Source organism: Mytilus californianus, unplaced genomic scaffold, assembly GCF_021869535.1.
Source record: "Mytilus californianus isolate M0D057914Y unplaced genomic scaffold, xbMytCali1.0.p SCAF_3, whole genome shotgun sequence".
Classification (NCBI taxonomy): Eukaryota; Metazoa; Mollusca; class Bivalvia; order Mytilida; family Mytilidae; genus Mytilus; species Mytilus californianus.
This window is the reverse complement of record NW_026262679.1, coordinates 114,670,845-114,726,277: the sequence shown is the minus strand read 5'-3', so window position 1 is coordinate 114,726,277 and position 55,433 is coordinate 114,670,845. Positions and strand designations below refer to the sequence as shown.

The following is a 55,433-nucleotide window of genomic DNA, read 5'->3' as shown; positions in this document are numbered from 1 at the left end:
TGCTGGTAAGAAATTAGGACTTAGATATCAATAACAAGAAAAACTACTGATAAACTATCCCTTTGATATCAATAAGCAAGCCAGATAAACTGCTGGTAACAAACTATACCTTATATATCAATCAGATACTAGATTCACTACTGGTTACAATTTATCACTTGGATATCAATCCGCAAGCCAGATATACTGCAGATTACAAGATATGCCTTAGATATCAACCAACAAGTATCCCTATTTAAAGTAATCAATCGGCAATCCAGATATACTGCTGGTTACAAACATATCCCTTACTTCAGCTAGCCAGATATACTGCAGATGACACGCTGTTTTTAAGATGTCTATTAGCAAGCCAAATATACTACTGGTAGCAAACTATGCCTTAGCAATCAACCAGCAAGCCAAATATACTGATGGTAACAATAATCCCATAGATATCAATCAGCAAGCCAGATATACTGCTGGTAACAATGATCCCATAGATATCAATCAGCAAGCCAGATATACTGCTGGCAACACTAGCCCCTTAGATATCAATCTCAGCAAGTCAGATATACTACTGGTAACACTTATCCCATAGATATCAATCAGCAAGCCAAATATATTGCTGGTAACAAACTGTTCTCTAGAAATCAATCCGCAGGCCAGATATACTGCTGGTAATGTAGATCAGGATCAAAGCTTCCCTTCGTATCTTAGTCCTAGCAATAGATTCCACCAGCATCTATTGTATAATACAATTTTTATTCACTTAACACGCACAAAAAGACTTGCATTTTACATTTGAAAAACATGTCTGGAGAAATATTGAATCATACTGCAGTATTCTTATCTTTCCTCCAATGACCTCAAAATTTGGATTTTAAATTTGATTTCTGGGATTTTTATCCATTAGTATGGAGTAGGAACCACATCCATTTTGTCATGATGGACAAAACAGAACACATTGACCATACTTAACTTAATTATATGCTTGATGTAAATAGGTTGATATTCTTAAATAGATCAGTTCCAACCAAAACCAATTGAAAAAACATCAAAGCACAACTTTAATGATATATTAAAGGACCAATGAACAGCTGTGCCTACCTTCCTATAGTAACAAGCACATTTGGCCCTGCTCTCCAAAATATACACAATGTTTAACAAGTTAGTGGTCCGCCTGTAGGTGCAATGAAGGTTTTTTTGTATTGTGATTTATTTTACTAATGGTCTAGATAGGCAGTCATGTTTGTGAATGCGTTAAACTGGTTTAACTAAACATTTTTGTCTGTAGCAAATCAAGACTCCACAATATGTGCTGTTCAATTTAATAAGTTTATCTAGTATTTTTTGTCAAGTATTGTTATTCTTTTTACCAATGTAGTTAAAATTGAAGTGGACCCAATATTCTGATGTTAAGAATATTACATCCAATTCCTTTAAAATACCACTTAATTAAGGTAAGGTAGAACACTTATTTCCAATACTTGTAGACCAAATATAATAAACATGTGGCTTCAGGAAACTTATCAACCAGATTTATCAATTAACAATGAAAATCAGGTCAAGGGGAGTCATTCCTGTCAAACTGACATGTACATTTAGCAATGCATGTAGACCAAATGCAGTTGACCTGACTTGTAGTAAATGAGACTCGTGGCACAAAACTAAAATTACTATAGAGTTCAAATTACTTCTCTAGAGACCACATTCACTGACTTGATGTAACTGACACTGGAAAAATGAGGTCAAGGCCATATAACATGTCATACTATTAAGAAATCCATATACAATAGGTCCAGTTATTTTCATGCAAAGATAAAAGGGACTGAACACTTAATTTTGACACATGGAGCATGAAAAAGGGGCAGTAGTCAGAAGACAATGACTGTTTGACATAGTCTGAGCATAAGTCATCCATGTTTTGATTAACCAAGGAGAAAGTGGGACCAAATATGAAAGGTATTTGCATCACTGTTGCCTGAAAAGTAACACTCAAGTATTATCTTCAACAACTTCATCACAAGTAGCAAATTAGGCTTAGTCAGTTCATAATATGGTAGAGTGGATCGTGCGGTGTCTGAGAAGCAAATTATGTTCATAAATTTGCAGATAATAAACCTTTAAAATTAAAAAAAAAAAAACACAGTCCATCTTTCCCATTAATTTATTGTTTATGGGTAAAATGACATCAACATACAGTACAGGACTTGTAAAATTTCATTGTACATACCATAAAAGTTTTTCACTGATTAAGAAAAAGTACCAGACAATGAGAAGTGACAAGATGAGAAATAAAATGGTATATGATTGATAATGTGATAATTGATGAATATATATATATACAACAGTTGCAGAAAAACAATGAAAATTCTAAAACCAGGCAAAAAATATTATAATATGGACACCTTTTATATAATTTTCAGGTTGCTATTGTGCTTATAATTACAATTGTATGTAATGAATCTGATCTTAAGGCACTATTCAAATTTTACTTTGTGAATCATTTGGTATTTTAATTTAGTTTGTATATTCCATTTCATGATTATTAACAGCTTCATGCAAAAAAAAACTTCCATATTCAATGAATATTGAAATAAAAAATTTGATGTTAAAAATATTTTACCCATGACCAACATGAAAAATCAAACTCATTTCATAAATATAAATAATGATGAAGTTTTAAACTGACAAACCAGATGTACATAAGGTGTAAGAACAATTTGTGTTGTTTTAAATGAAGTCTCCATTTATAATTAACATAATTACAATAGTTTTATGCTAAGTAAAAGAGTTTTCCTCAAAAAATAATGACAAATATTCAATACAATTTATAATGAATTGTTTGTCTTACAATGTCTTTGAGAAAATGGCTACAATTTTAGTTAATAACCAACAATTAATGAGGACTTATATACCATTTACATTAATCTTTAGCTACTCATGTTTAAAGATCAGATTATTTTTCTCAACTTCCATTTTTGGGCAAAATGAAAATCATCCCTGAAATAAAAATGGATAAGTAATATAATCATACTACTTTAAATGCATTGTGAATAAGAATACTCCTTTAATCCAATTACATGAACAAAATAGATGTGCAAAGCACAAAAATCAGTTTTTTTCTAAGTCACATATTTTTTTATGAAAGATGTTAAAAAATGAGAATTTTCCTCAGAAGAAATTAATGCAAGCTTTAATTACATTACTAAAAAATAATATTTCTAACAAATATGATGAAAAATGGTATAAAATCACTTTTGATGCTAAAACATGACAAAAAAATAAAATTTCAATACAGAAAATATCTGAGATAATAAAAACATGTTCTTGTCAAATAAAATAAGTTAAAATTCTACATTACAATAATAAGTGGCGAAAAAATTCTTCACTTTAAACACTGGAGGTAATAAATACTTTAAAACAATGATTACAAAATAATATAGAACAAATTTACAACACTATACCTGGTTTTTTCCCCTGTTTACAGTACCTTAAAGACAGTGTATTTTAACCCTTCTTTACAAGACAAGTGCATTTACATAATATTTTACAGAAAAGCTGCCTTTAATGAGATAAAAAAAAATTATGCAACTCTGACATCTTTTTTTAGTGAGCTTGGCTCAACCCTAGTTTTGACTATAAAAAAACCATCAATACATAAAATAGTTGTTTGATTTCTTTAAGAAGTTAGTTGTTAAATGACAGAAAAAGAAAAAGAAATAATGATCATAAATATTATCTTTCAAAAGAACATTTTTTCTGGATCTTTCTACAGATGACACAATACCAGTTTTATTAAAATAAGATTTTGTGAACACATTGTGGTTTTATTTGCACTTTCCAAAAGCCATTTACTATAAATACAGTATCTACAATTTGTACATTTATATATTTACAATTAATATCATTTTCTAGCTCTTGTCACTCGTTTAACAGATGTTTTCTGTTTTGGCGAGACAGTTTTCACCTTTTTCACTGCTTTTTTGGGCGGAGATGATATAGATACTTTCTCAGGAGTTTTTGCTTTCGGATTCCCTCTTGTTCCTCTCTTGGTAGATTTTACTTGTGATGGACTAGCTGTTTTCACCACTTTTGTTTTCTTGCCTTTGCTTGGTTGCTGCACGGTTTCAGCGTCAACTTTGCTGACTTTTGAAGGACTAGACATTTTTGCCGGTGTTGCTGCCTTCCGCTTTCCACTTTTCTTTGTAATTTTTTTTACTGGAGTTTGGAGTTTAACTGGAGATACAGCTCTCCCACCTCTTTTGTTAGGCTTAGATTCTACTGCTGCTTCTTGTAAAACTTCGTCTATAACAGGTACAGCTTTGACAGGACTGACTTTTCTTCCTCTTGTAGGTTTTTTGGCTGTACTAGCTTTTTTAGGTGATTTTAGTTTAGCTACTGGTGTCAAAACAACTGCTGGTGATTGATTTGGCATAACTGCCCTTCCTCTCCTTGGTTTAGCTCTGTTTACAGGCGTTTTAGCCTTAGGTGAGGCTGCTTTTGCCAATTTTCCTCTTGATCTCTTTACTGGAGATTTTTTAGGAGTATCCAGCTTCAGTGTCTCAATAACTGCAGTCTCCCCTTTCTCTGCATTTTTAGGTGTTTCTTTTTTGGCTGCTTTGCCTCTTGTTGCACGTTTGACTGGTGACTTTTTAGGAGTTACCATCTTCTTGGGTGTTGGTTCAACATCTGGGGCAACAACAGTGCTCTTCGATTTCTTTGATTTTGAAGCTTTTTCCTTTGCTGCTGGTTTGGCTGGAGACTTTTTAGGAGTTGGTTTTGCAGTTTTCTGTTCTTCAAGTGGAACAACAGTAGTTCCTGCCTTTTTCGGAGATTTAACAGGCTTACCACGTGTTGCTCTTTTTGCTGGTGACACAGCAGGAGTTTCCACTGTATTGACTTTTCCCCTTGTCTTTTTTATTGCAGCCGATTTTGCAGGTGTTGCTGGCTTTTTTGGAGATGATTTCCCTGCTCCTCTCCCTCTTGTACGTTTTGCAGCTGGTGATTTGGTTGGTGTTTCCACTTTCTTAGGTGAAATTGTTTGGACTTTTCCAGGCTTTTTACTTGGAGGTTCAGCATCAGCAGATGAGATAGATCGTTTACGTTTTCCACCTCGGACAGGTTTCTTAGCTGGACTTGCAACAGTTTCCTGAAGAGTGACAGTTTCTTCATTTGTTGCAGTTTTAGCTTTACCTCTGGTTGCCTTCTTTTTGGGTGTAGTTGCCTTCACTGGTGATTTAGAGGATTTTTTCTCTTCGACTTTTGTAACAGGTTTTTCAGACTTTCCTGTTCTTCCTTTTTTCAGTGGAGTAGATATTTTCTGAATTTTAGCAGGTGTTACTACTTTGCCTCTTCTTGTTGTTCTCTTTGCTACAGGAGATTTCTTTACTACTTCCACTCTTGGACTGCTGTAAGCTGCCGCTTTATTCTTCAAAGCTTTTGGTGATGTCTTTAATTTTGGCAATGCTTTTCTACCTCTAGCTCTTGGTACATCAGGTGTTGGTACTTTAAATAAACAAAAATACAGAAAATGAAAATAACATCAGACGTGTCTTCATTATTAAAACAAACAAAAACAACATATTTTATATGAATTATAATAAGACTACATGGTAACGTCAGCAGTTTAGAGCATTTAAAAAGCCCACCAAAAGAGTAAGTCAATCAAAGAGTTAAAACACTGATATCAGAAGATTGCTACAACAGCTGCGTAAATACTTATTCAAGACATCATATATAGATTAATATTATTTTTGTCTTCAAACACTGCTTCCCAAGCTCACTTTTTATAATATATTTCACTGTCCTGTTCCAGGTCACTCCCACAGATTTTTTCCAAGTCTTTGTTCCTTCTTATTCTGTGTGCTTTGCAGAGAAGCAGCAAGTACCAATTTCTATGCTTTGTTTGACCTGGGTGGGGATCAAACCCATGACCTCCTGTAGTTGAGGCGAGTAAGCAACGAGATATAGGAAAAAGTGGTATGATCACTAAACTGTTTATACGTTGAAAATTAGTTATTTTATAAGGTTTGATGTTATAGTATAGTTTTGTGCATCATGTGCCAATAGTCATTTTTGTCGAGCCTGCAAATTTACTTCGTTAAAGTGAGACAAAGCAATCCTGCATTGTTGTTGGCGGCGTCAACATCAAGGTTCAGTCTGTGGTTCAAGTTTTTGGACATCAATAACTTTTGTCAAACCTATATTGAATTAGATGAAATTTGGACAGAAGCTTCCTTATGACCAAAATATAGTATCCAGAGCAAAATTGTGAAAACATTTATTTTCATTTTTCCCTATTTTACTGATAAATTGACTTACATTTAACATTCATATTCAGTCAAGGTTAAAGTTTTGCAGTCATCAATAACTTTGTCAAAACCTTCATGGAAATTTTTATGACCAAAATACAGTATCCAGAGCAAAATTTTGAAAATATTTATTTTCGTTTTTTCTGTATTTTACTGATTAATGGACTTAGTATTTTTTACATTAAACAAATACAGTCTGGGGATAAAGTTTGTTACACATCAAATACTTTGTTAAACCTTCATAGAATTTGATGAAACTTTTTTATGATTTAGAGATAATGTCTGAAGCACACTTTTGAAAATATATTTTCATTTTGAGTATTTTTCTGATAAATGACTTTTTTCAGTTATCATTTACTGACAGTCTAGGATTAAATTGTTTTGACATAAGTTTGTTAACATTCATGGATTATGAAACTTGGACAGAAGCTAATCTTCAAGTCAAGAAATAGCATATAAAAGAAAGTTTGAATCTTTTTTAACATTCTGTATTTTACTGATAAATGGACTCACTTTTTAAGTCAACAATATTACACTTTTACACTGACAGCAGCAATTGTAGGGGAGACACAGGGTTCTGCGGAACCCCTTACAAATTTTATAATATATACTATACAATAGCTAAGAAAGTAAAATAATCATGCTTTTTTGTTGGTTACAATAGACACATGAACAACTTAACACTTACCAGCTACTACTTCCTTTGAAACAGTTACTTTGGATTTACCTCTGAAATGACAATAAAACCAGTACAATTTTATCACAGAAGTCATATTTTGTATAAATAATATTCAACAATTCCAGCTGTATATCAAAGGCACCACCTACTAGGGCTTGCTGTTCTATATTAAATTGATATTTATGAAATTCAAGAACCTATTGTTATTTTTCAATAAATTAAGCAAACTTCTCGACAAATGAACTTCCAAATCTGTTATTGAGAAAAGTATATATGACTTAACTATAGCAAGCATCACCTAATACTTGTGAATATTGTCTTTGAGTGGGTTTTGGTATCAAATTGTGATACATTGGATAATAGTTGTCACTTATATCTCCTATCAATACTTTTATTAATCAAAGGTAATATGTCCATGTTTTTTATTTTTTGACACAAGAGGACTAAATCAATTGCAGTCTGTAAAGCCAATTAACTTTTTTCCAGTCATCCATCTAATGCTGTATTTTTTAGTTTATTGATAAACCGTACCTTGAGGCCTTGGCAGGTGTCGACATTATAGCAGTTTTAACAGGTGATTGTTTAGTTAATTTAATAAACCATACCTTGAGGCCTTAGCAGATATTGATTTTGTTCCAATTTTAACAGGTGATTATTTAATGGATAAACCATCATTGAGGCCTTGGCAGGTGTCGACTTTGTAGCAGCTTTAACAGGTGATTTTTTTTAGTTTATTGATAAACTGTACCTTGAGGCCTTGGCAGGTGTCAACTTTGTAGCACTTTTAACAGGTGATTTTTTAACTGCACCTCGTCGTGTTTTCTTAGATGAAACCTCTGTTACTGTTTCTGCAACCTTCTTGGGGGATTTTACTGGAGTCTTTTTAACTGCACCTCTTTTTGCTCGTTTAGCTGGTCTCTCCAACTCAGTTTCTAGAACATCTGGGGATGCAGGGTTAAGTCTTTTTCTGCCATGTCTGAAAAAGACAATTGTACATCACAACTTGACCATTAATTTGCTTATAAATTCACATTTTGTTAAATGCATAAGAAATACCAAGTAAACACATGAACTTTCAACTTTTGGGTATTGAGCTTGTTGTGCCTAGGAAACAGTTTAGTTCAGACTAACCATGTATTTTGAGTAAAAAAAAAAAGATGCACATGTGATTTCCCGAAGCCTTTAGTGGAAGCTATGTGGCATCATTACTGCCATGTATGCCATACAAAAATAATGAAATAAGGGTTCTTTAAATATCATATATCATTCCTATGAAATATACAAGGATTTGGCTTCCTAGTTTCATTGGAAAATAATACGAAATAAATTTGTAGTTTCATTGACGAATAATCAATTTTACAATCAGAATAAAGAATTGCTGAGGACAATTTTTCAAACATTCCTAAAAAGATTTAAAATATTTGGCTTTATTGTTTTAGGAGGAAAAGTTTATAAATCAACCAATTATACAATTTATGGTAAATAATTTCAATTCAGTTTTTCAGAAAAAGTTGAACACCAGTTTTCCAAAGTTTTCCTTTTCGTTTTGCGCATTGTTTCTGTTAATTATATTCAAGAAATTAAGCAGCCATTTCCTCAGGTGTTTTGAGGACTGAACTCCAAATATTGTCAAATGAAATTATGCATGACACAATCGACAACACTGCAAAAAACAGAAATTGTAACTGGGATATCTTGAATGATTCAGTTCAACATTGACAAGAAGTATATATAAAATCAGAGATTAAATACTTCCTATACACCTATAAATGGATTTGCTGTTGACTCACTGTTTTGGTGTATATTAAATGGCATCTGCAATACATGTTTTGATATAATCAAAATGATTGGTATACTTTCATGTTTTATACATAATTACTGTTTTATGATGTCTTTACCATGTTTTTGATAATCATTAGATATGTTATTTTCTATTAAACTATCATGAAAGACTTCAATACTACTCACCTGACAACAGGAGACTTGGTAACTACTGGTGACTTTTTAGCTGTAGACTTTTTAAGTGTGCTTTTTGATGCTTTGAGTTTTGGAGTGACAGATTTAGGTGTCTAAAAAAACAATCACACATTTTAAATAAAAAAGATACACCTTACAAAAATGTTAAGTATTTAAAATAATTTACTGTCAACCAAGTAAAACGAATGCTAATTTGCAAGAATTAAATATTTAATAAAATACCTTAAAAAATATTGTATTTGGTAACTTGTTACATGGCATATATGATACTGCTTCAATCCGTGTACAGTGGATACTTCCACATGGATACATCATAAGAACTTTCCATAGGTTATCAGTGCTATCTTTTAACCCATTGACTGCAAAGAACTTATCAATCCGTTTAAAAATATCTTAGTGTACATACCTTAAACATTTCCTTTACACCTGAAGGACTAGCTGGTGACTTTCTCTGTTTTGGTGTAGTTAACAACTGTTTTAGTCCAACTAACTTCGGTGTAGGGACAGACTTTCTTTTTGTTGAAGACATTGGTGATACCAACATTTCCCCAGGACCAATGGGTGTTTCTGGCAGATCAGAATAGAGTGAGTGTGGTGTTCCTGTTCTCTCAGGAGAACTTGCTGGACTTGGAGTCCTAAAAATGTCAGCTATACCGGATAGTCTTGAAGTAGATTTTGGTTTTGCCTGCAATACAATGTGAATTTGTCAACATTTGATTATTTTACTTGTCTTAAACACTATGTGAATTTGTGACCTACATTTTTGATGATTTTACTCAACTAAATAAGTAAAGTTCATACTGGTAGGCTTGAGCCTGAAGTAATCACTTGTTTCCTTGAGTTTACAGCGGCAGTTAGTTATTATCAGTAAACAGTAATGGAGGTCATGAAGCCATATTTTATCTCCGCCGATTCATCATAGAAACGGAAATTATTAGACTTAAACAGTAATGTAATCAAGCTTTTTTTCAGACTTTGAAAACTGATGCGGGAAAGTAGAATTGTAAGATAAGTTTCCCATGGGTAAGTGCATTTTCAAAAAAATTCCAAAGCCCTGAACTAGTTGAAACACCAATAGGCATACATTGATGTGTTTTTGAACATGTGCTCTCTAGGAATAGTCATAACTCTTCAAATACATGCTAGAATTGTATATTAAAGTAAATCTGATATTTCAGTGTTATATATACTGTCTGAATGTAAACTGATAGTTGAACATTATAAATGAAAATTTTGGAAAATTTTGGCTCTAGGGACTCAATTTTTCAAACACAGTCAGAATAAAGTTTTACAGTTAAATCCTACAATTATTGCTTACCTTAAAAATCTCAAACATTTAGACAAAAGTGTTTTAAGATTCTGAGAATGTTTCAATATATTTTAATAAGCATCTAAAGGTGTTGCAGAATCAAAATGAATATGAAATGTCTGTGATTTGATAGTTGAAACAACCCCCTCCAATAATGCCTATCAAAATTGAAAAAGAGTGTTGCATAATGGCATTATATGGTGAATATTCTAAGTAGTTGCATGAAGTTCTGATTTAATAGTTTTAGGAGGTGCTAATGATGTACATCATTTGAAAGTTTCATAATTCTGTCAAGTGTTATAGGAGCAGAAGTTGTGTCAAAGTTGGATGTAAAGATCAATTACCCTCCCCCCCCCCCCCCCAATGAAAAAAAATATCTACTGCTTAAAATGTAGAGGGTATAAAAATTAATCTGTACTTTGATACACATACCTTTCTTACACCAATGCTTTTCCTTCCCTTTCTGGGTAATAAAGCAGGAGTGGATGTTAACTTCTTGTGAATAACTATAGTAGCTGGTGAGTCAGCATGTCCTGTTGTTGGTGCTTTAGATGCAGCTTTTGTTCTTGGAGTCTTTGGGGGCATCTTCTACAAAATTTAGTTGCTATAATTTTTAACCTTCTATATTGAATATCTAGTCAAAAATCACAACCATTTAATTTCTGCCACCTGCAGGGAATTCTTAAATCGGGAACGGTACTATTTGAATTTATAAATTAACTACCTTCAGTTTAACTTGCAAGTGAAAACTGATAGGGTTCAGTGCTCTATTAAAATCCAAAACATTCTTTTGAAAAAAAAATAAAATTTGCTCATAATAAATAAGAAAAACACATCTTTTAGAAATGACCTCAGACAGCCAGAGGTTTGTTGAACTTTAACACAATCACATGTACCTGTATTATGATTTTTTTAAAAAACAAAACCATAGCAGAGCTGGGGTATATCATATCAATATTATTGGACTTTCAATGGTAAAAGTAGAGACCCCACAAATCATGTTATTTCCATCCTTACAAAGCCAATCATTATAAAAATAAGGAGTTGTGGAATCATTGCCAATGAGACAACTATCCACCAGGATGTAAGCAATTATAGGGCACAATAAGGGCCCTAAACAATGAGAAAAAAACAATACCATATAGTTGGCTATAAAATGCCCGGACATAAAAAATGTGAAACAATTCAAATGAGAAAATTAAAGGCATAATTTATAACAAAACAGTCTACAAAAAACAAATATGACAGACATGAACCAACAACCACCACTGAACTATAGCTTCTGGACTTGGTACTGACACAAAAAATATGATGGGGTTAAACATGTCTGAGCTCTCAACCCTCCCCTAACCTGGGACATTGATGTATACCACATAAGGAGGTAACAAGCCCTACGAGTTTACATACCTTCTTTATACTTTTTGGTGTTTTGTCTCTCTTCTGCACAACTGGCAGAGGTTTCTTTGCAGATTGTCGTCTGGCTACTCCTTTTTCAGCAATGCCTTTCTTGACAATTTCAGACCAAAGATTAGTTGGAAGTTTAGGTGTTTTCATTTTTCCATGTATTGCCCTGATAGCCACAGCATTTCTAATTGTTGATGGTGGGGACTTCTTATGTGATCTAGGAGTTTTCTTCAATGATTTTGGACTTGGTTTGCGTGGCGTTGGAGTTCTTTTAGCTGGTGTAGCTTTTTTTGTTGATTTTGGCGAGGGATTTCTCTTTCCTTGAATTGATTTTCTTGTTGACTTTGGTGTGACTTTCTTTACCTCTTGTCCTTCTGCTTCAGGTGTTTTCATAATCGCTGATAACCCAGTAAAGCTAACATCATCCAATTTATTTTTGGGAGTTTTCATAAGTCTCTTCACTCCAGTCAGGTTAAGAGCACCAGTGCTTGCACGTCTAGGCTGTCCACTAGAGGCCTTTCCTGCTTTAGGAGTACTTGTTGCAACCTTTGGGGTTTTCATTAACTCTTCGATACCTGTATAACTAATGTCTGCATTTAATTTTTCTTCAGATAAAGATGTCGACAGGCGTTTAACTCTCTTTGGGCTTGTTGTAGGTGTACTCTTCTGTGATTTTGGAGATCGAAGACTCTTTCCTTTTGCAGGTGTTGTTCTTGGAGATTTGGTTGTCACTGGTGTAGATTTCGGAGACTTTACAGGCGACTTTCTGGTTGGTGTTTTAGGAGATTTTCTTGCAGGAGTTGATTTTGCACTCTTTACTGGCGACTCCTTACTAGGACTTTCCTCAGTGATTGTAGACTCTTTTCTAAAAATAGCCAGTGACTTTCTTTTTAATAATGATTTTGGTGATAAAACACTAAATGGCTCAGACAATCTCCTTGGTGTTGTACCTTTTCTTACTGGGGTTATTGGTGGCAGTTTTTTATCAAACATTTCTGGACTTAATGATGGACCAAATGAAATTCTCTTCTTTTTGGCATCTGGGCCAATACTTTTGGTAGATTTCCTTTTACTCCCACTTTTTACTTTTGGAGATGCTGCAACAAAAAACATGTATTGCTTACAAATAGTGTAAACATGTAACATTATATTTCATTTTTTTCCAGTTCAAAAATCAATTTCTATTTTCTCTTAAATAAGACAAACTAGAGGCTCTCAAGAGCCTGTGTCGCTCACCTGACTCTACTTTGGTTTTAGAAATCATGTAAAGATAGATAAAAATCATAACAGATACCCAAATAAGGATTGAGGCCAAATTTTGATTAATATTGGTCCCGTTATTTAATAAAATATCCTGGTGGCCATCTTGAACAGTAAATCGACTGCAAAGTAACAACACTTGGTCAGCAACTCATAAGGAACATTCATGCCATGTTTGGTTCCATTCCATTCAGTGGTTCTCTAAAAGAAGACAATTGTATGTATTTCCCATAGGGTCCTATGTTAAACTAAGTCCCCCGCTGGCGGCCATCTTGGATGATGGACCGACTGCAAAGTAACAACACTTGGTCAGCACCTCATTAGGAACATTCATGCCATGTTTGGTTTCATTCCATTCAGTGGTTCTCTAAAAGAGGACATTTGTATGTATTTCCCATAGGGTCCTATGTTAAACTAAGTCCCCCGCTGGCGGCCATCTTGGATGATGGATTGGCTGCGAAGAAACAACACTTGGTCAACACCTCATAAGGAACATTCATGCCATGTTTGGTTCCATTCCATTCAGAGGTTCTCTAAAAGAAGACATTTTGTATGTATTTCCAGTAGGGTCCTATGTTAAACTAAGTCACCCACTGGTAGCCATCTTGGATGATGGATCGGCTGCAAAGTAACAACACTTGGTCAGCACCTTATAAGGAACATTCATGCCATGTTTGGTTTCATTCCATTCACTGGTTCTCTAAGAGAAGACATTTGTATGTATTTTCCATAGGGTCCAATGTTAAACTAAGTCCCCCGCTGTCGGCCATCCTGGATGATGGACCGACTGCAAAGTTACAACACTTGGTCAGCACCTTATAAGGAACATTCATGCCATGTTTTGTTTCATTCCATTCAGTTGTTCTCTAAAAGAAGACATTTGTATGTATTTTCCATAGGGTCCTATGTTAAACCAAGTCCCCTGCTGGCGGCCATCTTGGATGATGGACCGACTGCAAAGTAACAACACTTGGTCAACATCTCATAAGGAATATTCATGCCATTTTTGGTTCCATTCCATTTATTGGTTCTCTAAAAGAAGACATTTTTATGTATTTCCCAAAGGGTCCTATGTAAAACTAAGTCCCCCGCTGGCGGCCATCTTGGATGATGGATCGGCTACAAAGTAACAACACTTGGTCAACATCTCATAAGGAACATTCATGCCATGTTTGGTTTCATTCCATTCACTGGTTCTCTAAAAGAAGACATTTGTATGTATTTCCCATAGGTCCTATGTTAAACTAAGTCCCCTGCTGTCGGCCATCTTGGATGATGGACCGACTGCAAAGTAACAACACTTGGTCAGCACCTCATAAGGAACATTCATGCCATGTTTGGTTTCATTCCATTCAGTGGTTCTCTAAAAGAAGACATTTGTATGTATTTCCCATAGGGTCCTATGTTAAACTAAGTCCTCCGCTGGCGGCCATCTTGGATAATGGATCGGCTACAAAGTAACAACACTTGGTCAGCACCTCATAAGGAACATTCATGCCATGTTTGGTTTCATTCCATTCAGTGGTTTTCTAAAAGAAGACATTTGTATGTATTTCCCATAGGGTCCTATGTTAAACTAAGTTCCCCGATGGCAGCCATCTTGGATGATGGATCGGCTACAAAGTAACAACACATGGTCAGCACCTCATAAGGAACATTCATGCCATGTTTGGTTTTATTCCATTCAGTGGTTCTCTAAAAGAAGTCATTTGTATGCATTTCCCATAGGGTCCTATGTTAAACTAAGTCCCCCGCTGGCGGCCATCTTGGATGATGGATCGGCTACAAAGTAACAACACTTGGTCAGCACCTCATAAGGAACATTCATGCCATGTTTGGTTTCATTCCATTCATTGGTTTTCTAAAAGAAGACATTTGTATGTATTTCCCATAGGGTCCTATGTTAAACTAAGTTCCCCGATGGCAGCCATCTTGGATGATGGATCGGCTACAAAGTAACAACACATGGTCAGCACCTCATAAGGAACATTCATGCCATGTTTGGTTTTATTCCATTCAGTGGTTCTCTAAAAGAAGTCATTTGTATGCATTTCCCATAGGGTCCTATGTTAAACTAAGTCCCCCGCTGGCGGCCATCTTGGATGATGGATCGGCTACAAAGTAACAACACTTGGTGAGCACCTCATAAGGAACATTCATGCCATGTTTGGTTTCATTCCATTCAGTGGTTCTCTAAAAGAAGTCATTTGTATGCATTTCCCATAGGGTCCTATGTTAAACTAAGTTCCCCGCTGGCGGCCATCTTGGATGATGGATAGGCTACAAAGTAACAACACTTGGTCAGCACCTCATAAGGAACATTCATTCCATGTTTGGTTTCATTCCATTCAGTGGTTCTCTAGAAGAAGTTCAAAATGTAAAAAGTTAACGCCGACGACGGACGCCAAGTGATGAGAAAAGCTCACTTGGCCCTTTGGGCCAGGTGAACTAAAAATTAGGAGTTTACTGCATCCTGCTAAAATAAATGAAGAATCCTAAATATATGGCAAATTCATTTTTCATTTTCAATTTACAAAGGGACATACCTGGAAAATGGCAATTGATGCCACCCAAATTTGAACTTAATCTGTGTTTGGAGGTTATAAGCATTGTGTAAGAGTTTTATAACATTTGGTTGAGGCAAAGTGAAGTTGGATTGCGGAAATGTCAAATTTAGCAAAGTTCCTGACAAGAATCAGGTATAACATTTAACTATATCTCCATTAGCAGCCATTTGTCAAAATCAAGTTTTTGATTTTTTTCTTGATTTTCAGCTTTAGGCTTGCAGTTGAACTTAAAGAACAATGCTGTCATACCAGTGAAAATATAACAAACACTCTGAGAGTATTGCATGGCAATACATACTCCCCTACCAGTTAAAAATTCATTATACTGGAACAAAATGCTAAAGTGATCTGTAACTTGTTATGATAAAACTATATACCAATTATCAAATCAATATTTTCAAACATGACGAAAAAAAAAGCGGAAAACTGATTATTTGATTGATTTTTCTTAGTCCAAGGACCATAACTCTGCACAAAATCATCAGACCGGAACAAAATTCAAAATTTATCTGTAACATGTCATGATAAAATAATATACCAAATATAAAATCAATATCTTCAAGCACGAGGTCAAAAAGTGTGGAAAACTGATTTGTCCGGACTGACGGATGGAGTGCAAACCTAAAGTCCCCTACAACTTTGTTGGCAGGGGACTAATTTGCCCAATGTGCTGCATAAATGAGGAATTGAATGGTGTCACAATGTGTTGTAGTGGCAAGAGTGTCCCATAAAAATGGTCATATCAAATGACAGAATCATGTGATCAACTACACGTTTAAGCTGAACCAATTGGACATTTCGATCAAATGATCACATTATCAAGTAAAAAAAATTCTGATGTTTAGAGCCAAAACTATGAGTTAATGAACCAACTCCTTTAATACTCTATACTTTTTCTAATCTGCATTTTCCCAATGTACTTTTTAAAATCAGCATTCCCCCAAACCTACATAATATTCCTTACCAACAGAAATAGCTTTACTTGCTCGAGTAACACAATTAAAATCTTTGTTAATCATTATTAAAATCCTGTCCTTTGAATATATCAATGTTTATACTTCCTGCTTGTAGATTACATAAATTACCTGCAGGGCTTTCTGTAATCAATGGCTGTGATCTTCTCCTTACTTCAGACAACTCTGTCCTTAGGTCTTCTGTTGGTGGATGATAAGGACTGCCTGCTGGCATAGTCTTTTAACAAATATTATAATTATAATTAATCCCAGCCTTGTATGAATAAACATAAATACAGCTACAAAATCATAAAAAAAAATCCGAGGGGCTTCTAAATTCCAGTTTTATCCATAAAGTGATTATCTGAATTTGTTGAATTAGTTTTTATTTTTTGAAGTTAATATCATATGAAAGGTGTTAAGAAAATGTAAACATAAGCTTTCCTTATTAGTTGCAATGTGACAGAATGGAAATATTGCCCCTGGATAGTGTCTTGATCATGAAAAAGCTTCTCACAGACTTAACAAAAAAGACATGTAAAAATAGAAAAAAGTCACAAAAAAATGTGTTCTTTTAACAAGCTTTACCTTTCTTCTGTTGATGGATTTTGGGGTCTTCTTTGCTGAAAAATATGTCAAAATTACAGTTATCATCAATGGGAAATACTTTTTAATCTATAAATTATTAATGATTTTATTTTACATGGAGACTTGCTTTTCAGTAAGGAACAAACCTCTAAATTATTAGGAACATTACAGAATAATTCATGTTCAGATATTTTTTCTTTTCTATTCTATAGCTGGATACTAGACATTTCGATTTCACCATTTGATCTTATTTTCTTAAAACTTTAAATAAAAAAATGCTTTACGTTTTGAATCTTCCATATAAATAGAAAAGATGCGAGGTGTGTGTTGATGAGACAGCAACCCAACAACAAAAATAACCAAAAGACATCTTGAGGGCAATATACAGGTGTCTATACAAAATGCCACGCTCTAACTTGTCAAGTCTTTAAAAAGTTATGAATAAATTTAAGAGAAACAATCAAAGATGTGCCAGAAGAACTCAATAATGAAAAAAACATTACCATATGACACAGGACTACTTATTTTTATTCAACATTCAAATGAAATAAGTTAGAATTATATTATTAAATGTGATGTTTTAAATGAAGTTTAAACCTATTTCAAACTTATTTATTATGATCTTTCTATGCATTTAATATATATGTATAGATAAAAGATTATGTTAGCACCAAAAGCAATAAAAAAATCTCTATACCTGAACGTGAGGTTAAGGTACATAGATATATTTTTTTCAGAGACAAGTTAGTGCGTGGATGATGAATAAATGACAGGGAATTCAACCTCACCGTAATAGCTATTATATTGTAGTGATACAAATCGGTATACTCTGGTTTGTTATATATTATATTAATATTTGTATATAACAGTTACATGTATATATAATTTTCATCCATTTGTATATCATACTATTCTAATAATAGTGCAGTGCAAGTGCATGGTGGACACTCTTCTGTAATAATTCAATTTTTCTAATTGATTGGATTTGAGTAGGCATTCATATTTTCTTGCAAAACGTTCTTGAAATATTCTTCCGCATGCGTTAACTCAAATTTTCGGTATACTTGATTTGTTATTGATATATATATATATTTTTCACGAAAATACATTTTCATATCATTTATCTATGTTATTTTGTGTTCGGTTATCAGTCAAAAACGAAAGTCACACGGGTAGAAATGTCTGTGGCTACAAAACACCGGAATGCCCTCACAGTCATCCGATGTAAAAAGTGATGAAATATATGAAATAAGCTAAAATCCTAATGGTTTAGGTTATTCTTTTAAATTATTCTTAGTTGGACTGAATATTTTGATAAATTTTCTTTCCTATCATTGATTTAAGAACTTCCCAATTAATAATTGGCAATTTACATAGAATATACAAGGCCACCCTTAAAATATTGTTTGTCTGATGTTGCCTACAAATGAGTCATAGGGTTGGCGCAGGAAAAAATATTAAAAGGATTTGTGTCAAATTTTTCTGGTAGGCTGATTTTTAGGTGGGCAACATCAAATTTAAATTTATTTTTAGCCCAATGTTGTCACTAAAGCTTGGCCAACTTTAATTTCCCCCTTTAGAATAAACATATAGATAGTCCAAGTGTCTTATTTAATACCTGTTGATTTTTCTGCAGGTGACAATGACCTTGACCTAGGTGTTGTGTTCATCACTGGAGACTGAGACTTGCCAGGAGTTTTAGCATTTGGTGAAGATGTTTTCGGTGATTTTGTTTGCTTTTTTTCAACTGGAGTCTTGGCAGCTGGTGAGGTTAACCTTGCAGGTGATCTAGCTGGTGATTTTGAAACAGGAGACTTAGCAGCTGGTGAAACTGAACTTGCAGGTGACTTGGCTGGTGTTTTTCTAGCAGGAGTCTTTGCAGCTGGTGAGGTTGACCTTGAAGGTGATACTGATCTTACAGGTGACTTGGTTGGCGATTTTGCAACAGGAGTCTTAACAGCTGGTGAGACTGATCTTACAGGTGACTTGGCTGGTGTCTTTGCAGCCGGTGATACTGATCTAGCAGCTGTTTTTGCAACAGGAGTCTTAACAGCTGGTGAGACTGATCTTGCAGGTGACTTGGTAGATGTTTTTGCAGCTGGTGAAACTGATCTACCAGGTGACTTGGCTGGTGTTTTTGCAAGAGTCTTGATAGCTGGTGAGACTGATCTACCAGGTGACTTGGCTGGCAATTTTGCAAGAGGAGTCTTAACAGCTGGTGAGACTGATCTTACTGGTGACTTGGCTGGTGTTTTTGCAGCTGGTGATACTGATCTAGCAGGTGACTTTGCTGGTGTTTTAGCAGCTGGTGAGACTGACCTACCAGTTGTTTTTGTAACAGGTGTCTTGGCAGCTGGTGAAACTGATTTACCAGGTGACTTTGCTGGGGTTTTTGTAACAGGAGTCTTGGCAGCTGGTGAGACTGATCTACCAGGTGACTTTGCTGGTGTTTTAGCAGCTGGTGAGACTGACCTACCAGGTGACTTTACTGATGTTTTAGCAGCTGGTGAGACTGACCTTGCAGGTGACTTTGCTGGTGTTTTAGCTGCAGGGGTCTTAGCAGCTGGTGAGATTGACCTGGCAGATGACTTGGCTGGTGTTTTTGCAGCAGGGGTCTTAGCAGCTGGTGAGATTGATCTAGCAGGTGACTTTGCAGGTGTTTTTGCAGCAGGGGTCTTAGCAGTTAGTGAGACTGATCTACCAGGTGACTTGGCTGGTGTTTTTGCAGCAATAGTCTTTGCAGCTGGTGAAACTAATTTACTAGGTGACTTTGCTGGTGTTTTTGCAATTGGACTTTTGGCATCTGAAGATTTTCTCCTAGGTGATTTTACAGGTGCCTTGATAACTGAGGAGACTACTCTTGCAGGTGACTTTGCTGGTGTTTTCGACCTTGGAGTTTTAGCATCTGGTGACACTGATCTTACAGGTGACTTTGCTGGTGTTTTTGATCTTGGAGTTTTAGCAGCTGGTGATACTGATCTTACGGGTGACTTTGCTGGTGTTTTTGACCTTGGAGTTTTAGCAGCTGGTGATACTGATCTTACAGGTGACTTTGCTGGTGTTTTTGACCTTGGAGTTTTAGCAGCTGGTGATACTGATCTTACAGGTGACTTTGCTGGTGTTTTTGATCTTGGAGTTTTAGCTTGAGTTACCACATCTGGTGAAAGTGGTTTAGCAGATGACTTGGCAGAGGTTTGTGTTTTTGGAGTCTTTGTCTCAGATTTTGCAGGTGTCTTATTCCTTGCAGGAGTCCTAGCGGCAGCATTTTCTAGGACAGATTTCGCTGGTGATTTAGAAGGAGTTTTTGTCTTTGGAGTTCTTCCTGGTGTTTTATTTGACTTTGAATCAGGCAAAGATTTTCTAGCAGGAGATGTTGCAGGAGTATTTACTCTACCATCTGCTCTTGATACATGAACTTTCTTGGCACAGCCTCTAACTGGAGATGGCGACTGTACTCTCGGTTTCTTTCTTTTACTACTGCTGTCTACACCTTCAGACGGATGTGGAGGTTTGGATTTTGGTGTAAGTATTTTCATTGTATTCTTCAAGTTTGCTGGAGTAGAATTATGTCTTGGAGAATTTGGTTTAATTGTTTTAGCTGGCTGGGGAGTAAGTGTACGACCAGCTGGAGTTTTCTTAATTGATGATCCTCCTATACTTTTTCTGTTACTGGGTGATAATGGCTTCAAAGCTAAGGTCTCGTTCATATCAACATTCTGAAAATGAAAGAATATTTTTTAATACTCAGTATTTATTTTTACTTGAAAGAGTATATAGATGTAGGCTATGTAACCACATAAATAAAAAAATCGCCTTTCTGGTTTGAAAATTTCTATATACTAAGGGAAAAGTGTATTTTCCAATATATGACAAATTTTTTCCAACATTAAATTTAAATGATTTCACTTTACATTATGGAACATTTAATTTTGTAAGGTGTGCGATTCCTCATTTTAAACATTGTATGCTGCATGAACACAAGCTTGCCAGCCTTTAATAGGTGGAAAATGTTAGGACATATTACTTATTGAATAACAATTAAGGAGAATTTGAATTCTGTCCAACTGTTTTGTTGATTTATCTAGACTTATTTTATTCCTAATTTCGGAGGCACGTAGTGTAACGGGAATTGTCTTCTCACGTTACGGTTGGAAAGCGTATGAATTTTTTTGGGCAGGAAAAATTATCGTGTTATATGATAGGTGTAGGAATGGTAATTTCTAACATGTACGTTAATGTATGTTGATATTTTTTTTTTAAAATAAGTGTGTTCATATTGGCATTAAAGTTACAACTTTTGTTCTTGATGTTAGGTTGTATGGCTATACAAATGTAATCGGTTTTGTTTTTATTCACTCATTTCTGTCTTCCAAATTATTTTCATATAGCCGCAATCTTTCGACAGATAGATTTTTTGCATTTAAATGTTTTCTGAATGTTCTTATATCAAGTGAGGTCCAACACTTGGGTTTCGCCTGGCATTGACAAAAGGACACAGGTTTCTAATGCTTAACTATGTATGAATGTCCATAATATTTGACTATGTACGCAATGCACATTCGCAAAGCTCTTGCCATGCTAGACCACAGATCACTTTGAGTGTTGGTATGCTTATTTAGATTGTTTGGGACTGGACAAAAAGATGGTCCTCATAACAAAAATTTTTTTTTTCATGAATTACAGAATAAAGAAATGCTTAACGTTTTTTCCATAAAAAACTGAAAATGCAATTTCATGTGCACAAAAATCAAAAAATGAACATGAGCACAAGAAACATGAAAAAATCTTTTCTGCAGAATTGTTATCCTCAAAAGCATAAATCCAATAAGATTTTTAGAATGATAACATAAATTGTTCAGGGCTGTTCCACACCTATAGAAATCAATAATTATACCACCACCACCTATATAATTTAGATTATGTCAACACCAACAACCTATGGAATCTTTAAAACAATCTTTGAAGACCACCACCCATGGATTGATTTTTTTTGCAATGAAAATCAAAAGTAAACAGTACACAGACACAGAGAACACTAAGCCCCCATAAAGAGATTCTATGACAAGAAATTTAATATTTTTGTGAGTTTTTGTTGTTCCTTTATTATCAGTGTTTCCTGCAGCTTTTGAAAAGGGCAGGGTAATTATTTCTCAGTAGGCACTCTTAGCACTATTGGCTACACTTTTAGGGCACTCTTTGCATAGATATAAAGGCCCTGTAATTGATAGGGATTTAATCGAATATACCATTGTTTCATATTCATTGGTAAGAAATAAAGATATGTATATTACTATTAGGTTGTTAATTTAATTTCTTTTTGTAATAACATTATCACTTCTAGACTCAGCTTAGTCCTATACTATAAGACTTCGTAGGTTCATATCGTTTGCATTCAACATTTTTTATCGGATATTTTTTTTTGCATTGGATAGTAAAAAAAAATATCCGATAAAAAACGTTGAATGCAAATGATATGAATCTGTGAAGTCTTATATTATAGGACTAGACTCAGCTAATATAATCTTGATCATGTTCATTGTGGAACTGCCTCATTTCAATCAATAAGTCCAGTTATAAACTTTAATACTGGATCACTGAGACTGATGGTCTAAGGATCGATGTGTTGTGAAAGTGGACTAATGCATGACAATGACAAAGAGCATATATGCGATGCATTGCTTTTAAGATGCACAAAAGGAGTGCTAAATGCCTTTTGGACCTCGCATGATTATACCAATCAAAGCTATCTTAGCTCATAACTGTACAATTAAGTTTTAGGGTATCCAAAGATTTGTATAGCAAGACTTACTACACATATATTTTCTGCTTTTATCTTTTTTCCATCTGTTTTTTTTTTTATTGAAACGTTGATTTTTCGTACTATTCAAAACAAATCAGCTATATTCTTAACTTTAATTTTATTAAGATAACAACAGTATGAAAGCCGTCGTAAATTCACATCCAATTCGACGTCTCGACCGACCAAATAGTATAAATAGAAAATATAAACAAACATCAGATTGTTTGCGATTCTTTACGTAATCAGTGCCAGTGGCAGTGGTAATTTTCATCCCATGCATCGTAAAATTATAACTCAAACGATCGCCTGGTTCCCTTTTAAATTGTCTACATTTTAAATTCGTAGAGTTACAAATTGATTTTGTCCCTATGAGATTCAATCATGAATCGCATTTGTACTCTGTCGCTTCAAAACTGTTCAGACATAATTACGAATTTCAAAAAATGTCGGCCAATAAAATTTTGATTTCGTTCCAAGGGAAATAACTCTAAATGGTCTTGCTTAAATATGAAATGCAGAATCGATATTAAATTACGGTGGGTCATTCTAAAATACAACAGTTGTTGTAGCCTGGGGTCCTTGCTCAACTTGTCAGTATACGCGCAGCTAGATCGGGCCTGAATGCCAGGCGACAGTTGTTGTACCCATACATCACAACTCGGCCGATTCTGTAAAAGTGTAGCAGATTCACCCGAGGATTGCCGATTGTTGTTGTACCATGTGCCAATTTATCAGATTTCAACGAAACGAAATAACCGTAAAAAAAGGGTGTGTATAAGAGTTTATCGCCATCAATAGATGGGATGTAACAATTAATTAATTTCTATATCTTCATATATCAATCTGCATGAATCTAATAAATAAACCAACTATTTAGACCAAAAAAACGCTTGATTCGCTTCGTTTAAAAGTAAAAAATATTTCGTAATTTTTATATGCAACGTAAAGGGAAACAACTCCAACTGTTTTGTACCGAGCGGTTTGTTCAGTACACAGAGTTCAAATACGACCATGTTTTAGATAATCTCTGCAACTATCTAGTAACAATTTGTGCCAAAATCATGTCATCACTGGAAACATGCACACATAAGGGATTAACCCACCACCTATATGTTATTAACTACCAGATAACCATTACCTATAGATATAAATCTATCTCTAAGGGTACCACCAACGTAAATATTTTCTTCCCTCACACGACCAACCATGGAAAAAAAGACCGTTTGCCTTCCCCTGGGGGACATAGTATTTTCTGGAACAGCCCTCATGATGGTTAGTAAATTAAAGCAAGCTTTTCCATCCCGCTAGGATATAGTATAAAATGTTTTATATTTGTACATCTGCTAGGATAACAGTCCAAAATCATTTCTATAGTTGTTGCAGTTTTGTTCATTTAATATTTGGCTTTTTCATTAGTGATCTCCAACTTATTAATATTTGGCTACACAATTGAAGAGCTTGTCATTATGTATGGATACCATAAAGACAACAGTTTGAAGCAGACACAGCAAGAGTACTAAAAAATCTTACTTATGTGTTGTCAATCCCATGATTATTGATCCTAACAATGGAATGGTTTCTGAATTCAAGAAGATTAATATCAAAACTTACCTTAGGTGTACCCATTCCCTTATTTGGTGATCCTTTCACTGGAGTAATAATGGAATTCTTCAAAGGGCTTCTCATTGGGGACTTCCCTGTTACAATAGGAACTTCAAAGCGAAAAGATCTGTCTATGATTGTAAACACATCTCCATGATGAAGTTTTAATGTGGTGTCAATATATTTTGAGTTGACTGTAATTGGATTGACCGTGCTCAGGTTTGTCAAATGAACCTAAAAATAAATAGAAAAGCATGATTGGGATAACATAGAAAATGTAGGAAATTGTAGCATTTAAGAATTTAAATTGGAATATAAAAATTTACTATTATGTAGTAAATGGCCCTTAAAATAAACTTTGCATGAGGATACTCTTAAAGGTATGAATATTTTGTCAAATATGACTGTTAAAAGTCTCATAACTCTGTAATGACAAACCAGAAAAATTTCAAAATCATAAGTGAATCTACATTCACGAATCCTAACAACAGTTTTAAGTTTGTAGCAATTTGATCGCTAAATAATGCATTATATCTAAAGAATGTTTTTTTATTTATAATATATCTGATGGTCCCACAACTCGGAGGCCGCATCAATTTTTTTAAATGAGCTGTTAGTTATGTTCACCAATTCCAACAATATATGAAGTTTCTAGAAAATCAATTTAAGAACTGTAAACACCAAAACAGTGTAAGTAAATTTCTGTCAAATTACAAAAATTGAAAGTGAGTTTCCTTCTATCAATCCATACAATAATGTAAAGTTTTGATGAACTGGAAAACAGTGCCAACTTCAAAATCATAAAATTGATGAATTCATGCAATATGTTTAAATTTATAAAGTGCTTATTTATGGAGCCTTGGGCCAATCACTTCAATAGTCGAGTAAGTATCAGTACAGTGTATCATTACTGGACCTTTTTAAAATCTGCTTGACAGAACCCAACCTTGATACTGTCTACAAAGGTTGAAGACTTTCAGTACAAAATTTGCTCCCTTAATTTAAACCTTTATCAAGATTTGCTGAAAGTGATCCATATTTTTGAAGACCAATTTTCTGTCTGATTTTGATTTATATTATCTCCCAGTTTTTGTACATGTGTTGATTAGTAGTATTTACCTCTCCATTGTCTGATACACTAACTTTACAGTGCTCTCTGGACACATTTGTATTGACAAGTATATTTACCTCTCCATTGTCTGCTACACTAACTTTACATTGCTCTCTGGACACATTTGTGTTGATAAGTATATTTACCTCTCCATTGTCTGCTACACTAACTCTACAGTGCTCTCTGGACACATTTGTGTTGACAAGTATTATTTACCTCTCCATTGTCTGCTACACTAACTCTACAGTGCTCTCTGGACACATGTGTTGACAAGTATTATTTACCTCTCCATTGTCTGCTACACTAACTTTACAGTGCTCTCTGGACACATTTGTATTGACAAGTATATTTACCTCTCCATTGTCTGATACACTAACTTTACAATGCTCTCTGGACACATTTGTATTGACAAGTATATTTACCTCTCCATTGTCTGATACACTAACTTTACAGTGCTCTCTGGACACATTTGTATTGACAAGTATATTTACCTCCATTGTCTGCTACACTAACTCTTGAGTGCTCTCTGGACACATTTGTATTGACAAGTATATTTACCTCTCCATTGTCTGGTACACTAACTTTACAGTGCTCTCTAGACACATTTGTATTGACAAGTATATTTACCTCTCCATTGTCTGCTACACTAACTCTACAGTGCTCTCTTGACACATTTGGAAGCTGAATTCTTATGTCACAATCATTGCTCCTTCAATAAAATTAACTACAGATCTTAGTGAAATTGACTTGCTTAAATTCCTTGCATAACTTTTAACAATTCTATCAAACATAAACTAACATTCATTAATTTATTATAAATAGCTGGGCCATGAGCTCATGATACACCCGTCGCTTTTTCAACGAATAAAGTTCAATTACTCCTCAATGTCATATCAGAAATTTATAAAAGAAACTAAAGGGAGCTATTTTTATAGATATAAACCAGTCACCAAGTTTCATGAAAACTGCTCAAAGCATTTTTGAGTTATTGTCCGAAAACTGGAAAATCCCACAACCTCGGAAACGTATAATCTAAAATTCATAAAAATTGAAAGGGAGCTTATGTCAATAGATATAAACAATTCACTGAGTTTTATGAAAATTAGTTATAGCTTTTTTGAGTTATTGACCATAATATGTCTTGTAAACTACCATATAAAACTGCTTATTTCAATTGTGGAGCATCCCTTTAATTTGAACAGATATGAAACTATCCCCACTTTCCAACATCAGAAGCAAAGTACATTTGTAATTCAAAAACATTTACATTTTAGCCAGAGCCTTGCACAAAAACATTAAAACTTCATTTTCAATTTTAGCTATTACATGTCAGTCAGGGGTACTACTTGTACAAGTAATTTTTATTTACTTGAAGAAGTAATTATAATATACTTATATAAGTAAATTTGTAGGATACTTATACAAGTGTATTTTATTTACTTGTATAAGTAAATTATTTTTTGGCCTAGTTATGTCCCTTAGACATTCAGATTTTTTTACTTATACAAGTAAAAAAGTCATCCTATCTTCTTTTCTTGAATTCTTAGAAATTCTTTGCTCTAACAGAATTTTGAATTGTCTGTCCTTTGCAGATGTCTTTACTATTCATTTAAGTGTAATTTCATGGACAATGAAAATCTCATTTGTCTGTTATCTGTAGAACACTGCTCATTTACAAGCCCCCAAGGAGCAATTTTTGAAGGCCTTGCGCAAATACTTAAGATCTTTGCTCAATCAGTTTCTTTGTTGAATTAATGAGATGAAACATTGAACTCTTATCAAAAATTATGAGCTAACCTGAGAAAAATTGTTAAAGGCATGATTTTTCATCTCAAAACTTGAGAATTTTTGTGGGATTGTAAAAAAATTTACTTATACAAGTAAATTTTTTAGAAAATTAAGGGGAGATTATTCAAACAATATAATTAACTTGTATAAGTATATTTTATTTACTTCTTCAAGTAAATAAAGATTACTTGTACAAGTAGTACCCCTGACTGCATGTGAACAGAAGATCTGAATATATTAAGTTTATTTTTAAATGGAAGCATATTATAGACCAAAAGCAAATGTAACCAAATTATAATTGTTACTGATACATGTATCTAACATTTGGATGATTATAAGTTTACAAGGCTTTGAAATTCAACTTGAGAAAAAAGATCTTGCGATACTTTGTACATGACATAAAACAGAGAAATTTTTAGCATGCATTTTTTGTAAGCTTGAAAGTTGGATAAATAAATTCTATATTCCGAGATAACACATGTGTACATACAGATAAATGTATGAATAAACTATCAATCCCTCGATACATAAAATTCATTATTTTTGTAGAGTATTAAGGAGAAATGTACAATAATTTTACCTTCCAAACAAGCAGTTACTGGTGGTTAAAGGGAACTGGGCTCCATCAGCACCACTTCTTTTGATTACTACAATCTTACCATATAACATTCTGAAAACAAATTCATCAGATCAGACTTTATTATTTATGATCCTTTCTGGGCTATGATTAACCCGAGTCATTAGAAAAGACAAAGTGAAAAACATTTTTTGGGGATAAGGTATCGGAAACCTCACATATTTCTCTAAGAAGGAAGTTAACACTTGGTTAAAAAATAACAGAGTAAATATTTTATGTAATTCTTTGTTTTTTGCTACTTAAAAACACAAACCAAAAGTATTTTGCAGATAGAAGAAAACTCAGTAAAGGGGCTGTTTATATATCAAACAAGAAAAATCTTGTGTAAAAACCATTACCACACAAGTGTCTTTAACTGTACTTTGCCACTCTACCCTAAAGTCTCTACATTTGAAACACTCCATAAGACAAAGCCAGAATAAAATGTAAAATGCTTTTTAAACTGCAATAAATTTCAATAACTCATCTAAGCCCCAACTTCCACAATTTTTTTTTTGTCTCATATAAAGAATGTCCAAGTCTAGCTTTGCAACAATGGGCTATCTCAGAAATAGTCTATCCTAGTATCTGGTTCATTCGCACCCTTCACATTCATAACCAACGCATTTGATACCTGGATGGGTTTGTTGGTACTGGCTACCCTGCACGTTTGCACCAAATTTCTATTCAAATACAGTTTGAATTATCAGACATTATTAAAATGTATTTATCAAAATATTTATATTTTCATGAATAAAAAAACTTGAATTTTTATAAATATGTATTTTTTTGGTGATTAGATGGTTAATAATTTACGATTACTGTAAATTGGTATTTAAAAAGCTAATTTTCATTATTGTTAGAACTACAAAATGTAGCTTTGGTGTAGTTACTAAATATTTTAGTGCTCGTTTTGATTTGGACTAGTGCATGTTTTTAATGATTGTGTGAGCTGTTTATGTTTATGCTTGCATCAAGCTTCATACACCTCATCGCTATTTGTCCGCCATTACTGGACATCACAAAGGTTCCCGTTTAATTTTGACATCATAAAAGAAAATATCTGACGCCACAATGGAAAAGTGATTGTTGTATGACGTCAATAGTTCAAGCGGCGCAGATTTCCAAATAGCAATAAGGTGTATTGTGATTGTGACGAGTTTGGTGACCATCTAATATCTTCAACCTTTTTTTTTTAGATGAATGAGCTTGGCCTTTTATCATCAAGACAATATTCATTTTTCATTTCTTCAAAATAATTCTCAAAACACTAAAAGAAATATGTTTCCATGTACCTTTTTAAAAAAAATTTTTTCTTTTTAAAACAATAAAATCTTATTATCTTTGATTAAAAGCAATACACTAAAAAGTAAAAAATATGATCAAAAATTTATTCAACAAAAATTATATAAAAAAGGGTGTGAATGTGATTTTGGGCAAACAGACCCAGTTATGCATGTCCGCCACCGCTATGGAAAACATGCAAAGTCAAAATTTTTTAGATGTAGCAAAAATGTCTGGATTTTCTATTTGTCTAACCAAGTTGAAGTTTTCTGAAAATCCAGCATCTGCCATACTCCAATCTGGAGTAATCTTTTAATGAATGGATTACATCAGTGGACCGAAGCCAGAGATCTATCAGCATAAATGATGCCATCAAACAATCATTTTTCTAACTGTAACAGGAAATTTACAGGAAGTGCAAGAAATAGAGTCATCTATATGGTTTCAGAACAAAAAATTGGTCAAATTCCAGTGTCTTCCGTGGCATATAAAAAAAGGGGGGGCAGACAATTTCTGGAGTAGATAGGTTTCTAATGACGTATTTTGTGTTAAGAGTTATTCGTGGCAACCGTTGAATTTCTTATTTGACTGACCAAATCGAAACATGCCATACAACAGATATTTTTTTTCGTCAACAATAATATTTTTAGATACCGTACAGGTTTTGAACATTACAATAGAAACGGCAGGTCAACTATAAATAAATGTTTCTATACAGTAAGTTTTATTTTTAAATTAAAAACGTGTAAACAAACTTGCATAAATCTTTTGCATGTCGTTTCTATTTTACTGAACTTGCAAAAAGGTTCACTTAAAAAATACATAAACAAAGCCGTTGCGTTTGTGGAAAAAATGTATCTGTATACTAAGTTATTTGCAATTTCTACAAAAAAAATCTCAGCTTACCTCACGTAAATTTGTTCTAAGCTACCACATAAAATTCAGGGGAATTGTATTAAAATGACTATATCCATTAAAATAGGGTTACAGGACCTCTTCGTCTTTTCGGGCCTACCGCGCGAAATGAAATCCTAAAGTAGTGGTCACATATCCATCCACTTACAATATAGTTCTACTACTATATTCTAACTCCAATTGCTTTATTGCATTTTGAACTTTGAAAAGTCAGTCAGTATTTTAAAATCAATATATTGTCTGAAAATTTAATTAAATAAAGTATATTTTACAAGAAAAGATTACCTTCTTTCAGATTTTAGCGTATTAATTTAGAAACGCCAAATTCAAATTTTCTAAGAGGTGCATTATGATTGGCTTATTCATTTAGGTCAAGGGCTAGTGGAAAGGCCACGGTTTGTTTTGAAACAGTAAAGCATAAATATTTGTTGTGTATTGCTGAAAACAGTAAGTAAGAACTTAAAGATCAAATGCAGTTGTGATATACGTAGTATCATGAATAAGTTACTATAAGATCATGTATGATTGAGAAGAAAATAATGTAAATTGGGCATAAACGGTGTCGTAGAGACATATGTATCTGGGGCTACGAATGATGCCTGACGGACGCGACGCAACTCTCAAGGCTTTGCTTTATTATTCATTTAAGTAATGTTCAATGTACAAGAAAACACAGCAAATATTCATTGACATAGCTTATTTGCAGAGTATAGCTGCTATACAGTAGTTCATATTCTATTTACTGTGTCTGTGAAGTAAAAAACAAATATTTTCATTTTTGTAATTGTAAAACCGCCATTTTTATATGTTGAATGAACCAATCGGATTGTTCATAGCTTTTTACTACAGATATGCTTGAGTAAACTTTTGAACGGAAACCACTTTTTCGTGATACAATTCAAGTAATATTTTTTTCCTGATGTTATTAGTTCCCACGGCTAGCAAGTTAAGGTTTAAAAAATTGACACACATTTGTATGTTTTAATAGTTTTATGTCCCCTTTTAAAGTGCCAATGAAACGAAATTGTTCAGTGCAATGAAACAGAATATTATTTTCTTATGTTATAATGAATATATACTGTCAGAGGTCAAAAGTGTTTCACCATCTGAAAATCTGATACAGAGAGTGACAAAAGTATTTGTCACATATGGCTGTGGTGTGATCTGACAATAGACTAGTATTTAAAAGACCTTATCGTTATTTTAAAATCTGCGTCGCTTGACCTGAGAATCTGCGGCTCTTGAACTATTGACGCCGTGCAACAATCACTTTTCCATTGTGGCATCATATATTTTCTATTGTGACGTCAAAATTTTACGGGAACCTTTGTGATGTCCAGTAATGGCGGACCACTAGCGATAAGGTGTATTAACTGTATCTTAAAAAGAAACTCATTTTGCTATAAATTTAACTAGAAGATGCCTGTTAAATCGTGGTACATTTGGGCAAGTGTTGAAACAAAGAGTGTCAAGGGTGCCTGTGTTAACACATGTAAAGAAGGGAGGGGTCCAGAAGTCGGGTGCCTGTGTTTACACATAAAAAGGTGGGAGGATCACTTTGACACATTCAATGTCCATTTCATTTTTGGACAGTAAAAAGGGTGGATGTCGTTTAATTTAGCAAAATGATGCACTTACAATACAATAAGGATCCTTATAGGCCTAACTGTCCTATTTTCTATCCTTTCTTCTTACTTTCATTTGGATTTTGCAGGCAGTGCGATAAGGGTCTCTGAATTTGGATATTTTCTCAAAAATTGGTGTTTTCTGTGGAAAAAAGATTGTTTCAAAGACAAATTTAGGAAGTACAAAACACTACATTTATACCTCATATCACAAATATTTCCGACTGTATGGTTTCAGAGGAGTTGCAGCTCTATGAAATCGGTCTCTTCCTTTAGAACATTAGATATTAAAACAAAACCTTACCTTAACATCTAAGAGAGGTTTCCCTTAAATCTATTTTATTTTTAATTCATACAAACTTCTTATATGATATTAACCCTCTTGCTGTCAATACTAAAATATGGTTGCATTTTGTGTGCCAGAATATACGGCAGCTTGAGATCTGTCCTTGTTGCATGCCAAAATAAGACGTCATTCAATATATGACGTCACGCATTAATGACATTACAAGTAAAACAGATAGAAGAAAAATATTACACTTTCATCAAAGTTATGTTTGGATTGTACAAATGTAATTTAAAAAGTTTTGTGTAGACTGTAATAATGTGTAACAATAAATAAATTCTTTTTCAGAAATGCCAAGTAAAACACCTAAGAAAGGCAATACAGCTTCACAGAAAAGGTATCCATCAGTTTAAACTAGGGTTTGGTTCCCAATAAACTTCACTTGCTTTAAACATAAATTGGTTTTGAACTAAGTACATGTAAGCTGGATTTTCATCTCAGCCCAATTTTTATTTTAGCTGACTGGTCCTTTGGGTCTATTATTATCTGTTTATTGTCAGCAATTTTTGTAAACCTTTGTACTAAAAGACTAACTTTAATCAAACTTGGACAAGAATTGCAGGGCTCACACAAATTCAGAATCATAGGGAGAAGTGACTTCTCTTTTTGAAACTGAGAGGGAGAAGTGCTCGTTCGCTTGCGGCGCTACAATGTTTGATTTTTACTATAATACAAAGGGCCATATATATGTATCTTATTTTTTATATTGTTCAATTTGTATCTGGAAAAACAATAAAAGTAACAGTTCAAATTCAAAGATTTTTAGTTGTATCATATCTAGTTGCACAATCATATTAGTCCTCTTGTCAGAAAAAAACAGTTAAATATCTAGCAATAATAAAAAAAGAGTTTTTTTGTATCAAAAATGAAAAGAAAGTTGTTATATCAATTAAAATGTACTCTGTTATGTTTATGAAATTCAGTGTTTCTCATTAAAAAGATATATAAATTTTATTATTTAACACAGTTAAGCTTGGACGACTGGACGTAGTATAATAGATCCAGAGTTGAGCAATTTTAATTAATAAATTGAAACAATGCATATACATTAGTCAAGTAGATCTAACCAAAAGTATGTTAATGCGCGTGGAATGCATAATTTTTCCTTTTGGGATCAATATTCCTCTGTCAGCTGTGCGTCCGTACTGACAGTAGTCATTAATCGTAAGAATATGGATTTCTGTCATAGCTGGTCCGGTTCCTATCAGTAGTTAGTACAAATATTTCAATGGCGGACAAAGAAAAATTTACAAAAATAAACGATGTTTGACACACTATTTGGAAAGGAATATGACAATTTTAATGCAATACATTGATAACAAATTTACTTCAGGCAAATTTCATCATGTTCTAATGAAGTAACAAACTTATTTTGCCAAAAGTTAGAATGATTTAATGTACGCTATCGAGTAACAAGTACCAAAAGTAATAAAAAATTGTTTTTATGAAATAACATGCAACAAACTTTAAAATCAAAGCTTTAACCTCTTTTTTGAATTAAATAAATCGTTTATGTCTTTGAATTTCTTTACTTTAAAATGAAAAATTGCTGTTTCATCGACTTGATAAAAATTGAATATTGCAGATGATGAAAGTGAGTATCGTAAACAACAGGGAACTAGATTTCGCTTTTGACGGTCTGGCAAAGCGAAGTGACGGCCGGAAAAGCGACTTTGTCGTCCCAGTCCCATGGTAGCGTGAGCCCTGAATTGTAGCTAATGCCTTTTTATAAAATCTCATTCATTTAAATAATAGACTAGAGAGATTGTAAAACTCAAAATGGATTCTTTTTCTCCAATGGTATTGTCTTTTTTCAAGCAACAGATTGTTAATTATGGTGCAGCCTTTCACCAAGGAGAAAGGGTCCATTTTTCATGAACAACATTACTTTGCTTTTTCAGCTATATTCTTTCCATTTATACACTGACAATTCAATATACATCTGTTTTAGATCACCAGGCACTCCCAAATCTCCAGGATGGGTGTCAGGAAGAGATGCTGTGTTCATATCACCAAAGTCTTTGTCTCCCAAAATAGCAAATAAAAGAAGGTTTGTAGTGAAGTAAAAACAATTTTACCAACTTCTGACTATCTCCTCTACATTAGGGTCCTTCATGATATATCATCTGTATGTTAGCAAACTGCAAGGATGGCAAATTAAAGTTGGGGAAATATTCAAATATTAGCAGTACTGTCCAAAGTGTCCATTTATAAATAAAAAATTTTCCATTGGCATTTTACAACTCAACAGCTTATAAGAAGATACTGGCATACAGTTATTACCATTAGCGTGAAAGTATAATTTGAGTGTCAACTTGAATCATTTTGTATACACATTTATATTGAAATCACTGCAAGCTCTTTGTTTTTCTTTGAGTAACATCATAATATTGTTAGAGAATTCTTAGGTAATAAGATATGCTAATGATTTAAATTAGATATTTCATAGAGCAAATCTGTGTTACTTCCAGAAAGGGAAGCTTTATTTGTTACTTCCAGGAAGGGCAGTTTTATTTGTTACTTCCAGGAAGGGGAGTTTTATTTGTTACTACCAGGAAGGGGAGTTTTATTTGTTACTTCCAGGAAGGCAGTTTTATTTGTTACTTCCAGGAAGGGCAGTTTTATTTGTTACTTCCAGGAACAGGAAGGGGAGTTTTATTTGTTACTTCCAGGAAGGGCAGATTTATTTGTTACTTCCAGGAAGGGCAGATTTATTTGTTACTTCCAGGAAGGGCAGTTTTATTTGTTACTTCCAGGAGGGTCAGTTTTATTTGTTACTTCCAGGAAGGGCAGTTTTATTTGTTACTTCCAGGAAGGGCAGTTTTATTTAATGTTTTTAGTGAATCCAATACTTTGTAGAAGTTTTTAGAATTAAAATTGTATCATTTTTTTTATTATTAAATAATGTTAACTTGAAAGAATAATATCTCGAATTACAATTTTTGTAGAAATTTTACTGATAATTAGGTTAAAATTGAATATTTTTACATGCCAATCAATCAGTCAGTATGTATAATTTAATTAGACTAAAATGACAGTTTTAGACAAAATGACACCCTAATGGGATTATACATATACATGTATAGTAAACTGTTAATTGACATGTAATAGATTGGAGTTAATTGATGTAAGAAATGTTCACTAAAATTGAGCTATTTGTTGACACAATTCATTGATATAAAACAATATTTGATGCTAACCACAAACAATAATAATACAGTATGGTGAATGCAAAGGAAAGGTGAGTGTTTAAAGCAAACATGAAAACAATAATTTCTTGTTTTCAAACTTTAGAAATACATGTTTATTCATACATAAAAGAGTTGAGAGATGTAAGTGTAAGTTTAGGATGACATTTGTTTAAAACATACAAAATACAAAAGATGTATATATGTTCAATAAAATCTGTTCTCTAACAGCAGCTGCACATACACCATGTACAAATTACACACAGTCCTCAGTAATGTGAACAATGCAGAAAAATTACAATCATGTTCAGTGCAGAGTGTAACTCAGTAAAGGAGAGACATTTTGTCCTGTAAATAAACAGAAAAAAATAAACAAATTGAATGATAAAATTAATTACCAAAGAAGAAAGGCAGAAATTGTTAATATCAGCCTAAGACAATCTCTTCACAATAAACTTTTAAATCTACTGGCCAGTCGCTCAATTTTTGGAAAATTTTAGTTAGATTTCTGTTGGCCTATAGAGATGATTTTTACAGGCCCAAAAGCAATTTTACCAGCCTGAGCTGCTGGGCCTGTTGTGAAGCTCGAAGATATAAGACCTTAATATGGCATACTAATGATACTTTGACATTTTTCATCTGATGTCACAAGTGTGTATGTTGACCAAATTAAGGTGGTACCTAACACTACAGGGAGATAACTCTGTAAAAATCAGCTAGACGTTTTAATCATGTTGTATTGTTAAGGAAATATTAAGCTTCTCAATGATCAAAATTAGTGTTTGTCAAACTGCTATATAACCAATGAAATTTTTCTGATAAAGTGGTTGGTTGAAATTTTTGTATTTTTGTCAAAGGGTCAAAGTAAACATTTTGTCAAAATTTTATGAAAATTAAACGAGCCAAATTAATATTAGTCAAGGTGTTGGGTACCACCTTAAGCTAATTTCAAGAACATTTTGACTCACTTAAAACAGTGCACCAGCATCATTCTTATCCAGAGAACAGATGAACATCAGTCTTCCAGCTTGAATCTTAGGGCAGAAGGGTGCTAGTTGTCTCAAAGGGCACTTTTGCGCAAATCAACCAGATTGTAAAGGCACTGTTGGACAGTGTAAATAACCTTGAATTTTGCAAGACTCAACTGGAGGACAATTGTTGTATTTTAAGCATATTTTGAAATGATTTTGTTCTTGATGTTGTTGCCAGTAGGAATTTTTTATCACATCATACCATGAACCAAAGCATATTTATATATATATATATTATTTCAATTTTAATCTAAACACACTTGTACATTTGGTAATGAAAATAATTATCAGAAATTTCAATGTTTTATAACTGATACCAGTCTTTAAAATTAAACAAGTAGTTTTGAAAGATGGAGGTAAACACGCATAATTGAATTGTTAATGCAATAGAATTATTTACATTTATAAAATACTTCAAACAATAAAGGATATGTTATTGAAAGTTACTTATTCTCATGTAAAGTATTTTTTAAGTGCACACCAAAGTGCTCCTTAGTAAGGAGTTTTATAGATATAAAATGTAAAACAGGAGATGATAATATCATATTTATACATACATTGCAGAATGTATTAACAGCTACATTTTTATACGACTGCAAAAATTTTTTGTGGTCGTATATTGGTATCACGTCGTCGTCATCCGAAGACACTTGGTTTCCGGACAATAACTTTAGTATTAGTGAATAGAAATCTATGAACTTTAAACACAAGGTTTATAACCACAAAAGGAAGGTTGGGAGTTATGGTCTTTACAGTTTAGGAATTAGGGGCCAAATAATCATTTTTCTAGTTTTCAGACAATAACTTGTGGAACGGTGTATGGATCTCTCTGAAATTGTACAAGTTTCCATACCACAAAGGGATGGTTAGAATTGGCTTTGGGGGGTAATGGCTCAAACCGTTTAGGAATTAGGGGCAAAAAAGGGGGGAAAAACAAGGGTTTCCTTGTTAATGGACAATCACTTTTAAGTACAATGTTTGATTTGGATTACCTCCCTTACACTGCTTTAAAACTATGTATAAAGAAATTTTGTATTGTCTCGAGGTGATTAGCTGTCAATTTATTTTTATAAATTACTAATAAAAATGCTGATTAAAGATATATTATTTTTAGACATGATTATGTATGTCATTTTCTATTTTAAGACTTTTATGATGTATTTAAATGGGTAATTATGGTTGCAAACTCCATTGGCAATTTGAATTGAGATAATGACCATATCTTGAGGGAAAGATTTTTTTTTTTGGAAAAAGGGGAGGGGGAGGGGAGGTGAAAAAAAATTGGGGGGGGAACAATTTTTTTTCTTTCTCATTACAGATTTCAGAAATTAAAAAGAAAATTTCTTCAAATATTTTTTTTTTGCCAAGGGGTTGGGTTAAAGAAATATTTTTTGCCAAAAAAAAAAGGGGTGAAATTTTTTTTTTTTTGAGGGGGGGGGGGTCAATTTGCAACAGCAAAGTGTATTGCACAAAAGCAAAAAATAAGGGGGGGGGGGGCAATTCGCAACAGCATAGTGAATTGCACAAAAGCAAAAAATTGAATATAAATTCAAATCATATAACCAATTCTAAGTTCTTTGACTACAGTTATTCTGTGTCAGAAACCTATTATGTGTCAAACATTTAATTTCAATCCAAATTCAGACCTGTATCAAGCACGAATATTGTGTCCATTTTTGTCCCAACTGTTCAGGGTTGGACCTCTATGGTCGTATCCAGCTGCGCTTGGCGAAGCAATTTATTTTTTCTATAATTATTAAGAATTAAAGCATTTTGTTAAGTGCTCCTATTGCAAGGAGGATTATAAATACAAGTAAAACAGGAAGTGATGCAATCTTCTTTATGTTCAAAATAAGAATTTCTTTAAGTTTATAATTGGGATTATTGAATTTAATTTTTTTTCTAATTTTGGCTAAATTATGTTTTTTTTTTTAAATTTGTTTATAATTTTATTTTTTGTCAATGCCTACTTTAATGAGGCCCCTCATGGGGGTGTCCAAGTAATCACATAATCACATATTTTTTGCCAATATAATCACATAATCATTAATTATTTTTTTAAACAAGATAATCAACGTGATCAAATAATAAAAAAAAAGCAGTCCTAGATTATCAAATAATCATGAAATATTTTGTCTGGTAATCAAATAACCACTTTAAAAACTGCCAAGTTATCGCATAATCAAAAACCCCATGAGGAGGCTCTTTAATAAAGTTTTACAGGTGTACATCCTGTACATAAACATTTACAAACGAATAACACACATGTGGACATTTTCATTTTGTATTAAATATCTAATTATTTGTTCAATTATCATTAATCACTTAATTAGCAGTAAGCAATCATTAACACGGCAATAGACATTTGACCGCCAAAATTTTAAGACATTTGTGCGAAACTAAAAATAAGCATAGGACATTTGAGCGAAAAAAAACATTAAAAAATGATGAAGGAGTACCTTTTCCGTTTGCCAGATATAATCTGTTACCCCTGCTCACCACAGGTAAAATTCGGCAATGGCATTATTTACAAGTCAGTTCAGGCTTGAAATTTATATCCTAGACTTCTGACATAAAAAAAAAATCCCTCCTTATTTCCTGCTGTCAAACAGTGAATTTAAGTCCAGGAGATTCTGTTCCTCCTTCTTGTCCGTTCGGCTTTGAGGGAACAACAATTTGATGTAAGTTTCAGTCAAGTAATGGGCAAAGTCTATTCTACTATTCAACTCAGGACTACACTACCATTTACTAGCAGAACCGGTCGAAATTACTCATGTAACATCAAATAAAATATATTTATTTTAAAAACTTACACTTTTTTTTTACTTTTTAAAAATATTTCTTAATTCATATAAAAGTATCACAGGAAATTTCGTTCAAGCGTCTGATTTGAACATCAAGGTAAAGTTAAAAATTCCAGCACTAAAATGTCCTATGATGTCAGCCCTCAAATGACCCTATGTGCAATTATATTTTCGCTCAAATGTCCTATGCCCCGTTAACAGAGGTGATAAAACTGCCAAAGGTTAGGTATTTAATTTTATGCCATTGTCAGTTATTTAGTGTTACACAATATCAGGTAACCATTTTACCGGAAATGCGGATAGGCATGTACAATGAAGTTTGAAAAGTTTATTTTTTTAAAAGTCAGAGGGGTGCATTTTTTTGCTTTGGAGGGGGTAGGGCACCAAGGACAGGGCCCTTCTATTAAGGGAAGGCAGGAACACTAAACATTAAATACCCTTCCTATTTAAATCACGTACTATCTGGTGTGCACATTTCTTCAACAAGGAATGTGCTTGATATTCTAATATAAAGATAAGAATATGTGGTATGATTGCCAATGAGACAACTCTCCACAAGAGACCAAATGACATAGAAGTTAACATTTATAGGACACCGTATGATGCAGTCTTATGTTAAATATTGCTGAAAATTGTAATTTTACTGGATTAACTTTCGTACTCCAGCTGTATACCCAAAGAATAGGGATGTTTTGAACCAAAAATTTAATGTTTTATTATTAAAGTACATAGACTGAGTATTTGAAATACAAATTACACAGTTTGAAATACATAACAATTTTGTATTAGTGCCAATTTGACCCAAATTCACACTGTCTTTAAAAGTGACAAAAATATCTTTGCCAAAATCATTCATCAGGCAAAGAAAACCTGTGTTTCAGCTATCATGCTCCTAAAATATGAGTTTGAAGAACAGGCAGATAATTTTGTTTTTGAAAAAGTTTTTAACTGGTTTCAACAAGGGCAGATCTTTTTGCAAGGCACAAAAAATTGAGGTTGTTTGTTGCTAGCGGAAATAAATTTTATGTCTGATAAAAGATTGACAGCTTAAAATTGTATTTTTTGTCTGTAAGTGAAACATGCATAATACATGCTTACAGCAATTTTTTTGGAATGACATGAAGTACACTATATATTTCATCACATGTCAAAGTTGATTTTAATTTTTATTGAGTATGATCATTAATTAGCTGAAATGAACATGTCAGTTTGTCCCACAAACTTTAGTTATCAATATTACACTTTTCTGTTTTAGGACATCTGTATATCAGAAAACAAAAATAATGTCACCAGGACTGAAGATACCAATTACACAAATCATTTCACCTAAGGGTGTCCAGACAAGATCAAGAAGATCTTCAATGTTCGGCGTCTATAGAAAGGGAGGAATAAGGTTAATAGATATTCCTATCACACCTGAAGCGAAAAAGATTTCACCAACCAAAACTCGAACACGAAGGACATCTGTATATCAGAAAGACATCACAAAAGATACTCAACAGAGAACAAGAAGGAGGACATCTGTATACCAGAACAACCTAACAAAAGATACTCAACAGAGAACAAACAGGAGAACATCAGTGTATCAAAAGCCCAAAGATGTCCAACCAAAACAAGTAACAAACAAAGCGTCAGAACCAATCAAACAACCGACTAGGAGGGTCAGAAATAGGAGTCCAGTAATCAAACCACCGACTAGGAGGGTCAGAAATAGGAGTCCAGTAGAAACAGAAGTCTTCATAAATGTTAAGAAACAAGTTATTCAATCTCCTGTAGTCAGTCTAGTAGATGTCATCTCACCAGGTAAGATGCCATCACATCAGAATTCACCTGTTATAAACAAGTCAAAGTCAGAGGGAACTGTACGAACTCCGTCCACTGCAAAAAAATCTCAGGGAATAACACAGCTTCAAAAGAGTGTGTCAGCAACACAAAGTTTCAAAACTCCAAAACAACATGTAAGTTCCTCTAAAAAATCCAGTGTGAGGAAGTCCAGCAGAAAGACATCTACCAAAAAACTGAGTCCTAATGAATCAAAACAAATACTGGTAGTAAGAAATACTCCAGCAACAGCCAAAAAAGGATCTGTAGCAATTACAGATGAAGAAAGTTTGTTAATAACTTTCAAAACACCTGCTCCACTTGGATCAATCAGTAGGTCTGCAAGAAAGCGCAAGGCAGTAGAAAAGATAAGTCCACCTGCAAAAAAATGTATCCTTGACCTTTCACCTGTGGAAAAAGTTCCATTTAAAACACCATACAAGTTAGATAAATCTCCTGTTCTGTTGCTGAGAAGAACACCTTTAACGGATGTATTCACTAGTACACCAAGAGAGATACAACCATCTAACACTCCATTGAAACCTTCAATATCAACCTTAGGAAGAAAAAGTTTAAAGCGATCTAGACATACATTAAGTAAGACCAAAAAAGTTTCAATAGTTTCTGATTTAAAAACTCCAGACAGTAACAGACGAAGCTTGACAGCTAGGAGGAAAGGTACACCTGCCAAAGTCAGTATTGAGAACCGTGAATCATCATCTAATGTAACATCGTTAGGAGATAGCCAAGGGAATCAAACAATTACCTCCATAGGTAACACAACTTCTCATTCTAGTGCTGGTAGATGTACTATTCTTTAGAGGTTGTAGTTTATTATATTTAATATTTGTATTGTGATCAGAAATTAGAACTTTTCCTATTTTTGTAGAAACTTTTCTATATGCAAGTACAGTTCAGTACATATCACATGTGAAATGCTATCATACTTTTATGAAAATACAATTGTCAAAACTATGATTTATCATTACATTTTTATGTTTCTTAGGGTTGTACGCTTACCTTGTTTCTAATATGGCATACAACAAGACTTGAACCTGTCAAATTCTGTTTTACTGAAAAGTAAACATTGTCAGTGTCGAGAAATAATGTAAACATAATACATAAAAAAAGAGTTGAGCATGCAGAACATTTGCTTCTATATAAACTGTTAAAATATTAATCAGTTACACAATGAAAAGTTACTATGGAATCCATCTGTTTATTACATAACACTTGTTAGTGGATACATTGTACATTTATACAGGTCTGTTTATATTTATAATGATGTTAACTTTCTATTCTGGGTTTTTGATGTGCAATTTTACAAATATTTTCTTTGTCACAATACCTCATGACAGGTAGTTTTTCTCACCCTTGTCCTTAATCTTATGGGGGATAGTCGTAGCATTGGCACTCATACAGCATATCTATATTTTTATATCCATGTCTTATTTGCTGGTTGTGAACTTGCTGCTGTACAATTATAAGCAAATGAAATTATACTGTGCAAGCAAAACCATAAACTCCTTAGAAAATGATTGACGAGAATTTTTTTACGGGTATCTTCAGTAAGTCATAATTCAACTTAATGCATAACAAATTTAATTTACATATTTATATTATAGTGATAATAATAAGAAAAGTTCTAATTCTTGACCTTATGTTTTATCGAGATCTCAAGAGATGGAAGGAAATGGCATTAATGCATTTTATTAATGATTTATGTATATAAGTTTGTTATTTATTTTTTGTTAAGAATTAAATGGTGATAGACTGGAAACCAATAAAAAGTTGAAGCATTTTGTTTACCACAGCCTTTAAGATATCAATCAGAAAGTTACTGAGTAAGACTGATTATTGTTATTTAGTACCGAACTGGTCCTTTTTTCTTTTTTAAATATTTGTGAAATTTTGGTTATAAATGATCAGTTATAGAATAACTAATAGAAGAGTTTGAATATTAAAAAAAATATTCATTGAGTGACCAAACAACACATTAATTCACTAGTACTACCTCTATTGTTGGTCATCCACAACCACCATTTTTATGCAAATTTTCTTTAAAATACCATTTCACAGGTGGGAAAATACATGATTTATTTTACATTTGAAGAATTAGTTTTTATATGACTTAAAGTATACAAAATGACTTTTTTGTTTCAATTTGCATACTACTTTCAATTTTGTTTGAGGTAATTTATTGGAGTCCGTCACATAGTTGATTGTTTAATCTGTTTTGATTTATTTTGGGAGAGTGTTGTTTAGAAAGGTTTATGCAGAATGATTGAGAATCTATAATAATGTGTTCAGATGTAAATAGGTTGTGCTTGCAATAGGCAAGATTGGACAGAATTTAGTATGTGGCAATGGATTAACTCTCAATTTAAACATATTTGTATATTTTATTTGATATTATTTTTACTTAAGAAATTTTATATTTACACCAGCAAGTGAACAAGTTTTAGAAGGAATATTGATCAAGGCCACACCATATTTTTATCTATGAATTCTTTGGAATTTATGTCATCAATTTTTTTCACCATATTTACTGTTTTAGAGAATAACATTCCCTTTTGAGCTTTTTTTAACAATTCAGTGAACAAATGGATTGTAAGTGTTAATTCCAGTAAACCTCCAAAAATTGGAAATGTCACACGTTTTTCTGACATTCCTTTTTGTTGCACCTTCAGGACACGAAACAAAATAACAAATAACTAGTCTGTTTTCCTTTTCAATGACCTGTAAGGATTGAATTATTAATTTGGTGTTGTTTTGATATAATATTTTTTTTTAATTGAGAAAATTTTAAGAATTTGTATTCATTATGATCATGTTATTTATCTCATTGACTCTAGATTATATTTGGAGTATAAATATATTTCTTTCTCCTAATTTCTTCTTTGTCTATCTTTCCTTTGTCCATTTATTTGTATGATCAGATTTTAACATGGTTTAATTTTGTAAAACTTTATAAACAACAAATGCTCTTTTGATTTTAACTTTATAAAAAATAATACTGATGTGGTACGGGTTAAACAATCATTTTGGTGGTAGTAAGTCATTTCAGAAAGACAGATGATTGTGACAATACAGAAGTAATACATGTAGTTAACAGCACAAATAAAATAGAATACTATTCATACTGATAGATGGACAGTTTTCATTCTTTTCTTCTTACTTTGTAAGATGCCACAGATGTACATTGTGTATACATATATTTTGTAAATAGAGCTAAAAACTGTCATGGTGGATTTATTAGATTTACTATGCAGTTTAAATTCACAGCTTGTATCTAAAATGATTTTTTGTGAGGGGAATGTATTCTTTATACAGATAACAGTTTTGCTACATGTTTGATTTTTTTTTTTTTTTTTTACATTTTCCTTAGTGTCAAATATGCATTATCTTTTTATGCTGATGAGACTATTAAATAGTATTGGCCATGTATTTCAATGTGCTGTTTCTTTATTCCAGTTTTTTCTTTTATTTATTTTTTTATTTCTACATATAAACCTTATTTTAAACTATAGTCTTTATCAAACATTTAGTTTAAAATTTTAGTTTTTAGAAATATTCATCAATTAACTTTTTATGATTGTATTTGAGCAACCACTGTAAGCAGGAAAGTGTTGTGGATTAACATATTATTAACAATTAAATTTCATTTAAAAGATTTAATTTTTTATTTAAGATGCTGTTATCTGGTAAAATACGTCAGTATGATAGAGTCAACGGGAGGGAGTGATATCTAATGCTTTTGTCATAAACTACAATTAATGTGTTCTCTAATTAGTTTTATCTTCATCATGTTTTAAAAAATTATGGAATATATAAGGGCATTGTTTGTCATTTGATATGACAAGGAAAATAATTATGAGAAAATTTGTCACAACTTGTACACAAGACAAAAGGATAGTTTAAGGATGTAGTGTTTGGACTCCTTGGTTTTTTTCCTGCGATACAGGGTAAAATATTTTGCCCCATATCACCCACTTTTCTTTTCATAGAAGTCTTCAATAGCTCATAAAAAGGTCATAACCTAAATTCAAGCAGATTCAAGAGTTTTTTTCTTACAAATTGAGACCCAAACAATGCCAATGCTAAATATAAGGTAAAAGTCCTAGTCAGCCTTTTCCCTCCATTTTTAAAAAATCAAATATCTCTAAAAGGAGTTCCATAATCAATATTTTTAGCTTATTTTATTCCTTAACTGATGCTCTTTTGACTAATAGTATCAATTTTTAATTCTAGATTTTTTTTTAATTTCACCTAACTACATCCTTAAACTACCTTGTTTTCAGCATTCTTTATGTAATATTGAGAAATTAAATTGATAGACTTGGAGAGCTGGAGTATGATGTTTTTAAAAAAGGAGATTCATAAGACTGAAAGATTATTTAATTATCAATACTAGTTAAAGGAGACAGACTGTGATTGGAAAATGGGGGGAAATGAAGATAGAAGGTTAATGACAAAAGTATTATTTTGTATTGTCGTGAGTGGAAAGTACAGTGAGATGTAAAATAAATGTAAATACTGACTTTGTTGGCTCTTCCAATGGCAGCTGGAGAAAACAAGTTTTGTGTTGTAGCTTTCTTAGTATCTTAATTTGCTGAAATATTATTTTATGTATTAAATCATTTTATCATCTGAAGATATAGTTTTCCTTATTTAACCTTTGAGCATCTTGTCAGCATAATGACATCATTTATTACCTTGCATTGACATACAATTCCTAAAGAGAAAGCCTAGGACTCTTGTAGAGCATATTTTGGGTTAGTTTTCATTAAGCAAAACAGCCAATCAGACTTAGTTATCAAGAAAAGAGCTTAACAAAATGTAGGATTTTTTCATAGTTGATTTAATATACCAAGACAACTTTTAAATGTTCAAATTTAACTTGATATCAAAGGAACAGTTGGTAAGTTATGAACAACTAAAGACAACAAACTTATTTAGTTCCAAAAACATTAATAATGACAGAGAAGAAGGTACATGACTTTACAAGGGAAGCTTGAGGGAGAAGATGTATGATAATAAGATGATGCTGTATGATTGTCATTAACTATCAACCAAAGACCAGAGACCATGTATGTAAACAACCACAGGGCAGACGGTCATAAAACTTTATTCAGTGTGCTTGAAACATCAAAGCCAGTATTTTGATTGGTTTATTTCTGAGATTGAGTTCGATAATTGTGCTCGAAATTTTTCAGAGCGCAAGGCCAAGTCTGTCACCAAAAGGCATTCAACAATGAGCAAAATTCTTCTTCGTAGACTGCTATAAAAGGCCATAATACATATATTTTCTACATTAAATGGGTTTATACAAAATAATTTTCCTAATTTTTGAGACATAAGGAAGCTAATCAGGCTGCAGCGACATTATAAACTATTTGTATAAAGCTTTGCAGAAAAAAATCAATGATGCATACCTTTTATAAAGATGCCTTATGATACAAAGCTTCTCTCATCGTTATTGTCCTTGACCTTATTTCCATGGTTCAGTGACTGCTTTAAAAAGTAGTTTTTCATTCATGTGAATTCTAAGTCATTGTGAGTAAAAATTAAAAGGATAATTTTATATTGGTTTATGAATTCCTTGCAAGGGGGGACATGTCTGTCAAACATGGTTCACCTTACCTTGAGTTAATTTCATGAATCAGTGATCAAAGTTAAGCTTTTATGGTTAAGTCTCAGATACTTTCAGCAGTAGTATAGCCATATTTGGTATATAGATGATTGTAAGGTATACATATAAAAATAAGAAGATGTGGTATAATTGCCATTGAGACAGCACTCCACCAGAGACTAAATGACATAGAATTCAACAATAAGCAAAACTCTTACTGCATAGTAGGGTTCTCACTAAGATGAGTCCAGGACTCATCATTTTTAAAACGGGTGAGTCCGAAGACGCATTAAGATTGTAAAATGTTGTATGAACTTAGGACAAATAACATTTTATGACAAAAGTTTTGAAATAATCTAAACTTGAGGTCATTTCCTTGCTCTATTTTGTCACAGAGACTGGAATAATTAATGATATAGCAATAAAATATCATCTCACTATTTGACTCGCCTTCAAATATCCTTAGTGAGAACTCTGGCATAGTCAGCTTTAAAAGGCGCGAAAATGACAAATGTAAGACAATTCAAACGTGAAAACTAATGGCCTGATTAATGTACAAAACAATAAACAAAAATCAAAGGATATACAGAAGCATACAACAACCACAGAATTACATGCACATACAGAATGTGGCAGGGTTAAACATGTTTGCAGGCGCCCAACCCTCCCCTAACCTTGGACAGTGGTGTAACAGCATAACCTATGATCAAACTATAAAATCAGTTGAAAAGAGCTTATCTGGTCGATACAAAGCAGAAAAATAAGTAACAAAATGCAGATCAGACGTAGTGTATCATACGTTTGTCTATCGGGTTTCATTTTACCTTTACCTCATTCATGGTGCATTTGTCAATATTAAGTTTTTTATGCCCCATTTATGGGCATTATGTTTTTCGGTCTGCATTAGTTTGTCTGTCAGTCCATCTGTCCCGCTTCAGGTTTAAGTTTTTGGTCAAGGTAGTTTTTGATGAAGTTGAAGTCCAATCAACTTGAAACTTAGTACACATGTTCCCTATGATATTGTCTTTTTTAATGCCAAATTAGAGTTTTGACCCCAATTTCATGGTCCTCTGAACATAGAAAATGATAGTGCGAGTGGGGCATCCGTGTACTATGGACACATTCTTGTTAGTGGTTTGGTTTGTTTCCTTGGACACTATAAGAATTATGTCAACTCTATTTGGTGAATTGAAAGTTTGTAAGGTGTACATCTCTGTCTGGCAAGATTATCTGACCTTGACCTGGTTTTCATGGTTCATTGATCAATGTTAAGTTTTCATGATAAGGTCTGTTCCTCAGGTGCTGTAAAATATGGTTCAACTATATATGAAATATTGTGTGCATGTCTGGTAGGTTCATCTGACCTTAACCTCATTTCCATGGTCATTTGGTTGCAGCTAAATTATATGGTAAGGTCTGATTCTAGGATTACCACTTTTCAGTGTTAACTGAGGCACCTTTATGTTATAGAGAAAGTCCAAATAACTGTCCATACCTGGGAAATAATGGAGCAGAGGCCCGGAGGGCCGACGCCCATTATTTCCCAGGAATGGACAGTTATTTGGACTTTCGCTAACTTAAAATACACCTTAAATATTAAGAACGAATTTTTAGATCATAAAATTTAAAGAGTTTTATTTCATTTTGTAGTGGTTTTCTTTTCATTTTCCCTGTTGTGTACCCAATAATCCACAGTCAAAATTTAAGATCAAGCTGACCATCTACTCACTTAACGAAGTATTTATGAAAAGAAGAATAACTACTATAAAAAGATCTTGAATAAAGTTCATCCAGATTTATGTTTTAAGTCAATGGATACGCACGTCTTTCTTGTGGTGGTATTGAAAGGATATTTATTTGTGTCTCAAGTGGTATTTCGGGGGAGAGAAAAAAACTAATATTTATGCATATATGTTAATGGATTATGTGTTCTTCGTTTGATAAATCTTGGATGTAGAATCGTATGAGAAAAAAATGACATGGTACAACTAGAATAAATTTCCAGGTACGTAACACTCTAGTATATGTTATAACTAATAAGGGTGTGCTCGATTTGAAGTCATATCTGAAACAAAATATGATTCTATATTTCAAACCATTCTATTAGATCAAATTATTATCAGAAAGATTGCCTTTTGTATGTTTTTAACTTAAGTGGAAAACTACTTTTTGATTTCATTTAAACATTTCAAGATTAACGCCGTCATTTGCACTGCCGATATAACTGTTATATTAGCCACTGGACATATAACAACAGTGAAGGAATTCGATTGTGTAACGCGTTTCTGTTGAAAATTGAATAAAAAGTCCCGCCCAATATTTAACACAAGCCTTTTTCAAATGTTATCCATACCCTTCAAATTCTTTTCAATAGTACCATATTCAAATTATAACAACGAAAAATCAAATAATATACCGAATACGCCATTTTGACCATTTTAGTTTCTTGAACTATTTATTTTATTTAACCACAATATTATTGTAGAAACTATCTGAGTAATATTTCTTTTTTTAATGTACTGTAACATATTAAAATGGAACAAACGATTTTTGCTGTACAAAATCAAAATACAACACTTTAAATTTCAAATGATATCTTAAACGGTAGAATAAAAAGCAAATCTGTAAGTGAACTAATTTTCCTTATTGTATAATGTTACTGTGTTCAATATTACGAAAGAATTCAACTGAGTTAATCCATTTGATATTTTGTAGATGGACAGAAGAGGACTGGCACTCAATGGAAAATATTCGTTTTTACCCGCTTGGATACTATCCGTGACAGAAATTTAGCCAAGATGTGCATCGGAAAAAAAATTGTGGATAATGTTGTAGAATTTTAGTGAAAACGATACCATATATTATACGATGGAATTACGACTCGCAAATAAAAGCTGTTTATTTATAATGAGATATTTGGTGTTCATTGTATAACTACGAGGTCATCCCAATTCAAAAAAAAAAAAACTTCATTTAATATCAGCGTTCAGTAAGTTTTCATCTTCATTCAGTATCGCGTTACGTCCTTTAGAACTATTTCCATGGGTGAACACTTTTTAAGAAATTGCCCATGGAAATACCCAAAGGGCAAAACGTCCGTTTGAATGAAGATGGACAATAGAAAATAACTCTCCATTCCTGAAAAATAATGGAGAGTTTGAACAAAAGATTTACGTCACAGGTGTATTTTAATGCGATAAAATGACATCATTGTAATGTTGATAAGGTCAAGATGATTGGATCAAAGGTTAGACGTCATGAGTTTTGGTCAGACCACACACTTCATTACATAACAGTTGACACTAATCAATTAAAAACTACTAACACCAAAGAAGGATAAGCAAAATAGTAACCAATTGGGAATGAAAAATTGCAAACATCTTCATTCTTTTGTGACAAAATAAAACTATCTTCATTGGAATTATTTGCTTAATTTTGAGAAGTTCCTTTGACGGACATTGAACACTGCCGTTAGCAGAATAAATCACCCATTACTGGTATAGGCTGAAGTAGACTATTGCTAGTGTTAGCACTGTTAGGTCATATTATTGAAGACAGTGATAGCCCACGTTTTTTTATGAAAGAAAGACGGAATATTCAATACCCAAAGTGAACTATCTACCTTTGACAAAAAACTTTCAAGTGTTACTGTTATAATTGCTTGCATCAAGTTGACCATGCTGAGACGAATGTATGGAATTTAGTTATAGAAAATTTAATTTGAATCAACAGTATTTGCAGATTTTTATGTTTAGTATAGTTTTTTTTTTTGAGTTATGAGTATTACTAAAGATTATTATTTTTGGAAGAAGAAAATATGTCTAAAGTAATAATGGGATAGAGCAGGCTGGGTTGGTGGGGGCTGCTTTTATGGTAACTCAAGTTACCTTTTATGCATCTTCTTCCACCTCAGAGCAACCAGCTCTTTGATTTTACTGGGGTTTTTTTTAAACTTTCCAATTTACAGCGTTATATACACATAGCTATATATCTAAATCTATTAATATTTTCTACTCAATTTTTCTTAGAAAGTATTTTTTTTTCTAAAAATTCTTATTTTTTTTATAAAAAATAGAGAGTAAGACAGTCCTATAAGTAATTTTTTACTTTCATTTTTTCCCCTGATATAGTAAGTGGCAGTAGGTTGATCACAAAATTTAAAAGGTCCTTGATATTTTTCACTCCAACGTTTTTTTTTTTTAAGTAAATGTATCAGTAAGAACCGATTGGTCTTACTGAAGGCTAAAAATGTGATATGTATGAGATAGGTATCCCAGGAATAACTAGTAAAGCTTAGCTATTTCTTGTGCAGAAGTAAGATCGATCTTACTTCTGCACAAGATTCGTGAGAATAGTGATTGAAAAATACATTTTCTGTTACGACGCATATCTGTTCGATTTTCATTGATAGTAAAGCATGTCAGTTCCTTTTGATTCAAGTACACCTGGATCAAAGGGTCAGTGCTATCGATTTGCGACCGTCGGTTAACTGTTTAAACATCTCTAAAACAAATGGGTTAGTTGGTATGATAGCGGGTAAAATCAAAATTCTTGTATCTAACAAGATCCTTAATCGACCAAAATGAATTTATTATAAAAAGTTGTATATGCCGGGTCCATATATACATTCTTACAAAATATTATGGTTATCCGACCATGCATGTGGCTCATGTCTTAAGATCTGTAACAAAAACTATTGAAATTTCAGCAAAAAATAGGTCAATTATATATTTTTCGTCATAAGAGTGCGTAATTATGTAGTCATTATGAGATCAGAGTGTTCTTACATGTTTTTTTCATCAAATATGTACTGATTTATACTAAGTTAAATTTCACAATAAGTTTAATCAACATTCTTTTCCTCTCGCCTGCGACGAAAGTCGCGGAAGTGAGAAAAAAAACCTTCTTTCCGTCGTCGGCGTCATCAGCATTTTGGATTTTTATTTAGTGACATTATTCATTTTGTCAGACTTACGTGGATTTTATAAGAACTTCATTATCTTACAAGAGATAGCATTTACCCATTCCCCAAAACAATCAAAATAGCGTCCTTTTAGTCTTTGTCGTACAATTGTCTCATCGACAATCATATTTACCACATATCCCATAGGTACTTGGGAACAGGACAAATTTGTTAAGCCCTCCCCCTTTTTCCAAAATCTGTTATTTTTTTGTTTTCTATTAATTTCAATTATTTTCACGTTTTTCTGTATTATACGAACATACATATACTACAAATAACTTGTATTTGCTATTTACAATCAATTCCAAGTTTATTATCCACAGCGGTCACTGATCCTGTAAGTGTTCTACGACTATAATCTTTCAGTCCTTTGAACTAGTTCCCTAACTATTATTAAAGAATTTTTGTAACTTCAATCAAATGAAATTATTTATTGGAATTAATTATTTTTAGAATTAAAAAAATATTTTTGGATTTTTAGATAAAATTACGTGCTTTTGACGGCCTTATCAATTCGGTCGACAAATATGACATTTCGTCTCTCTTCACTATACTTCCACACAGTCATCAAATAAATTTTAACTATGCAAATTTATTTGCTGCAACTTATGTAAAGCCTTCTTCTGTAATGAAAATGGTAAATATGCTAGATATACTGACTGGAAGTGTGGTGAAATAAATAAAGCTGTAAATCTTCTATTAGCGTTTCGACAATAAAGTTTATTGACAGGATGCAGGTATTCCTATGAGCACGAATTGCGCCCTTTTAATAGCATACTTGTTCCTGTACAGTTCATGGCCAAATCCGGTAAAGAAAATTTCCTTTCGCTTACCTTTACCAGGGGGATATTTGTTTGAATGTGTTCCACTAACAAAACCTGAAAACACATCTCGCAAATATTTTGCGGTTTTATAATAAACAATTTTATAGCTTAGTCGATGCCTCGTGCATGTTAAGAGAGTGCCACGTTCTTTGTACATTAAGAACCGTTGCAACAACTCTTAGAGGGATCCGTAGGCGGTCTGTTGCAAAAGTAAAATTCCTGTCCCTATCAAATATACTCAATTTCCAGTAGCAGTCAAATTTTCCCGACCTTTATCCTGGACGTCCTCTATTACTTTGGATTGAGAGTTGTCTCATTGGCACTCATACCACATCTTCTTATATCTATCTCGTCCTGCACATACATGAAATATTTGCCAATGGACATAAAGCAACCAGCAATCAATCAATCAATCGATCCGACAGTTTCTTTATATAACTTTGCAGTACTTATCACTCCTATTATGATCTAGAATGTGTAACAACGAAAAAAACCGTGCACATCCTAGGCTCGGTCATGGATGATCTTATCCATTCATGTTTTGGCCTGAAGGGGAACGTTCACAGCAGCACGGCGAACCAACAATTAAACATAACAATAAATGTATAATACGACTGATGTTCGGATAGATTGATTGTTGTTTACTTAACGTCCAGTGGAAAATATTTCATGAATGTTCAGGACTATCGGATAGTTTGTATCGGTAACTGATTAACGTGGCATCAAAACTTACGATTGAATACACTGGTCAAATTCTAGCAAACGATAATTGTGTATCTTTATGAAACTTCTTTCTGACGTTGTGTTTTGGTGTTACTGCGGACAATATTTATTTATTTTTTCTTACTTTACAAAAATTGTGGTTTTTTTTCAGGCAGTGGCTATTTGCCGGCAATAGTTTATAGTTGCTATTTTGCCGGCTGTAATACAAATTGATGAATCCTAATTTTGTCTTTTGCATGGATACTGTAAATTGGTGTGCATTATCAACATAAAAGAATTGAAATATTATTATTTCAGTTCAATATAAATAACATACACACAACATTTTAAAAACATTGTCAAGCAAAATACATATTGAAACTGTAAACAGAAGTCACAATAAAAATGATGCTGAATTATTTTGTAAGAAAGAATTAACAGGAATTTAACTCCAATTTATTTACTTTAGCATACACATGTGTGCTTTTCATTGCTGTGTTTTACTTAATTTTGTAAAAGTCACTTAAACTAGCTTTGAATATATATAGCCTAGTTGCTACATATAGACCACTCAAAGATGGAAATCAGTAGTAAAACTCAACCAGAATGTATCACAATTCAAATGTAATGTACCGCAATTCAAAATGCATGTACCTTCAAATTTTGCATAAAAAGTTAGTTAAAATTTACATTTGTAACAACTGAAACCATGGGTCTGATTTTAAATCGGCACACAGAAAATGTTGCCTTACTAGGCATGAGTTGCACAGACATGGGCACTTGGTTCATTAGAGTCCGCATCCTCATCACATTTGATTTGCTTTGTTGTAGTTAATAAGACTAAACAGTACTCACTTTCTTATTGCATGTATTTTTACATTAGGCTACACGTATACCTGTGTAGAGGGGTTGGAGAGGGGTCCCTAATTCCCTCTCCCTACTCTTCCCACTAATCCCACTGACTTCCCTACCCCCTTTCTCCTGGGACTATTATACTAACAATATATCATGTCCAAGCTTACTCCCATACGAAAATCGTTCAAAAATTTTCCCCTTAATGTCCATATTTTTACTCCACTTCTTTCCCCGGTTGCTGCTCCCTGACTCCCACTTCCCTTCTCCGTGAATCCCGCTGCCCTTCCCCTCATTCCAATGTTCCCGGCATAACCCTGCCCACCCCCTCTGTGTATATTTCGGACCATATGAGTATTTGGACCATACACGTATGGTCATGACCATCTGCGTATATACTCATATGGTCCGACCATACTAACTAACTAACTAACTAACTAACTATAATATTGACAATGTCATAAAACTTTTTCCTATCGTCTTGATAAAGGTTCCATTCACATATGAAATGAAACTCGTCTTCAATTTTGTTATCAATACAATGTTTACACATTCTTTGACCCAAAGGTGTATTACTATATCTGCCATTTTCGATGTGTAAAATATGGTTACAAATTCTTAATTTACAGAACTGTCTAATATATATTGTTTCGAGATACTCAAATTTGTATAGGTTTCAGGTTTATATTCCTTTTTCAGCTTGTAATATGTACGCAATTTGTTTTGGTCTTCACCTGATAAACGTGGGAAGAAATATTTTTCATATCTTTCTTGTAATCTATTTTTCACTGCAGATATGAGTTTTCCTTCTAACAGTGTTCCTGTATTATTCGAGACATGGTCAAAACCAATGAATTTTAGAAACTGAAAAAATGTGTTTGTTTAAGGTAAGGGTCACGGAAAGGTACAGTCAACTTCTTCGATTGATTTATATGCATATTTTGAAAAATTCAAAAGAGGGTCTTTATACAAATCAAATCAAATCAAATATTTTATTATTCCAATCAGGGTCCCACAGGGGCCATTTACAATTAACAATTATGATAATATAAGCAACAAACATGAGACATTGTACAGTATATAACGTGCCAGATATTATAATAGACAAATGAAAATAGCATTAATAACAAAAATACATTAAAAGTACTCTTGAGTATTTTTTTTTTTTTATTTTTTAATTTTTTTTTTTATTATTATTATCTCTATGTCCAGCAGTGCACCTCGTGTTCACATCAGCACAATTATCGTTTTAAGATTTATAAAATTAAGATATATAGTATGTTCATCTGCTGGGGACTATGCTTATGGATATACTGTTGCATACAATAGCTGCAACAGCAATCTTCCTCGTGTCAAAAGCAGATGATCAATAAAAAGAAAAATAACAATAAAGTTTGAACCAAGGATTTGTCTTACTATACAAATCCTTGTTTGAACATACTTAAATTATTATACAAATATAGCCATTATTTTATTTCTTGCTCCTATTCATACGATCT

General features: G+C 33.1%; 2 protein-coding genes and 1 long non-coding RNA gene across 5 annotated transcripts; 1 reads left to right on the top strand and 2 right to left on the bottom strand.

Annotated features, from left to right (window-relative positions):
• Positions 1-2,131: 2,131 nt before the first annotated feature.
• LOC127735883 (mucin-2-like) lies at positions 2,132-30,254 on the bottom strand. 2 transcript variants are annotated; one of them, XM_052246287.1, is made up of 15 exons: positions 30,138-30,254; positions 27,912-28,001; positions 26,171-26,252; positions 24,442-24,666; positions 20,040-20,746; positions 18,649-19,919; positions 17,031-17,065; positions 16,575-16,680; positions 11,666-12,759; positions 10,691-10,846; positions 9,356-9,634; positions 8,941-9,041; positions 7,721-7,948; positions 6,982-7,022; positions 2,132-5,487 (listed from the first exon to the last, which is right to left on the bottom strand). In XM_052246287.1, exons 2-15 carry the CDS (start codon positions 27,998-28,000, stop codon positions 3,887-3,889), a joined length of 6,015 nt encoding a protein of 2,004 aa, XP_052102247.1. In that variant the 5' UTR covers position 28,001; positions 30,138-30,254; the 3' UTR covers positions 2,132-3,886. The 2 variants fall into 2 exon arrangements, with proteins under 2 accessions (XP_052102247.1, XP_052102248.1); XM_052246288.1 differs by having other exon boundaries at positions 20,100-20,746.
• On the bottom strand, positions 12,865-14,657 carry LOC127735884 (uncharacterized). The gene is made up of 2 exons (XR_007998637.1): positions 14,235-14,657; positions 12,865-13,903 (listed from the first exon to the last, which is right to left on the bottom strand). It is a non-coding gene; the product is annotated as an uncharacterized LOC127735884 (long non-coding RNA).
• Positions 30,255-30,528: 274 nt separating the features above from the next.
• LOC127735882 (uncharacterized) lies at positions 30,529-45,615 on the top strand. 2 transcript variants are annotated; one of them, XM_052246286.1, is made up of 4 exons: positions 30,529-30,593; positions 32,406-32,454; positions 34,069-34,167; positions 40,600-45,615. In XM_052246286.1, the coding sequence occupies exons 2-4, from the start codon at positions 32,408-32,410 to the stop codon at positions 41,780-41,782; spliced, it is 1,329 nt and encodes a 442-aa protein (XP_052102246.1). In that variant the 5' UTR covers positions 30,529-30,593; positions 32,406-32,407; the 3' UTR covers positions 41,783-45,615. The 2 variants fall into 2 exon arrangements, with proteins under 2 accessions (XP_052102246.1, XP_052102245.1); XM_052246285.1 differs by having other exon boundaries at positions 40,396-45,615.
• The last annotated feature ends 9,818 nt before the right edge of the window (positions 45,616-55,433 follow it).

What these genes read in the sequence shown, in the direction of transcription:
- LOC127735882 (XM_052246285.1), top strand. Translation starts at nt 32,408, where the DNA reads ATGCCAAGTAAAACACCTAAGAAAGGCAATACAGCTTCACAGAAAAG. An exon ending in AATACAGCTTCACAGAAAAG is followed by an intron (nt 32,455 to 34,068) that starts GTATCCATCAGT and finishes CATCTGTTTTAG; the next exon opens with ATCACCAGGCACTCCCAAAT. An exon ending in AAAATAGCAAATAAAAGAAG is followed by an intron (nt 34,168 to 40,395) that starts GTTTGTAGTGAA and finishes TTTCTGTTTTAG; the next exon opens with GACATCTGTATATCAGAAAA.
- LOC127735883 (XM_052246287.1), bottom strand. Translation starts at nt 28,000, where the DNA reads ATGTTATATGGTAAGATTGTAGTAATCAAAAGAAGTGGTGCTGATGGA. An exon ending in ACCAAGTCTCCTGTTGTCAG is followed by an intron (nt 7,949 to 8,940) that starts GTGAGTAGTATT and finishes TGTCTTTTTCAG; the next exon opens with ACATGGCAGAAAAAGACTTA. An exon ending in ACACCTGCCAAGGCCTCAAG is followed by an intron (nt 7,023 to 7,720) that starts GTACAGTTTATC and finishes TTGTCATTTCAG; the next exon opens with AGGTAAATCCAAAGTAACTG.